Below are 72,089 nucleotides of genomic sequence, written 5' to 3'. Positions count from 1 at the left end.
AATAGATTTTTGTGACTTATCAATTGATTGCTAAGATAAAAAGAGTCATTATGCGGGTGTCGACGTTCTAATTACAATAAGACAATCAATTGGTGAAGCAGTCGATTGCTAGGTGAAAATTAGCCCGACTGCAACCTTAAAGGCAAATCGAAGGTGTCGATTCTTAGAGGTTTGAGTATAAAGTGTTGTTGCATTTTTGGGTTGATAAGAGGCAATTTCAAATAATAAGAAAGTGTTCAAAGCAAGTTTATGTAAAGTAGTTTACTTTCATTGTATATGCTTGTATTGTTTGTAACTACATATTTACAAGAGGCTTCTTCATCTCTAGAAGATGTTCGAGAAGGAGAAGGATTAATAGTGATAGTCGTTAGGACTAAACTTTAGATGTAGTAGCTTTGAAAGGATTTGAACCTAGTTAAAACCTACCTTGTTAGCATTGTGTTGTCAATTTGTTCAAGTTTTCGCTACGCAATCAACTCAATACAATCGAAGTTATTCAACCCCTCTAGCTTACACGAGTCCTAACAATTGTTAGGTCCATTTGCTAATGAATATGAATGAAATCCTTAAAGTGTTTAAATACTCACTGTTCCGGCCAAATGTCGTAGAAGGTCAAGCCACCAGTCAACGGACTATCTGGCAAGGGTGATCACCGATCAGAGTTTAGATTGGGGAACCTCTGGGAACTTCCAACGGGATCCTGAAATACACTAAGCAAGAGAGGTTAGACTGACTCTCCGGGGAACCCGGTGAGCCACTCCGACGCTCAAGTTAGGGTTTTTCCCCTGAGGGCCAAGAGAAAGGAAAAGAGATATATTGTTATTTTTCATACCCCCTTGCATGGTCCTGAGTTACTCCTTTTATAACCAACCTTTGAGGCTAGTCTGGGAGGGCGGCCACTCTATGCCTCGGATACGGATATTATCATCAGAAGAACCTTCTCTTTGTCCCTCCTATCCTAGGCCATGCTTATAGGAGGAGCTCGTAGGGAAGGTCAGACTGATCTTCCATGCCCGTTTCATGATAATGCGTGCAAACCATGAGGTTAGAAGAGCACGCCACGTATAGATACGAGGAGTGCCATTAATGCGCTGAGGGGTCACCATTAATGCGAGTGGGGGCGACTAAGACGGACGCCGAAAGTAATGGTGTACCTGCAGCACACCGGCCTTGAGCCTTCCCAGCGGTGGTGGCAGTGGTTGGTGTCAGAAGATCAGGGCTAGGGTTAAAGCCTACCATTGAGGTTAGGCCTGTGTCGAGACGCGAGGGCATATCAGGATGAGACTTGAGCGAGTATGTCGGGACGAGACTTGAGCGAGTATGCCGGGACGAGACTTGAGCGAGTATGCCGGGACGAGATCCCTTCTGATGGGGCGAAGGGGTTTGCCCCCGTGGCCTGATCTCTGACCATACACTTAGCCTTCCGTGACTTCCCGCATCACTCACTATAAGAATTAGGTTGAAAATCAACTTGGAAAAAAATAGCAAAATTATCGTCAATGATAAAGAAGTACAATATATGGATCCATTCAAGAATTTTTGCACTAAGTTGGCATTGTTTCTCAACCAACAACCCCTATAATAGTATTGTTGAATGCAAGAGTCGTACATCGAAAAAAATAATGAACATTATATCGATAAGCTTAGGGTTACCCTACGGTACTTTGTGAGGTGAAACTATTCTTTTAACTATCCACATTCTTAATAAGTTATTATATCAAAGTACCAATGAAACTCCTTATAAGTTATGAAAAAAAATAAAGTCTTCTTACAAATACTTATAAGTGTGAGAGTGTTTATCGAAGGCAGATGTGCCTAAGGACGAACAAGTAAAATTAGCGTCTAAAATAATTGATTGTATATTCATTAGATTGCAAGTAACTATGCCTCAAGAATGTCTCCCTTATCTCCTTTTCTCTATAAAAGTTTTAATGCAATATTAAAGGTTGAAAACTCATTTGAAGTGCTACTATTTCGAGATAATTACTAATAAATTTGAAGAGAGAAAACTATTCCAACCTCGATCATGACTAATTTGAAGGGATCATAGATCCACCAATGAATCTTATGGCGTACTCATCATCCTACTAATGCGAACAAGTCATTGGCGATAACGAATTTCACTAGCAATATGAAGGGCCAAAAATGATCTTTCAACAAACCACTACCTCCTTTCCTTTTCTTTAAAAGTTTTCTCGCTTTATTCTCGATCATCTTTCTCCCCAATTTTCTATCTTCTCTCGTAAACATGACTGTGACCTAAAAGGTTTGAAGAGAACCTTTTCGATTCGCATCTTCTCCGCCATAAACAACCTTTTGAGCAACTAGATTCACACTCATATATGTGTTCTTAGAACACAAAGCATCATCATCATGTACCTTTTTCTTTGTGTAATTAAGTTAATTATAAGGCTGTAATTTACTATATATAGAAACATGTTGAAAGATCTAGTTAATTAGTTACAAACAACTCAGGATTATCTCAAGATTATTAAATTAATTAACTCACTTAGAATAAACTCCATTAATTCATCTTATTCTCTTAAATTTACTTTCATATAAAAAATTAAAAAATAAGTAAAAATAAAAAAAAAAACACAGTAGGCTATATCGATCTACTTTAGAATACAATTCGAGTTCTTTAGATCTGCATAAAATTTACAAGCTCAGCTCAATATTCTTCTCTGCATGCAGAATCCCCAACGAAGCACCGCTGCCCCACCACCACCACCACCACCACCACCACCACCACCACCACCACCTCCTTATAATTAGGCAGCCATGGAGACGACGGCCAAGCCACAGAAGGCCACCGAGATCATCGCCATGGCTTCTGGCTCGTCGACGCGCCGCAGAGGGCCGCCGGCGGAGCCGTGGAGCAAGGAGGAGAACAAGCGGTTCGAGGTGGCGCTGGCGCGCTACGGGGAAGGCACCCCCGACCGCTGGGCCCGCGTCGCCAGGGCCGTCGGCGGCGGGAAGTCCGTCGAACAAGTGGCCCGCCACTACGAGCGCCTCCTCGATGACATCCAGCTCATCGAGTCGGCCGCCGAGCCGTTCTACCACTACCCCACCACCACCCACAATGCCCGCCGCCAAGGCACCGCCGCCGCCGACCAGGAGCAAAGGTGCCTTCGCATTCCTTTACTCCATAAATAAATTTTTTTGCCGGAGTATTTATCTCCAAACAAGCTATAATATCGATCGAGTTATCTAATAATCTCTGATAAGCAAGAAATTAAATAGCAGAAATTATTCATTTGAGAAGAAGAAGAAGAAGAAAAAAAAAAGATCTCAATCAACGTGCATTGTCTTGCATGCCACTCAACGCCTTGCATATATGGCACTGCCATCTGTCATGCATGTTCAATTCATTGGTCATTATATAGATTCTGCCTTTCTTGTTTGCTAAATTTGGAGCATGCATATCTCAGTGAGTGAGTTCTCATAGATTCAGTCTTTCCATTTCTGGCAGGCTCAGGTTCTTGAAGCTCTACTAGAAGTAAGCAGCTGTGTCTGTCGTAGTAAACAAGCTAAGACAGGTCTTTCAGTATGCATGTATATATATATGATGTGCTTAATTGCTATGATGAAGAATAAAATAATTAATAATTGTGTTAAGTTCATGTATAATAATTAATTAATGCTCTCTCTTTAGGGCTCATAATTTTCTGTGTCTGTTGAAGTAAACAAGAGTTTAGGGTCTTTTCTGTTTTTTTTTGTTTTTTTCAAACTTTCAAGTAAACATGAGGTAGGACAGCAAGGGGCCAAATTAGGAGACAAACTATCATCTAACTGAATTGAGTGAGTGATGAATATGATCAAATATTTGAGAATAAGAATCGTGTCAAGTCGGAGCTAGATAGCCTTGTTGCCGATATATATAGCTGATTCATCGAAACAACCAATCAATCCCGATTGAAAAGATATCTAATGTAGTCCTTCATATGATCACTATTCCGGTTCAAAAATCTCTCCATGACGTCAAAGCATTCTCCTCGCTTTCTTCTTATAATGTGGTAGATCTTGTGGAGAATAACACGTATCATAAGGCTCACGGGAGTTTCCCAATGAGGTCCCTTCGATGTCCAACTCGTTATGGATCCCCAAAAGAATATAATAGAATGACGAAATGAAATAAAGAATGGAATAAAAGTAGATAAAACTAAATGATATCCTCTCTTGAGTCCTCTTTCCCTTTATCTTATATAGGGAGAGAAGTCCAAAAGATACATCTCCTCCGTAGAGAAGGCCAAGGGACGCACCTCCACCAAATGAATATTGATATCTATGGTATCTTTTCGCATGCCAAGATGTCAGAAAGTCAGGAACTTGGAAGGTCGAGAACTCGGGAATAGCCCGAGAGGTCAAGAACTCGAGAGGTCAGGAAGTTGACAACTCGGGAGATCGGTTTGGCGATTAGATCAACTTAGCAAATCGGGAAGTCTCAGACGTGATTCAAGAGGTCGGCAAGTTGGACTCCGCAGTAGTGCTCGAGAAATCGACAACTCGAGAGGTTGGTAGGTCAAAATCGGCTCAGCTCGATCGATCAGAGACTATTAGCATGCTACATGTAATCTATGTTGATTAAGTCATGGATCATGCCACACGGCTCCTGCATAGATCAAGATCTCCTAACTTACCTCGTATCAATTACCGTAAAAAAAAAGAGTAAAAATTAAAAGAGCATCCTTTATTATATTTATCGTACTTTTATTTTCCTTGTTGGTCCAACTACAAGGAAGCCACACTATCAGCGTGATAAATAGACCGTTTACTTAATCGCTTGGTTTAGTTTAGGTCAATTCTATCGTGCTCTTTTAAAATCGTTCTAGTTTTCTCTTGTTAGTATAATTACTAATCCATTTTAGAGCTTTAAGTAGACCCGACCTCGGACCGGCCGATTAAAGGTTAGCCCCTGGTGAACCGGCACCGATTCATTATTTTATTTTTAAAATTTTAAATATATTTTTTAGATTTTTTAAGCATTATTTTTTATTTAATAATATTTATAATATTTTAGTTGATATTAATAGTGTGGTAAATAAATTCTCTAAGATGGAATTATTCTACCTATCTATTAAAATTAATTTTATAATTTATTTGTTTTAAATTGTTGATATGAGTTTATGCTATTTTTTTATTAAAGTTAATTTTACAATTTATTTGATTTGAATTTGGAACTATTATACTTTTAATTCATTAAATTTATTAATCTCATTTAACTCAATTAATTACTCATTGATTTTAATTTATCATTTTATTCATTCAATATTAAATTTATAAAACTATTTAACTAGTATGATAATAATAATTTTATTAAAGAATATAATTTATTTAATAATAAAATTATATATATATAAAAATTATCATCGAACATATAAAATTAATTAAAAAATATATTTTAAATGATACATATATCTTATTATACTAAAATATAATAATATTAATATTAGATAAAAAATTATTAAAATAAAAATAATTTAAAATTTAAAACAATAAAAGTTCTAATTGAGCAAAAGTTGTAAAAACAATAAAAGAAATGTAACTTTTAAAGGACAAGATTTTAATACCGAAATGATTGACTTCAATTTTCTTATATTAGGTAGACAATTTAAATCAATAGATTTTTTATATATGATATATTTTATATTTTTTAAATAAAATAATAATAATAATTTTGAATCATCTCAACTTGTGAATCGAATCGTAATTGATGATTCTAAATTATAAATTGTAATTACTTTGAAAGGTTAAAGTTAAGAGGCAATAGTAAAATGTTAAGTGGTTTACTCAAGTATTTACCGTTTAAATTTTAATTACGATATATTAAAATATATTTTTTAATAAAAATATTAGTTGTTGGATGACGAAGTCATATATACTTTTAAATTTATTCTAATAATCAATAAATTTTTTTGATAAGATTGTATCAATCACTTTCAAAATTAATTAGATATCTTAGAGTAATCTCATTCATCTAAACTCAAGCATTCGATCGTTGATCCAATCATAAAAATAAAATATATTTATCTTTAATAAATTTAGATACATTTTAAATATTTATTTTACTTATTTTCTATTGATTCGACCCAAATTCAAAAACACGGACCTCTGCCCTGCCAACTCAGGCGCAGGTCGCTGGGATCCTGTACACGTGCCGGAAGATGAATGGTCCCAAGAGACTCAGATTATCCAACGGCGAACATCGGATCCGGAGGCTCCCATGGTGGGGCCCGACACCGAAACGTGGAGCCGTCATAACTTCGGGTTGCTTTCCGACCGTCCACCGTCGTTCCTCAAAATAAAGTCTCCAGATGGAGCACATTTTGACCGACGACGCACCCGCCAATCATGAGGCTCTCTTCCGGTGGGCCCTCTCACTGCTTTAATTGCAGAGAGATATTTATGCGTCCGTTTAGCAACCGAGCACCAAATCCACCTTTCCGCTCCACTCTTCTTCGTCTCCCTTGCCGTCTGCTTCGATCGGCCACCGCCTTTGCGTCGCTCCTCAATGGAATCCCTCAAGCCCCAAGCGGAAGATCCGCCGCCGGCAGCGGAGCCGCCCGATCCTCCGCCTCTCGGTCGGCGCGCCCGCCGCGCGTCCGATCCCGTGGTTTCCCCCTTCTTCCCGGTCGAGCGGAACCAGAGCGGGGAGCGTTTCGGGTCGGCGACCTGGTCTGGGGCAAGCTCAAGGTCAGAACTTGGTGGCCGGGTGAGGTCCTTGATCCCTCCACGGAAATCGCTCCCGAGACCAAGATGCTTGTGGGTGAGAACTCCGTCCTCGTTTCCTTCTTTGGCGACGCGGAAATCGTTGCTCGGTTTGAGGTTTCGAATGTGATGCCTTTTGAGGAGGATTTGCCGCGGATGCTGAGGCAGAGTGCCTCCCCTCGCTTCGTGAGAGCTGTCAAGGACGCCTTGGCTGAGACGGAGAATCGATTGATGTCGGAGTTGCTTTGCGGTTCCTCGACGGATTCGAAGCTTGAAGGCGTCGGGAGATGTTCGATCTTCAATTATTCGCCTGAACAATTCTATGAGCGTTTACTTGACGCTGCTAAAGATGCTTCGGGAGTTGGTTTGCTTGAGGGGGTGTTGCTGCGTAGCTGGGCCTTGGCTCTTCGACGACAGATACAATCTCCGGCCGACCTACTGGAGAGTGAAAGCCCTCTGTTGGATGCTGCGGCCATCGATGAACTTGAAGTAGAAGGCAAGGTTGGTTATAGCAGGGTGGCGAAAGGGCCACAGATCGCCGAGGCCTCGAATCACAAGAATAAGGAAAGGAGCATTGCTGAACTTATTGCTGGAAACGATCTGGAAGTAGTACAGCCACCTGAGAACATGGTGAAAAATTCTACTCTTCACATGTCGAGTGCATCACAATCATCCGAATCGCCAATGCCAAAGAAGAAAGGTGAGAGAAGAACAACTTTTGGTGTTAAGAATGCTGTTGAGTTGGATAAACCAAATTCTCCATCATTGTCATCAGAGGAGCAAACGAAGACTGGTGGTACTGTGTTTGAGAGGGAAAGGAGGTCTAGTGGACGAGAGCACAAAAGAAGCAAGTACTTGTCACCTCCCTATGCTAACGAAATTGGTCATGTTAGACGCTCAGTTACTGAAGGTTCGGAGAGTCCAGAATCATCCTTTATTAAGTCCTTTTCTCAGGTATCAAAGAAGGAAGATGATGAGATTCATACTGTCTCTAATGGCAATCAGAATGCTACTGTTGCGATCTTGACAGTTCTACACTCAGTCGCCGCGAACCCTCTAAGTCCTAAATTAATTCGATCAACCATTGCGGTTGGTGACCTCTTTAAAAAGTTCAGAAGCTCATTTTGCTTGGGTGACGCGAATTTGTTCAATTACCAGAAGTTCATGAATGAATTAGGCAGGACGGATGAGCAATTCGCGGAGAACTCCTTGGATAGTAACACAACCAAAGATGTTTCTATGTTGAAGAGGAACAAGAAAGCCAATTTGGTTAGTAATGAAGCTCCTATCGGAAAAGGTGTTGAAGTAAGTGTTCCTATTGAACCAGGTAAAGTTCAAAAGAGAAGGAAGAGGAGGCATGGTGAAGCTGGTTCTGAAACCACATTTCTCCAAGAAAATAGTGATGCAAATGGAACAAAAAGAGTTGACTTTTCGCAGGAGAAGGAAATGATGAAGAGTAATGTGGATTCGCAGATCGACTTAAATAGCAATGCTAAAGATACAACTGATGTAAGAACTCCACCAACTACTGTTACTGGAATTGTTGAACATTCAGAGCATAATAAATTAGGAAGAAAAAGGAAGATGCAGGGAACAATGCTGGAAACAGAAAGCAAATGTGCATACCATCCAGGGACTATCAGTTCTCATATCAAAACATCATCTGCTCCCGACTCTCCACTTCCATATGTAAGAAAAAGCCTTGAGAGAATGATTTCCAAGCTCACTGGGTTCGTGAAAGCTGAGACTGAAGTAGGTTCTCCAAATGCATTGAAGCCAGAGATAGTAGATAATTTAGTTGGTGACATGGATGGCCTTCTGAAGAAAGTCAATAGGCTTCTTACAGGACCTCCTGGTAATAAATAACCTTGCTAAAGTTTCTTATATAATGTTATTTGAGATCTTGTCATCTGTCTATCTTAGATACTTTCACTTGGGAAAAATAAAATCAAGGTAATCAGAGGTTACACTTTTGTGATATATAAGGGCTTGCTTTGTTCTTGTAGGAGATTCCATAAATCTAGTTCAGTAGTTGTTCTAATGTTTTAGTTAGTACATTTTTCTGGAGGCTTTGTGAGTCTCAATGGTTTAACTCTATCTAGCATTTTAGTGAAATTTGTTGCAAGTACTTCAACAATCAATGCCAGTAGCACTTGCTGGTGAAAATTTGCACAACATGGTTTAAGGAAGGTTTCGGTTAACCTATCACAATTTGCTTGTTCATTTTTCAATCCGATCTTTATAAACAGTCCTAGGATTTTGTTTAAATTCTTTTTATATATATAGTTTGTAATTCAGAATATCATATTTTTAACAGTATTAGTCTAAATTTAGTTAGACTAATGGTAGTTATTAGAGATTTGTAGTTTTTGAAGGATATAGGGCAACACTTAAATCTGTAATGATATAATATGCAATCACAATGTTTTGAATGAACCATCTGTGATGGCAATCTTTGATACTACAACAACAACAATAACCACCACCAAGTTTTATCCCACTAGGTGGAGTCGGTTGTATGGATCCTATTACGACCATTGGACTATATCTCCTACTGTGTCATCATCTATACTTAAATCAATTTTATCTTGTTTTATTATTGCTAATAAATCTTTTTTGATCTTTCTTGTTTGATGTGCGTATTTGTCATAGTTTCACATTGTCTAAGTGAAGCATTTATTAGTCATCTAAATACATGCTTGTACTATCTTAAACGTATCTTTCGGAGTTTTTCCTCAATAGATGCAACTCCGATTTTCTTTTTAATATTTTCATTTCTTATTCTGTCCATCCTCGTATGTCATTCACACATTCACCTTAACATCCTCATCTCTGCCACTCTCATCTTCTGCTCATGTATTCGAGTCATAGTCTAATATTCAACGTCATATAATATAGCAAATCTAATCACTGTTTTATAGAACTTTCCTTTAAGTTTTAAAAATATTTTACGATCACATAAAACACCTCGATGCTCTCCTTTATTTCAACCATCTCTGCTTGTATTCTATGTAAGATATCTCTCTCAATCCCTTTATCGTTTTGTAAAAATGATCATAAATACTTAAAGCTCTCAGCTCCAGATAACTTGTTATCTCCTATCTTAACAATTGTTTCATTACGTCTAATATTGTTAAATTTAAATTGTATATATTTTGTCTTCACTCTACTAAGTCTAAAATCTTTCACTTTTAGTGTTTTCTGTCAAGATTCTAGTTTAGCATTTACTCTTTCACGTGTCTTATCTACCAAAATTATATCATCTGCAAACAATATATACCATGGTACTGTCTTGAATGTGTCCAGTGAATTCGTCCATGATTAGTATAAAAAGGTAGGGACTTAGAGCTGATATGTAACTCTATCTTTATTGGAAATGCTTTAGTTAATCCGTCTGAGACTCTATCATAAGCTTTTTCTAAGCCATGACAATCTTTGATGGTAGTAAAAAATCTTTGGTGGTAAATTTGTGAAGAGGATTGAAGTTATGGTAGAAAGCCTTATGATAGTGTATCTGTGATGGTTTAGTCATGGATCAGGGGTTATCGCAGAAGAGTCTTTGCAATGATGGTTTTCAGCAGTTTACTTGTCGTCACAAAGAAGTTTTTATCTGCAATTGTTCTTTACAATGGCTTATTCATCTATGTTGCCCTTGCAATGAAATAGTAATTGTTATGTCGGTAAAATAGAGGATAACCCTAACCCTAGGGTCATGTTTCTTTCGGAGAAACCTCTTACAATAACGATAAATTTTTACAAGATTAAGACAAGTGAATGCTTAGAGCATTGGACTATAAATACAAGAGAAAAGCTCAAGTGATTAGAGAATCAATACTTCACCAACCTTTGAATGGTCCTCTTGGTCCCTCTTTTATAGCCTTCAACATCTTCAGCTTTACTTTCTATTGTATTGTTCCGTCGCTAATTAGTTGACCGCTTTCTCAATTGCTACCTAAAGCTGTATAAACTTGCTCAGGTAGTCTACATGGGTCATCTTTTATAACATCTGCTTACCAAGAGCCACCTACCACCTAGGCAAAACGGCCCCTGACTAAAAGCACCGGTCGCCTAGACAGTTAGGCTTGTCGGTTATCTCACGAGGCCGATTGGTCCTCCAAACTCGGCAAATTAACAGAGGTGAAGATCTTTGCTGAGTTCGTCCTCCTACGTGATAAGGTCAACCCTAAGGAGAAAGATCAATCCTATTGTATAGATCCCCATTGTGTGATGAGCCCCGGGGAGTCCGTTACGTGGTGAAGTTTGGTTTTCGGTTGTTTGTTTTTCCGTTGTTCTACGACATGATTGGATCGGTCGGGCAATTTGTAAGGGTCTTTTATCTCCTTTGCACAAGCATAGCTGCACTGCTTATGGGTAACCCACACAGTCTTGTGTTTCACAAGAGCCATCTCACTAATCTTGCTTCTTTGTGTCATAGATCGAAGGGATACCAATCCTTTTCGACCGATCATTTTATCCCTCAACCGATTCAAGTTACCCTACATTTGTCCATGGCAGAAACTTTAGATTGCTGATGCCCTAGAACAAAACTGACCCACTTGTATTGGCATCAGTTGTACACTTTATTTTTCTAACTTTTGTACAAAGATTTGTTGTTGGATTGGCAATCTCACACACCAGACTCCATGCACTCTGACTTGTAATATGGCGACTTCCGAAGGCCTAAGAAACCTAATCCTGCGAGAGTAAATATGTATCGTATGTGCATCTCCTCCTGGAAGATAATAGTCTGGAAAGTTTCCTGTTGGAGAGCTCCAACCAAGTCAGGTGGTTGGCCTGTGCATCACTTGGAATTTTGTTTGGGAGACCAAGTTGCCGCTCTAATTCTGCGGCCTCTTCGCCCCTTCGGATGACACGATCATAGCATATGTATCGCCCGCACGCAGTGCTGCTCATCGCATCATACACTGATACATGAGCCTCTGCTACCTTCTCCACATTCACAGTAGCGAGCAATCCCTCTCTGAACAAGTCCAGAGCTCCTGTGTTTGCAAAAGAGAATGAGGTTGTCATTGTAGCCGAGTCAGTTAAGTAACATGTGATAGATCATATGGATGCTCAGACTAAAGTCAATTGGAGTTACTCTAACCTTTCAGGTACGCGATCGAACTAGTAGAGTTTCGTCGGCAAAAACCAGGTCCGATGACCAGGGCTGGACAAATAGTCACTAGCTTCACGTCCCTTCCTCGCGCCGCCCTCCATGCTGCTTTCTCCGCCATCATCTTGCCCAGTGCATACCATAGCTGTCATTATTTGGAGAAAGAAAGTTTTCAACATTTGTTTAGGAAACACTGCCAACCTACCAACAAGATTAGTTTTTCCTAGTTCATTGCAATTCTTTATATGAACTTTGAGTTCACATGTTGAAGTATCTCATATTGAAATTTATGTAGTCAGTGATCTGGTTGGTGATAAATTGCGGCTAATTCAGGTTTGCTTGAGATCCCTGAAAAGTAAGCAAGAAAATAACTTAACCTATACTTTTTTATCTTATGCATCCATAAGATCATGAGGACATAGGAGTGAAACTTCAAAGCTAAAACTTGAGCTGATGACAAAAGGAAATCTTAGTAAATTACTATAAGAAAGTAGCAGGAACAAAAGTTGGTTTGTTAATTACTCAAAGAAAGTGTTAAGCTGGCCTTATGTTGAAAGTTGAAACCAGCATCAGAGAGGTGTTTGACAATCCTTGGATGTGGCATTTCCAAGTAGGGAAGAGTAAATCCTTCTTTAAATGAAAGTTTAGTGTGTGTACCTTTTTATCGTAACAGACACTTTGATCGCTCCAGCAGTTCTCGTCGACAATGGTTGGGTGCCGGCTATTCTGCAGAGTGGTATTCACTTGCCAAACGCAAGCTAAAAGAGACGAAGTGAAAACACATCTTTTGACTGATTGGGTTCTCACACAGGCTTCAATCACAAGCTCTGCTGCTCTAACTTCCACGTCTGCCATGTGCTTCTGTAGAATTATACAAGAACAATGAAATATTAGCATCCGCTTGATAGAGTTCCATGGATATAGAGTTGAATGGAGGAATAAGATCCCCATAACAACCTCAAATAGTAGGAAACCAGGCATGTTTTGATGATGATGATGATTTAATCAATCAAAGTAAATTTTACAATTCAGTAGATCATTTACAAAACTTCAAAACTTTGACATAATCTCACACATGCTTGATAGAAGATAAACTAATAAGTGCTTCACCCTATCATATGTCTTCTCTAGATCAACAATACAAGATCAAGAAAATAAAATCTTTCTGGAAAACAATCAAGCCAATTGGATGTGATACTTCATATACTGTACTTTTTCAAAGAATGTTAAGATCAGTACTTCATTACTGCCTTTTTCGTTTTGGGGTTTTGTGATCAATCCCTTTGATGTACTGGATTCAGAGCTCAAAACTATGACCTATTCATCAAGTCCCACAAGGCAATTTTTATATTGTGCCAACTGCTGGATGAGAGAACCTCTCATCATGGCCTCTGGAGCTCATCACCAACAGTAAATAAAATAAGCACTAAAAAGTTTTAAAATGTCCTCTTGTTTCATCACCAAAGACATATTATTCACGACTGTTATTATTTTACTCCACACCTGCAAAATGATTGTAAAATTCACTATGAAAGTACCTTCACCTTGACAATTATTGTCCTATTCACAACATTTATGAAAACATAGAGGTGAACGATAATGGTGAAAGTAAAAGGGATAGTTTGAAAAAGTAATTGAAGTACAAGATGAAATGATTTTATTTTATTTTTGAATTAATTGCCAGGTAAGAATAAAAAAAAAAGTAGGAAGGAAACCAATTTTGCAAGTTAAAGGAATGGCTCACGGAGTAGCCAGAGAGGCCTCCCGGATCGACGACGCTGGAGGTGTGGAACACGCCAGTGCACCCGTCAAACGCATGGCACAAGCTCTCCAAGTCCCCCACGTTAGCTATTACAGCCCAAACGCCGTCCCTTCCCATCTCCCCAAACATCTCCGTCTCCCGCAACTTGTCCAGGTCCTCTGTAAACCCAAAGTCAACCGAAGCTATATCCTTTTTACAAAGTAAACAATAATGCGAACAGTAGATTCATTGAAGAAGGAATTCTATAACTGTACAGCCAGTGTGGTTTGATGTCAGTCTTTTTCAGAGAATATGAACTAGAGAATTTTTATGTTCCAAAAAAAAAGCAGGACCACAATTCAACCTGGAGCCAGAAGTAACTATCAAATTAGTGTTGAAGTTATAAACTGATTAGCTGGTAGGCACCTCTGTGACTTGTCCTGGAGTTAAAGGCATGTGTTTGGTAATTGGGATGCATATGCAGCGTGATACCTCTCAAAAAATTTCTTTTTCTTACGAGAAACGCGCGACAAACAATCTAAAACGATAAGACACAGCAATAAGGCCCCAAGAAATCATCATTGAAATGGTCACGAAGGCATGAAAAACAAGAGGAAAAAGAGAGGCCCCCATGTGGCATTCCATCGGCGCAATCCCCAAATCCAACAAAATTAATTTTCAAAAAGAAGAAGAAAAAGGTCGCAGCCTGGGGTCTCCCGACCTGGAAGCTATTGACAAGAATCCATTTACGAAATAAACCAATTTTGAAATTTCGAAAATCCAATTGATGGAGAGAGGAGATCGGGATGGCCAGGATTGGGGGTTTGGGGCCGGGAAGAGGAGCCGAACCTTGCGTTTCGAGGGCGAGGCGCACGGTGTAGCCGCGATCCAGGAGGCGGTTCACGATTGCGAATCCGACGAAGGATATCCCGCCGGTGACGCACACCATCCTCCCGTCGCCGCCGTCCTCGTCGCCATCCACCCTCAGCCGGAATCCCCCCGGCCCGGCCTTCCGCTCGGCGGCCCTGGTGCTCTCGCCGCTCCGCTGCAGCGCCGCCCGCATCTCCTCGATCTCCGCCTCCAAGCTCACCGTGCTCCGCAGAACCCCCATCTCGGCGGAGCCTCGATCTCCGCGATCGGCTCGCTTATATACTCCAAGATTCAGTGTGCTCCATCTCCGTGCGGAGGTTGTTGGTGAACGTAACCAGTTAGCAGCCGACACGTGTCCCACGAACCAGCTGATTAAAATGGGAGGTCGTTGGCTCCGAAGCCGGTACGATGCTGGGGATTTCAATTCAGGACGATGACTTTATTTTGCCACGTCGGACCGGCCATCCGACCGTCCATTTGCCACCAATAAATCAATCCATGGTCAAAAGTCAAAATAGCAGTCTATTAATTGTAATTTTAATAATAAAAGTTTGAGAATAATTTTAATTAATTTTAAATAGCCTGGATTAAATTTATTTAAAACTTTTTCGATTGCAAAATAGCATTCTACATTTTCCCTTTATTATTTCAAAGGCCAAAGTTTCTCGATTTAGTTAATATTATCATGGTTGCTCAAAATACGATGGTAAAAAATAGGATGAATTCTTTCAGTAAAAAGATAGAATTTGTCATCTCAACTGCTTTACACGGTCGGTTTTACAATCATCTGTAAAGAGATAAATCGACAGTTGGATAATGATCCAAATATTTGTAGAATTTAAAAAAATTATAATGCTGAATCCTCCGATAAACGTCTGTACTTTCTGATTTATCTTAATTGTTAGTGGAAACCTTATGTGAGCTAGATTGATCACCTCCTAAATTAATTAAATCTAAGAATTAAATACTTAGATTAAAAAAATGATCACTAAAATAAGTAAAGGAGAGACGATAAATTGAAGGGGGTGAGGGTGAACAATGACTCGACATCATGATCGATGAGAAAAGGAGGGTCGCGCTCCCCAAGTTATGGTGCACCGGTAAGATACCTTGGAGGAAACTTAGAGCACTACGATTTGATCCCTAGCTGGAGCATACTTGGAAGCTTAATTTGGAGGGATAAGTTAGGTTGATGGATCCACGATTGAAATACTAGATTCGGAATTTGGACAACCCTATAGTGGTAGAAAGAGCTATGAAGATCGATATGGTACTTTCGGATTTGTCATAGTGGTTAGTGGAAAACATCCGTAGAGTTGAATTGGTTGTCTTCACGATTATTTTAATTGTAATGGTAAAAAGTGAGACAGACTCCTTAAATAATGATAGTTAAAAAAAAAATTTAAATAGAGTTGAATTGGTTGTCTTCACGATTGCTTTAATTGCAATGGTAACGAGTGAAAAACTTTTGTGGCCAAGAATAAGAATTAGATACCTAAATTATCAAAAAAAAAAAAGGTCATTAAAATAAATACAAAGAGAGATGATAAATTGAAGGGGGTAAGGGTGAACGATGAATTGAAGTATCCAATTCAGGATCGAGATAACTGTACAGTGGTAGAAAGAACTGTGAAGGTCGATTTGTTAACGTAGTATTACGGTATTTGGTCGTATTCATCATTTATTGATAATTAATTGAAAAAATAGATACTGAATCAAGCGAGTCGAGAAAGATGACAAGGTGCCATCCCATAAAAAATAAATCATTAATTGATTGGTTGTATTCCTCATTAAAAAAATGATAATCCCAGTTAGTCGTATTGACTCAATTCCTAAGGTGATCGGTCCGATCCTACGGAAGTTTCCCATCAGTCACCAGAATAAATTGGAAAGCACACGCAGCGGCCAATCCAGATGCCCAGTATCCTTTGATTGCGATCCCTATTTAGAGAAAGATTCTTGTAAATATATCGTAACTGGGGATCGAATCGTGGATGTCTAGGTGACAACCTGGATGTCGCACCATGGCCCCGGGGACGGTCATATTCATGATTAAAGGAAGGGAAGAACGTGGAGAAGCATGCACCAAACGAATGGAAGTTGTTCATTAAAGACGCCGCATTAATGCAAAGGCTGTCTCTTTCTCAATGACTCAAAAATTAAATACCAATATGTATTTCTTTTATATTTTCATATTTATTTAGAGTTAATGAGGAATTAAATAATAATTTTATTTTATTTTGATTATAACACGGTTTGAAATGTACTTTGCCGAACTATTTTAAGCTAAAACACCTTAATTAAAGTTAAAACCATTTATTATTAGGTCACCACCGTATTCTCGATAATTAATTCATATTGTTAATTTTTTAAAGTAAAAAACCATCAAAAATATATTTAAAATTTTTAATTTATTTTTGAACAACTGCACAAATTGTTAGAGAGTAACTCACTCGATGTGAGGTACCATGAGAACTAATTAGTATGTTGCCTTCAGATACCTTGGCCCTCGGGGCACGGTTAGAACCGTAAATGAATCAAACATTCATGAATAAATTTGATAAGAATTTATTTATATTTATTCAATACATACAAGATCAATTAAATGAATAAGTTTGAACTACATGTTAAATTAAATAAACAAACTTGAACACATATGTGTTCAGCTTGTTAATGTACGTTCATAAAAAAGAAACTAAGCTAAGCTTGAAGAGTTATTTCAACGGCTTGGTTTATTTTAGTCTTGACTTGAATTTGCTCTGTTACCTTTTCAAACAAGTTTGAACACCACAAAGTTGGGCTTGACTTAACTTGTTTATAGCCCTAGGCACGGTGCAACAATAAGGTCATGGATTCTCCAGAGCGTCACGGTCTGATTCTCGATTGAAGCATACACATACTCTATTTGATAGAAAAAAAATTATAAAAAACAGCACGAAGTATGATTACTTAGGTAGCCTCAACGTGAGTACTTTTCGAATTTATCTTGATAATTAATGAAAAACTAAATTGAAAAGTTGGATTACTAAAATAATAACAATAATGATAATAATATGTATGTGAATCTCATGTAGCGACCTAGCGGGTGCAATTGGTCCTTAAACTTACGATTATTATCATCGTCTCATAAGATGACTAAAATCAACATAGAGTTGACAAAAGAAAGTCCAAGTAAATCACGGTTGACCGAACACTTATGATCGAAAGTGTAACAGAGAGTTGGCAAGAGAAAAGTTCAGATCAGTCACAGTTCTAACATAGAGTTAACATGAGACGTGAAGTTCCAATAGATCAAGGTTGATCAAATGTTAGGCAGCGATGAAATCTCGATAAATCAAAATTGACCGGATACTAGGCAATAACCCGATAGATCAAGCTAGGTTGATCAGATACAAAACAAAGAAAGCCCACAAGAAACCAACAAAACAAACTAAGTAATAATATTATTAAATACTTAATGATGAAATCATGCCCCTTGGGATTAAAACAACTACATTGATACAACAAGTTAACAACCCTACGGATGAAACTTGCCATCTTCATTCATCACTCATCATTAATCATTAGAAGTTCCTCGGTCTTCTCTTTGTTTTAATAGTTGTCAATGAGATTCTCATCCATCGATCGTAATTTATATTCGAAGACGACTAGTCAAGTGAATTTAAAAATTACTAGAATATTTATGTCAAGGTTGACATCCTCGTGAATGAAACAATGCTCACTTTCTCGTATCTCTCCGTTCAAACTAGACATATATACTTATGCGATATTCTCTAGTTCGTTTTGTATCTTACCTCAAAGTTAGTGTCTCTCAAGATGAACAATGTTTAGGGCCATAAACAAACTAATTAAGTCAAATCAAACTTTATGATATTCAAGTTTATTTTATAAGTTTAAAATGAACTAAATTATTGAAATGATGGTTCAAGTTTGGTTTGATTTTTTTTAGTTTGATTCAAGCTTGGTTTATATCGAGCTCTTAATTCAAATTTATTTGGTTGTTTGAAACTTTTATATTTTAAATTTATTCGAATGATTATTGAGTTTGATAATATAAACTTATTTATTTATTTTTAAAATTTTTTGTTTATTTAGCATGTTGATAAGAGTTTTATATTAATAAATATGATTCATGAATATTGTTCATGAATGCTGCTCATAAATATTAACAAATTGAATACATATGTGTTCAAGCTTATTTGTTTAGTTTAACGAGTTGTTCAAACTTATTCATTTAATTGATCTTGTGTGTATTGAACGAACATAAACAAACTCTTATCAAACCGAACACCAAGCTGTTAAGACCCGCACGAGCTAGAGGATGGTGAATAGCTTCGATCGGTTTGTCTCGATCTTGTGCTCGTCTACAAATCGTTAGTATACAACGGAAATAAAATGCAATAATCCTACAATATCCCAATGTAAATACATGCATAACAAATCGATTTTTACTTAGTGGGTCATGCCGCCTCCCATGCAAGGCGACTACTCCAAAGTCTAGTTCTAGTGATCTACTACCAATATTCTTCTCCTTCTCGACGGCCCATGATATCTTCCGGAGGCGGAGAAGCTTCTTACAACACCATTTGTTACAAAGCAACACAAAAATAAAATACAAAACAAATACACAAACACAAATGAAAGTTACAATTTTACAAGTGAACTTTAGATCGTTGTTTGTCATTTTGGATTGTCTTTTGATGGTAGAAAATACAGCAGCTATTCGCCTCTAACCTCTCAAGAATCGACTCCTTCAAAACACCTCAAAATGTTCTTTTATAAGGTTGTTGTTCAAGTTAATTTATGCCTAGTAGTCGACTAATCAGTCGATTGCCTCGTCAAATCTCTATTTGACCACCATCAGTCGACTAATCACGAACAACCAAATCCTGTAGTCGAATCAATCTACTTTTGTTCAACTCCTGATCAATATCAGTTGGCTGATATCAAATATAAATCGATTGATGTCATCAGTCGAGTCTAATAACTAAATCGATTAGCTTGTGTTTGATTTCCAAAGCCATCAGTCGACTGCCTTTGTAGCAAATTAATGTGCATGATTATTGTAGCAAAATATTATAGCAAATTACTGTAGTAATAATATTTTTGAGGATTACATCCATTAGTCGATCAATACATCATATCAATCGATTATTACTCTTGTTTCAGTTTTACAAAAGTTGAATTCTCATCTTGTCTGGTATTCAGTTGAACTCAACATGTTAGGACTTCTTTTGTCCGACATCCGATTAACCTTGACCTGAGATACTTCTCATTGTCTAGCTTTTGCTCGACATCAACCTTGACTTGCTGAACTTTCTCATTGTCTAGCATCCAATTAACTTTAACTTATTGGGACTTCACGCCTCATATCAACTTCCTCTTGGACCTCCAACCGTCAAGTACCGAATCAACCGTGACTCGGATTTTCTTCTTATGTCAACTCTATGTTAAACTTCTGATCATCAAGTATCCGGTGAGCCATCACCCACTTGGGCTTTCGATTTTGTATCAAGTTAACGTTGGACTTCTGACTGCCATGTATCGGATCAACTATGACTCACTTGAACTTTTCCATCATATATAAATATCTAATAAATCTTGACTTAATTAACTTTTCCTTAATCAACTAATATATTAATTGACTGTTAAGTATCTGGTCAACGATGTCTCATTAACATATTGATCAAACATCGAAATCTCAATTTAAGTCAACTCAAGTTTGGTCAATCTGATCAGACCTTGATCAAGGATCAATTGCACTAACACAAATTTATTCACGAACGTCCAATTCATTTACCGTCCTAATAATGTTTTAATTGATCATGTTGATAGTCTTATCACCCTAGCTGTAGGCCATCTAAATTATTTAAACAAAGAGTCTGCTAGAGGAGATGAATAAACAATAATCAATTAACAAAGAGTCTGCCTTAATCCAAAATCTATATATGACACGTTTAGAAGTAAAATTAAAATTATTTAGTATAATTCCAAACTTAATTAAGTGTTAAAATAGAGTTAGCGCGTCAAACTTTATATTAAATATAAATTTATTTTAATTATATATTGAGATGCCATAGGTATATATCTTTAATATTCTATTGAAATTAAATTAAAAGATGCACGCCATCTTTTATTTTTATTATTAAAGTGTCTAGATCACCAAAATATATTTTGTTAATAGTAATGTCTATTTTTAATCCCTCGAATTAAATGTCACATGGCAAAAAAAATATTTTTGGACTCAAATTAATCACTTCGATAAGATCATTAAATCAGGATTTTATTAAAAAAAATCACAATTCATGCCATTTTTTCACCCTAGTAATCTTGTCACGTGCACTCTCTAATTTTCACAATTTATAATTGTGAGAAGAGTCTGGACGCAATCTAGTATCGCTATCATGTGATCTGAAGATCATGAATTTAAATCATAAAAATAATCTCTTATAATTCAAAATAAAATTATATATAATAGATTTGAGATATGATCTATCCTTTCTCGGAATCAACATTGATGAAAACTTCGTACATCTAGCTATCTTTTTTTATTATAGATTATAATTATGGTCCATCACTCTTATTGATCGAACTAAACTTGTTGGATCCATGGAATATAAAGGCGCCAGATGTGAGATATTGGACGATTTTCAAAAATCGTCCAACATCCCTATAATAAAGCAATCGTGCGGACAAAGGCTTATTCAATAATAAAGCCTTTGTCCGCACGTATGGACAAAAAATAATAAATTAATCGTAAACTACACTCAACTATAAATCTATTGGTTGAGAATAAAATAAAATAAAATAAAAATATTCTTCTTATGCCACATTATTGATAATAGTTATTTTTTATATTCACAATGTAATAATTTTTTAAAAAACATCTCTATCATAATTAATCGGTCGTGGAAAAGTTATTTTTTAGGACTAAATTAATTATATATAATAAAGAGCAAAAAATTCAAGAGAATGATGCCCTGGAAAAAAAAAGGCATCCCATTCTATTTAAAGTTGACCAAAAATATTATAATAAAAATATTTTTAGATAAAAAATAAATTTGTTTTTTGTTTCTATTTTTATCCTATAATAAATCGTCTATAGCATTTATTGTTAACTCCCGTGATGCTAGGTAGCTTGCACGATTTTTTATTAATATTTTGATATTTAATATGTATATATAATGTAATTTGAAAATAAATCTTTGATTTAATTATTTATTTATAGTCATATGAAGTATTAATATATATTTTTTCTAATTATTTAATCTAATTGATGAAAGATTCTTTATAATCAGCTATTATGAACTTAATTTAAGAAGGGAAGTCTTGTTGCACGGATTCGAGTTTCATAACCAGTCTCTTGCAAAACTAACTCGGGGACTCCACATTGATGAGAATTTCATGCCACGATACTCATACCTTGCTTCTGGCAGTGAACAACTCCTCGATGGAGTAGAAGCGCTGATCCTCTTCGATCAAGTGCTTGTACATGCTCGTACCTATTATAGGGCCTTCGTCCCCAAAGCGAGGATAGAGGAGCAAGGACGTTGTCGTCTCTTAACCCTTCAGCAACTACTATCATGGTTGTTGCCAACAGGGATCCCCCAATTCTAAAAGGTCAAAGGGTCGGCCGTTAGGTCCAAAGGCCTCTTGTAAAACTAACTTCGAGACTTCATATGAACAAGAACTTCATGCATTGGATTATCTTTTTTTTATTGTAAACTTAATTTAAATTCTATTATCAAAGAAATCAAAACAATAGGATCAAACTCAATTGTTTTGTAATATTTATATTGGAGTTCTAGGGAATCTTTAGATTATTCCTCGATATAACTTGGATGAATACTTTGTCTCAAATAGCCATGCGCCTAAAAGAAAATATGCAACTCGTTTAGATGAACTCGATAATGTTAGCTAAGTGATAAAATCTAAGGCCTTATCGACGATTAGATGTTAAGAGCCTACTTCGATGTCCTATCGTAACCGATAAGAAGCTTGGGGGCAAGTTCATTCTCGACTAGGAAGCATCTTATGTCGTCGAAAAGGTCTTCAATGGAGAAGCATATCAACTCGTTGACACCCACTCCCTTCCTCCTCATCTTCCTCTTTCGTTACCTAAAGTTATTATTTTAAATCTTAAATTCTAAATCTTAAATCTTATTTGTACGTATATATACTCTTAGGATGCATTTGGTTGAGGATTATTATCGATAATTGTGATTATTCATCCACTTTCCAAGCTCTGGCGGCCATTGGAGTTGCACAATGTACAACAAGCATCGACAGACAGACAATTGTGGAGATCCGATAGAAGGATGTCGTTGGAGAGGTGGGTGACTAGGACCGGAAATGATAATTCTATAGACTATATTGATTACGTTGGTTCAACTACGAACGTCAAAATTAATCTTTTAAAATCTATTGTTTCAGAAAAATACCAAGAAATAAAAAAATAGACGACACTGTTAAAAATATTATTAAACTAAAAACTTTTCTTAAATATTAATTATATAGACTCAAAACCCTAAATTGTAAAAAAAAAAATATCAAAAAGAAAAAAATATTTTAAGATTTAAAATCTTAAAAATTCTAAACAGACTTAAGATCCTAAAATATAAAAACTAAAAATTATCAAAAATATTCTAAATATAAAAAATAAATAAAAAATTATCAAAAAATAAAAATAAAAATTTTCAAATCCTCTTGTCTCAATAGGGTTGAAAAGAATTCATCCTTGAATTTAGAGTAATGTCAGGTGATGATCCAGGAGAAAAATCCTCTAGAATTAACTTGACAAATGTGAGAGGACTATAATTTGATGCTATTGCAAGATAAAGCTGATCCAGTTTTGTTTTCATAGGTTTAAATTCACCATGTGAAGTCACGGCTTGATTTCTTCTTTGCAGCAAAGCATTTGCAACTTCGTAATCATATTAGATTATATGATTACATAACTTGAATGGATTATTCCATAGATCTGTTAATTACAATTCCTTGTTACGCTATTAGGGAAACCACATATAACTATCAATTGTCAATTTTAATATGCCACAAATCTATGAAAGTGAATCTAACAAAGTAGTTTCAAACATAAACAATAATATGAAAAGCAACAAGAATCCAAATAAGAGAATACCTTCTTCACTTGCAATCCGCAAACAGAACAAGAATGTTGCTGGAACAAAAGATATGTTGCTCTCATTTCAGTTATCTCATAGGAATCTCAACACAAAGAGCTCATTTGTCTCTGATTTCTGATAGCAAGTGCTTGATCATAGCATCTAAACGACCCAATTCAGTTGCATCCCACACTAGCGAGCTAACGATATCTTCAGAAGCTCTCAACTCAATGTGGAAATCAGAATTTAAAACCAAGTAGGAGAAATGCTCATCTAATGCCAAACTGAGTGCTTTCGCAATGGTTTCGAATGAAGGAACACTCTCACAAGTCCTCAAACCAAGCACTGCTCCTGCTGAAGAACAAGGGCTTGCCTCTGGGAATCTGTAGTACTTTCCAAGCCACTTTAACAAGTATCGGATAAGGCCGAGGACCTCCTGTCCGTCGAGCTTTGAAATCGCCGAAGATAGTATGATTCCCTCCCCATTTGATGATCCAAATACATAGTGCAAGCAGATTTCTGATGATGTGAAATCATCGTGAGCCATCATTAGCAAAATTGAAGCCTCTCTAGCTAGCTTTGTTACTTTCTTTCCATGACCAGCTTGAGTGGCCTTCTCGATGGCTAAAAGAGCTTCATTTTTCCATTGTTCTCTCACCAATCGCATGCCATCGTAAGACTCATCAGTTGGAGATAAGAAATATTTCAGAACAGAGAGAAGCTCCGATGAATGGAGGTCGGGGACATGCTTGACCAAGAGACAAAGCAACTTGGTTTGATTCTTCTCCAAAAGATTTTTTGTTAGATTCGCAGTGTAGGCGTGCCCGACGAGCCCTTGGAGGAGGAGAGACTCGAGCACCTTCCATACCTCAAGAACAGAACAGCACTCCGCAATCAAGCTCGCAAGCTCCCGGCCAATCAGAAACCCTAACTTCTCGATACCAGCACGAGCAAAGCGGGAGCTTGATGCGCCCGCGGCATCGGAACCGATAGAAAGGCCAATTTTTTCAGCGCACTGCGAGAAAAACGAGTTCAAGAGCCCCAAGAATTCACCTTTACGAAAGGACTTGGCACGCCCAAGCTTACTCCTGAGGTTCTCAGCGAGATGGGAGGACAACTCGGCGAGGGCCGCGTCAGTCTCTGAGATCTTCCAACCGGAGACGCGCCTAACGAGGGAGCCGCCGCTGGGAGTCTCAGCGTCGGGCTTCAACTTCGATAGTATGTCGTCTGAGCTGAGAACGATGGGGAACTTCGAAGGCGGAGGGAGGTTTCCGCCGCCGCCGGCCTCGGCCGCCGCCCGAGAGATGGCTTCGAGCAAGGTCATTGATTTAGGGTTTAGGGTTTCCGTGTGGTACGGGATCATTTTATAGTGGGAGAGAGAACTAACCAACGATCTGACCCGAATAAATATTAATAAAAATTTATGTTAATTTTTTAATATTTATTTAATAATAAAAAGTATATTAAATAAGTAAGATTAATAAATTTATTCATGAATAAATTTATTTATTAATTTGTATAAAATGTAATTGTAAATTTATTTTAAAATTTTTATTTGAATAAGATATAGTATTTTATGAATTTTTATAATATTAAATTATTTATAATACATTAAAAATAAAAAATAATATAAATTTCATATGTTAAATAAATGTTTAACCTAATTTATAAAGACAAGGTTGTTAGTTGAGATAGATAAAAAATATAATTTTTATAAAAAAAATAATAAATAAATTGAACAAGTTCAATAAATATATAAATAAATTTGGACACAGTTAAATCCAACTTGGCTCGTTACACCCCCTAATGGCATTGATCATATATGGATTAGGAGAAGATGCAACAAGGAAAGTCATATTGATGACAAAATAGGTTTGGAAGATTATACCATCAAAATGGATGTCCGTTATTGTGGCAAATGGTGATAACAATCACTTCAAACGTCCCTCAATGTCGGTCCCATATCGATTTGAAAGGAGATAAATCACAATGACTGAGCGATCTTCAAGTGGGAGGGATTTGATTTCCCAAGAGATGGGATTTGGTCTCTACTCTTTTGTGACAATCTATCATCTGAGTACCAACTCAATTATGCTCGCGAGAGCATAATGGATATCATCTGAGTACTGACTCATCATTTTGATGAGCACCCAACTAGCTTGACTATCATGACTAACCCATCCAACTTGATCGACTTAATTGGCCTAACCAATCCAACACTTGGTCCAATTTATTCATTCATATGGCTTGCTTAGCTAGCCCAATTGTCTTGCTATGTCTACTTAACTTATTTAATTGCCATTTTCAGAATCAGCCCACTTGGCTCGACTAGCTATCTCATTTTGCTTGACCAACCTACTCAGCTCCCTCGACTCCTTTGTCATCTTCGACCCAATTAGCTCGTCTGGCCTAGTTAGCATATTCAATGTACTCAGCTCGTCCAACCTAACTCATCTAATAGCCCGCTCAATCTAATCATCCCACTTGACACACTCAAATCAATTAATTTGATTGACTCACTTATTGAGTGACAATTCACATAAAAAAAAGAACAGTTTGGTGCATGAAATTCCCATATTGATCCTATTCTACGCAGTCTTATCTTGCATTGTAAGAAATTATTTTTGAAACTAAAATTCATGACTACAAAGTCACATGACAACGACTTTATCATTGCACCAAAACTCCCTTTCATTGCGTGAGAGTTCACATAGAAAAAAATAACTATTTTTACGAACCAAACAACTTTCAAGCCAAATAATTTACATCAAATGTTCCTGTTGTATCAGTATCCTTTTTATCAAGGTAAAGAGTACTTCAGCCAAGTTTCTCTGGCGACAAAATTCTTCAGGAAGGTTTCAGCAGATCCTTGAACCAGTTCACAGAGTTCTTTGGATATCTCTTGAGTTCATCTTTGTAGTCGACAAAGTACAAGCCGAATCTTGAAGTATATCCAGCAGCCCATTCCCAATTGTCGAGAAGAGACCAAGCAAAGTATCCCTGCACATTGCAGCCATCTGCCCTGCACAGCATAACAATACATCCAATCTTTTATCGAATTCAAACAATCACATCCCCATCGAAAGCCCAAGTATGTTTCATGTTATGTCTATTGAATTACTCTTGTTTCGATGCTCAAGGAATGGAGAATTATGTTAGACTTGAAGAAATCTAGAGCCCATTGTCAATCACATGAAGTCTACGAATCACCTTATCGCGGAAGACAAGTTCGAAAGGTAATCATTGTGGTATCTGATTCGTTTATCGTCTTTGAGAGCATCCTTCACTGATTTGAATGGGTTGTTAGAATCATCCATCCCTAACATATCGATCATAATAACATTGTAAGTTCCAGCAAATAGATGTACTTAGAAAGTAAACACTTGCCATTCTCAGTGATAATAACCGGGGGGTTTCGATACTTCTGCTTGATGTAATTCATCAGGCTCCTAAACCCTTCAGGTACAATATAAAGCCATACTGAAGAAGCCTGGGTAGTAAGAAACATACGATAAAGGACATATATCATACAACATCAGTGTTTACTCAAATCTTCATTGAAATGTACTCACCCTATCTCCAATTGGTTGTCCATTCTTGAAGGCTGCATAACGAGAACGAACTGATGTTAGACAGTAAACTGTAAACAACATAGCTCGAATGAAGAACACGATACTTACGAAGAGTGATGGCACCAGAATCTGCAATGGTATCGTTTAGCAAGATTCCAAGAATATTAGTTGGGTTATTTTGCGCATAATATGTGGTGTAATGATTCACTCCTACAAAATCTAAGGACCCCTTGACGAAAGCAGCTTCAGCTGTTGAAAACTTTGGCAACCTTGCTCCCACTCTCGTCCTCATTGAACTTGGATAATCTCCGAAGAACAGTGGGTCCATAAACCTGTTGATGGTTAAAGTCTTAGCAGGCATAAGTTGTTTAATGTGAAAGAAAGTTCAACGAATTTAGTAGCCTTACCATCCAAATTGAAAGTCTTGTGCTCTTTGTGTTGCATCAACATCAACTGCCGAATTCGATATAGGCTCAAACCACATAACATCAAATGCTATGCCAAGTGATCCTTGTTGAGCATCCTGCACAACCAAATCATAGGCATTCAAATTGTCGATTAATACTTGCTAACATATGAAGATCATTAGTTAATACCTTATACTTCTTCCTGTACATATCAGATACAGTAGCATGAGATAAAAGAGTATGGTGGGCGACAATATATGGCTCAATTGCTGAATTCCCTCCCCTACAAAATGGCTGAAGGGGTATCGAGCAACGACCAGGAGCTTGGAGTCCCACATCGTATCCTTGAATCGCGAATGTGTGTGGCTCATTAAAGGTAATCCAATGCTTCACTCGGTCCCCAAATGCCTTAAAGCATGTCTCCGCGTAGTTTGCAAAGTCCTGTCTGAGACTTACAAAAGGAATGTTATCTACTTGCGAATAATCCTTTATTCTTCATAATGAGACAAATGAAAGGATGAACTTCCACTTGATACTTCAAGATCTTTAGATCAATCTCATTTTAAGAAAAGGCATTCTAACTACTTGTCACAGATTGAAAGAAAATTCTATTAGTGAAGGAGCATTACATAATTTGATGATCAAGCCATCCGTTGTATCTATCTTCTAATGCTTGTGGAAGGTCCCAATGATACAGCGTCACATATGGCTCGATCCCTACACATTGAGAATCCTTAAAAGATTATATGTTGTTTAACATACACTACAAATGCATATAGAATCTTTCTCAAGTAATATACCATTGGTTAACAACGCGTTGATTAGCTTATTGTAGTGGTCGATCCCGGGTTGATTAACCTCACCAGTTCCATCTGCAAAATTGTGAAAGACGATTATTGAACTTGTGTATCTAATTACATGTTAGAATCTAAGCAAGCATAAAAAATGTGAAACTTAAAGTCATAATTAAATTTAGTAGTTTGTACTAGGTTTATATGTTTGTTCTTTACTTGAAACTTTAGATCAACAAACTTTACTTAAAACCTAAAGAGTTTAATCTAGTTTTTGTCCCTTTTATCTAATACATTTCGCTTAAAATGGTGCTTTAAATTTATACATTTTGCACTAACATTTTCGACGTCCAAGGAAGCTAAAAAGATGAAGAGAAAAAGGATAAAGTACAATTGGACTACATGGATGAAACCATGGAAAGAAGAGAACTAGTGGCATATAGCTTGGTCTCTTTTCGTCTAAAATCAGTTCACCTAATGAATAAAAGTTCAAAGGGCAGAAAGTGGGAAATTTATTGTGTTCAAAGAGTAAATCTATCCATGTTAAATCATTCACTTATTGTCGAGAGAAAGATCGATTACTTGGGAAAATGCGTGACCAAGCGATCGAAAACCGGTAAGCATCCAATCCCACCTCTTTCATTAGTTGTATATCTTCCTGTCATCATGATAAACAAACATCATTTTTTCTTTTCTAACATAACAAATTAGTAACTCTTAATGAAAATTAACATGAGAACTCAAGCATACATCAAATCGGTGATATTGATCGACTGCCACATCGGCATTGCTAAAATCGATCACCTTCCCTGCAAAATCCATGGCAATCCATCAGCTAGGCCCTAAACTTATTGTTTGTCTCTTGTGCAAAATGAACACTTAGATTTCTACTTGCAAAGGAAAACCAAAGAGAGTACCAAAGGAATGTGCAAAAGTGTCCCACACTGTCTTCCCTCTTCCTTCATCCTTCACTGCACCTTCATACTATGACAAGAAACAACAAATAAATCTTAAAATGTTAATCCAAATTTATTATTTTGTTAGCATAATGCTTATTCAAGTAGACCATGCTTTCATAAGTACATTGTCAGAGAAGAACCATGAACAGATTCAAGGTTTAACTTGAAAACCATGCTTTCACTGGCTTATGCAAGTTCTTGAATCAATCAGAATCATTTAAATGGAAATGTAGATAATAAAAATGGCCCTAAAATAAATACCACTGATCTATCACAAACTCCTTGAAGAACCCTAAAAACAAAGGGGCAATGCCCTTCTTCCTCAAAAGTCACGCACCAAATCATTTCCTTCCTATTTACATATCCAATCCAACTCTCTTCTCCCATTCTTGCATTAATTCCTCTTTGTCCTTGCATTTAAATCAGTATTATTGCGTGTGTGTGTGTGTGTATATATATATATATATATTCTCAATAATTAATTACTCTCATCAGAGGAGCGTTCAGTGAAAAGAAGAAAAAAAAATTAGAAAGCTGTAAATTGAAATGGGCATTGGTTAATCACCTGGTAAGCTGAGGAGGCAGTTCCGAAGACAAAGCCTTTGGGGAAACTCCCTCTGTTGAGTTCTCCTCCTCCATTAATGGTCTGTGCCAAGCAGCTCACGAGCAGCAGAAGAAGGGAAAGGCACCCCCTCCCACCCACCATTTGCTTACGAGTCTCAGGGACAAGACAAAGGTACGCAGAAAATAGGAGACTGTGAGAGGTCCACAAGAAATATATATATATAGAGAGAGAGAGAGAGAGCATGGAAGTGCAGAGGCAATGGCAGGGAAGGATTATTCAAGGGGGGCCATAAATGTGAGCAGGAAAGGTTGGAGCAATGAGAATTTGAAATTGTCAAGTTAGACCGAGTTCTTACGATGTATTTAAGTTAGATTTGTTATGCATTTTTAATATATTTTAAGTGTGGGGAGATTTGATATAGTGTGTATGGAAATCTTAGACGTTAGTTAATTTGACATAGTAGAGTCGAATTAATTTTTTGCTCCCGGAGCTATGATATGATGGTAAGAGGTGAGACGAACTTTCTAAGTAACAAGCATTCGAATTTCACCCAGGACACATTACACATGAAGAGTTTGAAAATTTTATGATGCTAGACCATCCATTATGATACATCTTAACAAGTCTGGGTGTCATTGTTAAGATCATACTTTTCAAATTTATTTTGTGATCGGTCTATAGGACCGGACCGTCCATCTCCAACATTAATCAGATCCCAAGAGTTAAATACCTAGATTAGTCAGATGTCAAATTAATTTGTGACTTGCATAGACTTATAAAGAGGTAAGTTGGGTGGAAAAGGGATCGATAATAACCAATAATACTCTATTTATGCTTCATTTGGTAAAAAATATAAATAAATAAATTTAAACACTATTGAAGATGTTGATATTCATGAATAAAAGCCTAGGACAATTCAATGGGATGATATAAAAATTAATTATGATTAAAAAATATAATTAATTAAATTAATTTTGATTTCAAAAGTAATTTAAAAATTAATAAATCCAAATTTAATATATCTAGAATCTTAGAAGACTTCGTATTCAAATTTATTTTGAAAATGTCAAATAATTGTGTATCAGTAGTCAAAGTTCAATTCCAACATATTATTTTTTTCTATTTATTGGAGAAGAATGTGAAATGAAGACTAGAAATGGACAAAGGCATGTGCCTAGGTAGGCCAAAGAATGTTCAAAGTCCAACTCAAGCAAGCTGTCACACACAAGTGGCTTTTGATTGCTTCCAAGATTTGATTCATACTGAAACTTAGGCTACACTATTCTTAAAAACTTAGACTAAGCTTTCATAATGACCTTTACAGATTGAGCATTAGACAGATTCAAGAGGCTAAACAAATAATACCCACTCATACTATTTCAGTTCTTTAATTTTGTTTTCTTCATCCATTTGGATAGCCATGCTTATTGACATTTTCACCAAGTTGTTTCTTCAGAGCTCGAACTGCCCCTCGAGCAATGATGCAGCGGCAAAATGCTCAGTGATTTATCCAAGCATCCATAATTTGAATCTCATCTATGAAGCACTTGCTAATGGCAGAGGCCATGGTACATAAGCCTTAAGGCAGTTGATGGTTTCAAATTACCTTATTCTGGAGAACCTTTCGGCTTGTGTCGAAGTACTGATTCAGGCGGTTGATGGCTATCTGAGATTGTCACAATGAAGTTTGGGATTGACAGAACTAAAGAAGTCAGAATCTTAACAGTTGGGGTTTGATTTTTTGATGCAAAAGCTCTGAGGTTAAAGAATTGGAGCGCCTGATAATGTCGATTCCTAACTTATCCAATGTGCCACCCCCATTTTAGTAAGAACAGCTCTCAAATTTTCCTCACTGTTAAAAGAAACAAATATTTGCAACATGTGCATGAACTTGTGAGAGGATTATTTAACCTCACTGTGCAAGATAGAAGTTTTAGAGATTGATGATAATTAATATGCAGTTAAGTGACTGACAGATTCATACATTACGTTACTAAAACTACAAGATAAACACCAAACAGATAGGGATTGTAATTGACCTGAAATGTCGATAAGGAAAGCCGTGGTGATCAACCAACTGCTAGGAGTTGAAGAAATAACTTTTTGGCAAGAGTAAGGAGTGTAATCCTGATTGAGAAATGTAAAATATAGAGTTAACCAATCATCCTAGTTATAGAGAAATTACACCATATTGTCATGATGAAAATTCACAAGAACATGAAGATTAAAAAAAATATCAACAAGGCACGTCAGTGATGCAACAGTCTAGCAGTTCAAATTTGTACATCTGGAACATATTGAGCAATCTGATTCAACAACAACAACAATCAAGCCTTTATCTCATTGGGGTTTGCATTGCCTATTGGAAACCAATACAAATTCATCACAAAATTTTTAAGATGACTTATTGAACTCCAAAATTGCTCATTGTAAGTTATTAGTAATGTCCCAAAGGTGAATCTGATGAGTAATAGCATACCATTTAAGGGTTGACCAATAGAACGTGCAACTTGGTTCAGCTTTTCCTTTACAGCCAGATAATTTAGGAATAAAAATGTTTTCAGATAAAACCATGGTAGCAGAACATGCATCACCATGCAAAAATAAATGTCCAAAATTTACATTGTTCTTGTAATATGAAACCAAAAACTATGGTGCATAAATTAGCACAATCGTACCTCAAATTCTGCACGACTAATAGCATTATAGGGAAGTTGAAACTCGGACATGAGTGACCTCTACAAAGCAACATAACAGTATTTTGGTACAATGAAATTAGATACGAGCTCCCAACATCATACAAGATATCCAGAGTATACCTGTGACTCAGGGCTTTCTAGTCGAACTGATACCGGAAAAGAGAAGTCTCCATGGAAAGAAACCATTTTCTTAATTCATCCCTAAAGGGTGAAATCAACATCACTCAGTAAAGAAACTGAAATATCAGAACAAAACAAAAAAAAAAAAAAAATAGAAATTGAACCTACGCACAGAGTGTGATATAATGTCTTTGTTCATTATCTCTGATGGATCTTGATGCCTCATGTGTGCCCTCCATAGTTCATTAACCAATTTCCCCCAAAAAAAACATATATTCAAAAGTAATTGATTGATCCAGAGAAAATCTCGGGACAAACCACAACAGAGGCCAGTATCGAAGGAACAAAGAAGAAAACAGCAGTCGAAGGAACAAAGAGGAACTCCAAACCTTAGAAATGGAAGGGAAAAAAAGAGCTTTAGAAAGGTACCTCGGAGGCGATCTATTGCGTAGAGCTCGAAATCTTCCAGGCGGACCTCGAGCGCCGGCGCGGAGCGGTAAAAGGAGAGGTTATCCGTCGTCGTCAAAGCTGCATAATGATTCGCTTCTTTCTGGATTCGAACAATCTCCATTTCCCTACGTCTCCGACCAGAATCCAGAGAACGGGACTTGTTTATCCACGCGAGATTTGGCCGGAAACTTTTAATACGACTCCGAGATCGCCTGAGTGGACTCAACCACGCAGCAAGTCTACGAGGAGAAGGACGGCAGAGGGACGGCGAGGAGGAGGGCGGGGCGGCGAGCGGGGTCTGGGTCTGCTTCTGGCTTCCCTTCTCCGTTGGGATGGAAAGGCGGGAAGAAAATGCCATCGTGTTCCAGTAAAAAGACGGGTATGCCCTTGTTAGTTCTAGTAAATTACGCAGGGTACTATTTTATTATGAACAATACACAAATTATACATCATATTTTTCAAAATAAATTTTTTTTTATATTCATTAGTCAATTTTATCGAATCATTTTAAATTAAAATTAATATGCGTCTGAAACTTTTTGAATATATTTATATATTCAGATCTAAATTTAATAGTGTAAATAATAATTTTTTAAAATTATAAAAGTTTGATATCTTTTATCATATTTATTATAAACTTTAGATGAATGATACTCACTTATCAATAATATTAATAGATTTTTAAGACTCGTTTCATTTAAAAAATATTAAATTTTTAAATAATGCGAATCTATCAATCAATTTTAAAATAAATAAATAAATTTTATCAAATTTAATAATCAATCAAATAAATTTAAAAGTATACAAAATTTTAACAAACAAATAAATTTAAATTAAAAAATTAATAATATTTAAATTAATGAAACTTAAATTAAATTTAAATCAAACTTAAATTGATAAAAAAATTAAATCAATCTTAAACAATCATTTTAACTATTTAATTCAATTTAACTTGACTCAATTACATTATCAAATAAATTTAAATATTATAAAATTTAACTCATTTACAATTCCTTATGAATAAAATTAAATTAAAATTTACTTAGGAGAAAAATATTAAGATATAAAATAAAATTTATTGATTTTACAAGATTTAAGGTGGGATCTAAAAGTTCACATACATATTTTTTTTATAAAAAAATGAATAAACTATAAATCAACCCATAACATATCATACTCTTAATTAGTTTAAAATTTGTATAAAAGAACATTGATAACCGAGAATTTGTCATTTTGCCAATTCAATCATTGGTTCAAAATGCAGCATTACTTTAATATCATCAAAATTTACCCTCCAAGCCTTGATTTTTAATTGCAATATCCATAAAAGAATAATCCAATATTTCACATTAAATCTATTATAGCACAAAGACTATTTTCTAGATTCAAATTCGATTATAAGATCACACGACAACAATTTTACCATTACAATATCCACAAACGAAAAAAAATGACCTTGATTGTAACTGCATCACCCTATTCAGATTTTGGTTTCGATTGTATCATAGTAACTTCTTCAGCTCTGGTTCCACCTTACAGATGAAACAAACTACTACAAAATGAGAAAAATTGTTCAATACAAGCTAATACAAAGAGTATCGAGATACATGTACTGAAGCTCAAAGCTTCTTATTCTAAGGCAAAACAATCCCCTTTTCATCAGTTGTCAACTCGATGAACAAACACCATTAGTTCAGATAGGGGACCTGGAGATACTGCTGAGCAGAGGCAACAAGTGATACAACCTGAAACAAAGAAAATGTGATTTTACCCAATTATATAGTTTACGATCGCATCTTGACAATGAATAGCCTAAATCTGACATGAACCTGAATCAAAGAATTCCCAGTTCTTCCAAAAGTAACAATATATAGATATACTCAGCATAGCTTGCATAGTTCAATTAGACAGACTAATATGCATCACTAAACAAAAACATTTGCCTGATATAAAAGAATGAAACGATTTCAATTTTGATATTTGTTTATTTCAAAAATAAGTAAATACAATTGAAAATTCATTTCATTAATATTTGATACCAATATATTACAAGTTATTATAAGAATATCGACCACCTTAATTATGGTTTTGTCACCATCAAATTATTACATTATACATCTCATAGCATCTGTTTCTAATTGTTTCCTTTGTAGCCTAATTGAAGTTACTCCAAGGAACTAATGGAATGCATTTACTATTTAAAGCCTAAACTCAAAGCACTCTCAGTAAGCTAACACTTGCATCTTCGATATGCTATATGATAATTTGAAAGGATTCACACTGCTGTTATCTTAAGTGAAATTACTCCAAAAAAACAAATTAACACTTTCATCTTCCAAAACCCTAAACCCTAAATCCTCAACGCTCAAATTAGACTTAAATTATCCAAAAGATGGTACATACTGCTTTGTTTTTACAGGTCCAAGCACTATTCTCCTCCTGCAAGTAAAATAAATGACAATTTGTAGATCATCAAAACTAGTTTATCCATCAGTCAAGATTGTGATCCAGACCTTTGCATCTTACAATTTCCCAATCCAATTGAACCAAACAATCCAGATCCAAGCAGGATCTAAATTGGGTTAGGATCTTATGAACTTGAGATCTTATTTTATGTTTGATTACTATCCTACAAATCATCGCTGCGTAAGATCTAGGTCCCAACAACTTTAAATAGATAGAATATAATATATATGTTTGCATTCAATTAAATATTTTAAGATTGATATTTAGCTTGCAGAAATATTGTATTGCTTTCATATGAGATATAGCTGTTACAAGATATATAAGAGTTGATAGGAATAATGAGTAATGGCACAATCCTAAACCTATATTATCAATGAAACTAAATTCACAACACCAATAACCCTATCAATATTATATTCTTAACAATATTAAAATTCTATTTTATATACAATGGATACGTGACAATAAATGAAGGAAATTGCTTAAATTAAGCATAACAATAACAAGATAAGGACTAATAATAAGCATGATCTCCTTAGTATCCTCTTAAATTGTGCATATTACCAACATTTGGATTTTGGGTTTTGTTAAGAAAATTAGGTGAATCCAATGGGTCTCAGGTTCCATATAAAAGAGAAGAGAGTGAAAAATATCATAAAACCATGCACACTAAAAGCATGTGCAAATCACAGAAGCATGTGCCAAGACTAAAGCATTTGAATCCAAATTATGCATACTAAAGCATGTACCAAGACAAATATAAAAGCGCAGGCATCTAAACTATGTAAGTGTTAAAGAATCTTTTTAAACAACATTAAGGAATGGCACAATAATCAGAACAAATTTGAATTGTCTAAAGCAATATATTGATTTTCTGCAATTGTAAGTAGATCTTTAACCCATATAATTTTATCCATATTTTTTAACAAGGATACTAAATTGTGTTCCTGTTCCTTCATAAAATAAAAGGGTTTACACAGCCTAAAAAAAAGTCAACGCAGGGCAAAAATAACATATGAATAGTATTCTAGTACGAGATTCCAATCATTCAATGTGGGGGCTCTTCTTGGAAAATTTGTCTGTTTCAGCAACTAACATTGTGGAAAGGCAACAGGCCACAAATGCAAGTTTATTCCACTTGACTGCAAATTACCATGAAACTCAGTGAGTTGATTTTTCTTATACGCTATGTACAGAGAGAGTGCATCTGTTCCCAGATAAATCATATATTTCAGTCCATAGAAAATGTCCAGAGTGTAGAAAAAAGAAAGCATGTATCTGCTATCAGATAAACCATAGATTTTCAGTCCATAGAAAATACTGAATGATTGATAATCTAAAGTAAGAGTAATCAAGAAACAATATACAAGGATGTAATTAGTTACTAAAGAACTTCTACAAGAAGATTTTTTTTTACCAAAGTCATCTTCCTAAGCAATAGTTGGGAGCAAACAGCGACTTCAGAAAATTGAGAAACAAATTTTATGCTGTAAATGTGGTTTTAAGGTCCAATGTGTGTTAACTAATAGTGAAGAAACGTCATAAAACATCATTAAATAGAGAAGTTATTTTATGGTTTTAGTGCGAGGAATCACACGTACTTTTGTCTATAGCAGAATCAACGTGATGCCACTCCTAACTCTTAAGTTTCAGTTTGTCAACCGCATCCAAAATCAGTTTGAACGCAAACTAGGAAGCAGCATGATGTGATAGGGTTCGAGAACGTACCAATCCATCAACTCAGGAACAAGGCGAAGAAGAATAAGACGCTTGACAAGGCAAACCAGGTGACAACGAGGGACAGCACGCTAGTACAAGACCATAGCATCCAGTATGGACCGAGGACCGGCGTGCTCTCTCTCGTTGTCAACCAACCACGCCATACCTTCTTCAAGCTCATATCATAAATACCTAAATCACAAGAATCAGCGAAATTTATGCTGTATGAAAAGTTACAGCTTTAGAAACGAAACAAAAAAGAAGGGAAAAAAAAAGGTTAGAAACTTCAACGTGATGATCAGGAATCACGATCCATCTGCTCCCAAATCCAACCAGAAAAAAATCATAAACATCACGCAATCAAACCAATATCCAAAAAACCAAAGGCAAAACAAGGGTTTGTGCGAGAGTACTCCAAGATCAAGTTAAAAAAAACACGGCGGCGTCGATCCACAAACCTCAATGTTCGATTATCATACAATACAATAAACAAAAAAACACCGACAAAAAAGGGATCATAACCAAAAGAAAAAAAAAAGAAAAACATTGGTCGATTACAGCATCAACAGGAGCTCGCATACATGCATCATCAGAAGGATGAAGAATCGAAAACCCCGAAAGATCTCTGCTTTCGGATAGTACCAGTAGTTTCACCAGATCGACGACGAGCCATCGACGATCGAGCGGCTAAATAGAGAGCGAGAGATGCTTCCGCTTTGTCGTCCACCCGCCCACTCCCTCTTTCAGACCTAAAAATCAAAATAATGGCTTCGTGTACTTTACGGCAAAAGACTCTACACCGTACTGGTTTGACCGAGTCGGTCCCCCTAGTTCCCCCAATCAGAAAGCGGGTAAAAAGGGACGACCTTAAAAAAATTTTTAATAATCGCAAAAAAGGACTAGAAAAAAAAATTGAAAGGCCAGCGGCCGGCACTTTGACGCGAAGGCTTCGTACCTCCTCTCACAGTGTCGCGGTGGGCCCGCCTCGGGATGCCACGGGGAATCCGGGGTCGGTGACTCGTACGTCGACATACTTCGGCCTGCGGGCGGCCAATCAAGGGCCGAAACGCGTGCAAGGGGCAGGGGGGCGAGAGTACGAGGGTGCCCCCGTCGATGCGTGGAAATCACGACAATGCCACTCGACAGAGACGCGACGTGAGGCGTCCTTTTTTGATCATATCCGAAATCATCGCAACGTGTACGGCTGTTGAACGCGTGGATGGGGACCGGGCCGGACCGTACAGGCCGGTCCGTCCTTTTCCGCTCGCCGCCGCGAACCGGGTGCATGCACCATGACGAACCGGACCGATGGCTAACCCTCATGATGGCGTGGGTGGGGACCGGACCGTACTGGCCGGTCCGTGTCCGTCCTTTCCCGCTCGACGTCGGGTAGGGGGTGCATGCACCCGGACGAACCGGACCGATGGCAACCCCTGAACCGGGTCCTTTTTCGCACATCTAATTTGTCTCTGTTTGTGCGTGCAGCGTCAGCGAGAGAAATTTTGGACATATTCAAAATAGAAACAGTACAGATTTATAAATATTTTTTATTTATAATTAAGTTATTTAAAATTTTATTTTTAGACTTAAGCATAAAAAAAAAATTAAATTAAAAAAATATAAGTGCATGTTGACTGGGTGTGGGATTGTTATCTCACACTTTTATTCCTTAAGCCTCATAAATTATTAAATTTTTTTACTTACAATTATAACTCAATCTTTAAATTTTAAAAATAAAATCTTAAATAATTTCATCATAAATAAAAAAAAATTATAAATGCCATTATTCCTATAATTTGGACATTTGAAACTAATCTGAACATCCAAAAGTAATTTGAATATTCGAAATCTTCTATCGTGCTTAATCGATCAGACGATCGATTAAGCCCCATATATTCTATCGGCCACTGTCAGCTATTTCGGCCGCAATTTCGGTTCGAATTGTGGGAAGGACCGCCGACGGTCGACGATCCTTCCTCGGGCCAAGATTTGGCGATCAGCCGAGACTGACCGAAATCGCGGCTGGCAATGACTTAATCGATCAGTTGATCGATTAAAGCCTCATCGGCGGTCCTTCCTCGGCCGGTCTCCGATCGTGATTTGATCAGAAACCGACCGCGATTCGGCCGGAATCGCGACTGACAGTGGCCGCACGCGATTCCGCCAAATTGCACCGGATTCCGGCCACAATCCGGTCGGAAACCGGCATTGGTCGACGCGCCGACGAGTGGCACGTCGATCGGGCTTGGTCCAGCGGCCGGCGGTGGCCGGATGGCGGTGCGATGGCAGCCGGAAGCGACGAAAGTTAGAGAAGAAATACTGTGTAGCGGACGGTCGGATTTCGAATAACTTATATAATTCAAATGTTGAGACACTATTCTTAAAGGTATGTATTATTTTTTGAATTAAAGCATAACTTATATACATTTAGAATATCAAAGATAAATAATTATAAACAATAATGAAAGATAAATGTTGAATTATGTATGGTCGATTAGAGGGAAGATTCAGAATCGATGATTTAATAGTTCTAAAAATATTAACCCTTAACTAAGAGGGTTACCAGATTCGAAATCGTCGATTACAATTTGATTTACAGTCCACGACACTTCAAAATTATTATTATTATTTTTTTTAAATATATTTTATAAAAAAATTATACTTATTTAAATTATTTACGTGTCTTGATAAAGTATAAAAGAATTAAAACTATTTAGTTTGTTAGTTATTTTAATATTATAATATTTTATTTCGTCCTTTAAATGTTATATTTTTTAATTCTTTTATAACTTTCGCTTAATCAATCAGTGAGATTTTCAAAAATCCAAAGTAAAGTAGATTAAAAAAATTGTTTGATACATTAATTATTTATTTAATATTAATATTATTATATTCTAGTATGAAAAAAATGTGCTGACCGGGTGTGGGATTGTTATCTCACACTCTTTATTCCTTCCACCTCATAAATAATTAAAATTTTTTTTACTTGATATTATAACTCAATCCTTAAATTTTAAAAATAAAATCCTAAATGATTCCATCCTAAATAAAAAAAAATTTATAAATGGCATTATTCGTATAGTTTGGACGTTTGAAGCTGATCTGAACATTATATATATATATATATATATATATATATATATATAGGAATTTTGTATGCTGCGCTTTTTATCCCATGCTCCTCGTCCGCAACAACCCGATCCCTTGCCACTGTCGCTTCACCGTTCGGCCACCGCGTCACACTCGATGAACGCGCAACTCGCCGACGCACATCTCCGCATCGGATTTCAGCCGGATAGTAGTCGGAATCCGACGAATTCGGTCGCGATTTGGCCGAAATCGACTGCCAGTGTCGAGCGACCGATTCCGGCCAAATCACGGTCGGAATCCGATCAAATTCCGGCCGGAGACCGGCCGAGGAAGGACCGCCGACGGCCACCGGTCCTTCCTCGGCCGGTCTTCGGCCGGAATTTGGTCGAAACCCAGCCGCAATTTGGCTGGAATCGGTTGCCAGTGCCGAGCGACCAATTCCGACCGAATTCGTCAGATTCCGGCCACTTTCCGATCGGAATCCGGAGTCGGGCTGTGCGCCAGCGAGCTGCGCATCCATCGGGCGTGATGCGGCGGGCGGAGGTGGTCGGATGGCGATGCGGCAGCGATTGGAGCAGGGTTGGGTCGAGTGGGAGCGCACAGGAGTGTACGAGAATGGACCGCAGATAGCAAAACATATATATATATATATATATATATATATATATATATATATATATATATATATATATATATATATATATATATATTCAAATGTTGAGACTTTATTCTTAAAGGTATGTATTATTTTTTTTTGGATTAAAGCACAACTAATATACATTTAGAGTATCAAAGAAAAGTCCCCGAGACAATGGTGCAACGATAGGACATCTAAGTTGTGATCCAGAACTCGCGGTTCGATCCTCAACTACGGCATATATGTAAGAATTTTCTTTCAAATGGGAAACGCAATCAAAGGATGCTGGCATATGGATTTATCATTTTTTTTAGAATATCAAAGATAAATGATTATAAAAAATAATGAAAGATAAATATTGAATTATTAATAGTCGATTAGAGGGGAGATTCAGAACCGATGATTTAATAGTTCTAAAAATATTAACTCTTAACTAAGATGGTTACAAGATTTGGAATCGTCAGATTACAATTTGATTTACAGTCCACGACACTTCAAAATTATTATTATTATTTTTAAAAAATATATTTTATAAAAAAATTATACTTATTTAAATTATTTACCTATCTTGATAAAGTATAAAAGAATTAAAACTATTTAGTTTGTTAGTTATTTTAATATTATAATATTTTATTTCGTCCTTTAAATGTTATATTTTTTTATTCTTTTATAACTTTCGCTTAATCAATCAGTGAGATTTTAAAAAATCAAGCAAAATAGATTAAAAAGATTGTTATATTAAATCCTGAAACATTTTTATTTGTTTGATACATTAATTATTTATTTAATATTAATATTATTATATTCTAGTATGATAAGATATATATATATCACATGCGTCTTCATATGACATATATAGTTTTATTAATAATTTTTTTTAATAAATTTTTTATTTTATATATATATATATATAGTTAAATAATTTTTTAATGATAAAATGATAAATTAGATAGTTAAATGAGATTAATAAATTTTAATAGTTAAAGTTAAAATAATTAAAAAATCAAGATAAATATATTATAAAATTAATTTTAATAAAAAATAAAATAATTCCACATTAAAAAATTTTGACAAATAAATTAATATTATTAAAATACTATATTAAAATATTATTAAATAAAAAATTATAATTAAAAATCTTTTAAAATCTTTAAAAATTTTAATGATATTAATAAAATATTTTTATTGAATGGGTCAACGATTGGCTAAAAAAAATGATTCCCATTAGTTTTATTGACTATCTCTGACCCAATCCTTAATCAGCCTGTCTCTAGACGAGCGGTGGCGGTGTGGAACGGGGTCAACAATGAGAAGGAAACTATCATAGGGCTACAATTGTCATTTCAACAAACTGGTTGATTGGGCTCGGTTCTGGCCCATTTGCCTCAGGCCCAGTAAGGACCATTTGAATCACAGACAGCTGGAGTAGCATCATGGGCCGCGTAAGCCTCGGCCCATTTGGCTCTTGCCATTCTCCCGTTCCTCTTCTCTTCCCATTTGACACTACGCTTTTCGCTGAGAAGTTCGATTGGATTCCATTTTGCAAACCATTCTTGCTCGATCGATCGCTGAATGCGCTGTTGTAGGGCGTTCGTGCGCGATTTCCTGTCCTCGATTTGGCTCTTTCTGTATTAATTCGGGCGAACTGAGCAGCACAAGATCATGCGAATCAGCGCCGCAAGCTTAGCCAAGGTAATCTCATTATTCCTTTATGATATCAATAAGCTCTGTTAGATTGTGTTTTCCTCCTACATTTAACCTTTGGAATCGATAATTTGGTTGATGATGATATTTTCTATCGGATTTTATTTGTTCCAACTTTCACGTCGGATCGGCGGACGAAGCTATTCAAATTGACGTCTTGGAGAGACGATTATTGTCAGATTCTGATGCAAATCGATGTAACGAAGCTGGAGAAGGCACGATCCTGTATACTTCATACGAAATGGAAGAAAACTATGTGAAATATCATACGGCGCCTCAATGGATTCTCTATTCCTTGCTTCTGATATCAGTATTGGGAATTGGGGCCTTGATGTTGCTATATCTGCCAGTTCGAAGATATGTCTTGCGAACTGACTTCCAATGTTATTGTCTTGGGATGCTTGAAGTTTTTCACCTTTTGTTCTGTCAAACAGTCGGCCATGATTTTCCTCAGTTGAATTCCTTTACATCTTAGTCACTGCACTTATTTGCTCTGCAATTCCATGCCACTGCAGGTAACAAAGCCAGTAGCTTTTCCTTGCTTTGGAGCTTTGAACAAAGAGAAGCATGTAGTGCTTGCCTCAGTTACAGATATTGCAGTTGAACAAGGTAAGATTGAACTGTGCAATTAGGATGATTTTATTGTAAATGAAAAAATGATCATGGGATGCTTGAAGTTTTTCACCTTTTGTTCTGTCAAACAATCGGCGATGATTTTCCTCAATTGAATTCCTTTATATCTTAGTCACTGCACTTATTTGCTCTGCAATTCCATCCTACTGCAGGTTACAAAACCGATAGCTTTTCCTTGTTTTGGAGCTTTGAACAAAGAGAAGCATGTAGTGCTTGCCTCAGTTGCAGATATTGCAGTTGAACAAGGTAAGATTGAACTGTGCAATTAGGATGATTTTATTATCATTTGAAATATAAAGATATCTCTATTGACAATATTTAAATATTCGGCAGTAATCCTACTGTTTTTATTTAAATATGTCTTTAAATAATGATCCAAGTGGTTGGTATTTCTCCTCATTCGGTTCCTCACATATGTGGTTCTGTAGGAATTTAGTTCTTTGGGGTTTCTAGCTCCTGTCTAGATGTAGATGAAATCGATCGAAAACCAAACTGAGTTTCTTCATACCAAGTTAATTGTAATTTAGGTCATGGCATCTAAACATGCATTCCATGTCAGGGTACCTAGATCATCAAAAATGTAACCATCAGCAATATCAGATTAGCATATATCAAGATAACATTATTAATAACACTAAATATTGAAAAATAGAATTAATTGATATCAGCAACATCATGTTGTTATTATTAGGTTAATAATATCTGATTATTATTGTTGTTATTTGATAAAATAATGTGGTATGATATGAAGTAATACTATATTATTAAACTGAATGAATATCTTTTTGATTGTTAGATAAAAAATCATGCTTTATTAATGAATTAATAAGTAAAAACATCTCTCCATCAACACTCAATGAGGAAGAGATAGGTCTTCTAAGTAATAGATCACATGCAACAACTAGATTGTTTTATTGATATCACAACAAATCACATAAGGAATTTAAGTAAGAATTCAGAAAAGCAACTAGGACTATCTCCCTATCCTGTATGCCTTCACTTTAGTTTGACATTTCAACATATTCTATCCTTGTGAGATGACCAATTTCTCGAGAGAGATTGGATCGACCTTTATCGATACTAATACATCCTAAGCGATTTGTATTGGTATCAACCTATTTTGATAACAATAACCACAGCAGGGGAATTTTTCGAATTTGTGTGGTCGCATTTCTCCTGCTAGAAAACTGAAAATAAAAAAGACTCAAAACATCAACAACTTATGTCTTTACTGAGTTTTAGTTTAGATTATGAAACCTTTTCTGCATTATTTATTAGGAGTGTTAATACTTCAAGAAAAATTGCTTTTTAAGGCAACAAGTTTGGAGTATCAATCTTTTAAATCTATTACTTAACTAGTTGCAGTCCACTTCAGACAATATCTTGAATTTAAATAATATTTAAAGGTTATAAAAGATCATATCTATCAGTGTCTATCTAGGGCAGGGTGTAAGGTCTTGCTCTGTATTTATACATAAATAAGGGTATTATGTGGCCCACAAAGCCATCAAGATTGGTATGGAGTCAGCAACCCATACCTGCCAGATATTAGGCTATAGAATCTTTACACTTTATGCAGAAAAAGACTGAACTTGAAAAAAAAAATTTGTTTTAAAATCACAAGGATATGCTCAAACATGTGCATGATTGAAGTTGAACAAAGAGAAAAAGCCTAAAAAGGTCCATAACTTTTAAGAAAATCAATTTAGGGCCTCTTTTTTACAACTTCTGGTTAAGTTCTCATGATACAAAATCAGAAGAGTATTTTCATAGGGCCCTTTTAAGGGCATTTGCCCTCAGTAAAATCAATCTGGAAAATCTTATTTACTGTTCCCAAAAAATGATTGTATATGCAACTCGTATGGTATTAAGCTAGAGAAACTATAATCTAGATCATGAAAATGGTCTTAAAGTACAAATTAGAACTGTTATAAACATTTTTCAAACTATGTTCATCTTCAAAGTTTCAAAGAGTTGGAACTCTTTAGAAAGGAGAGGAGGAGGAGGAAAAATCACAATTTGATTTTGAATGATTTTAAGATAGGGACCTTGGAGCCTTTGTATAGTGATGGAGAGGTAGTGTGAATGAATGTGAACATGCAGTGTGAATGGAATATTTTCATTAGTGGAAGAGAAAAGAGAATTTTTTTTTTTAATCTCTTCTCAACCAAGGGATGAACTATGTTGGATACTACTAGACTACCTTGTTCCGACAATGTCGTTCATACCATGTAAGCAAGTGTTGAATGGCATTGCTTTTAGTAGTCATGACCCGCACTAGATAATACGTATTAGAAATTTCTTGATTTTAGTCTCGCATAAACTAACATTCATACGTATTGGTGATGATTTAGAAATCTCCTGCGTAGGGCTAGTCAGACGTTGATCAAACGATGTGGGTCATGACTTATTGATTCTCACTGTTTTGGATTCGTTGGATGTACTTTTATTAGTACCACTGTTATCTACTAATATTATTGGTTGTTGCAGGGGCGGCTCAAGCCCACGGAGGGCCCTAGACAAATTTTTTTTTAAATTGACTGAGAACAAAAAACACACAAGGCGACTGGTTTGGCAACTGCGGTAGCGGCAGCTGCAGCAGCGACGCTATTATTTTCACGCTCACGCCCAGGGAGCGCACTTCGCGTGCTGCGCCAGTGACGCTAAGCGACCCTTCACCGTCTCTCGGATTCCTGTCCTCCGCCGCGTACCCAGGGGCGGCTCAAGCCCGCAGAGGGGCGAGGCCCTCTCGGTTTCACTCGACTAGAGGTTCAGAGGGCAGAGGGGCGAGGCGGTTTCGCCGGGAGGAAGACGGTCGAAGATTGAAGAAGAGGGCCAGAGGGCTGACCGGCTGAAGGGCGAGCGGCGAGCCTCGCGGTTTCGCCGGCGAGGAAGACGCCAAGACGGCAAGAGGGGCGAGCTTGAAGCCTCGCGGTTTCGCCGGCGAGGAACGGAGGAAGACGGTCAGTCCAGAGGGGCGAGGCGGCAGGAGATCGCTGTTTCGCCGGCGTCGGTGAGGAAAACCCTCAGGGGAGATCGCTGTTTCGCCGGCGTCGGTGAGGAAAACCCTCAGGGGAGATCGCTGTTTCGCCGGCGTCGGTGAGGAAAAGTGGAAAACCCTCAGGGGATCGCTGTTTCGCCGGCGTCGGCAGGAGATTGCTGTTTCGCCGGCGTCGGCAGGAGATGAAGAGTCGACAGTCGGCTGTCGCGAGATTGGCCGTTGGCGTTGAACGAGAACGAAAGAACGGGAGAAGGAGAACGCGGAGAACGAGGCGAGGAGAAAGAGAACGGGAGAAGGAGACGCGTCGAACGAGGCGAGGGAGATAAAGGGGATATCGGTATTGGGAAGCGGCGAGATTTCCTGGATCCGATTTTAACCATTTATTATTTATTATCTCTAAATAATTTAATAATTTAAATTTTTTTTTTGGGCCCCTTTTAAACCTGGGCCCTAGGCATAGGCCTTACCCGCCTATGCCCAGAGCCGGGCCTGGGTTGTTGAGTCACCTTTTTAGATGTCGAATCACCCTATTAGATACTTATCTCTGTGGATAAGATATTTTAGGTCAAGATAAGAATTAGATTTTTTTAATCGATATTATCTCGCTTAGATGCTTATGGTTTGTTGACAATTGTCTCTCGGGAACCATTCACCTTTGAGTCGAAATAGAAATACTTCAAATTTTTGCATTTTGGTGAACTTTTGAAACACTTTAGAGAGGAAAGGAGGAAGAGAAGAGCTTAAGAGAAGGGATAACAACTTGAGTTTGAGTTGGAGTGATTATGAGAGAGGACTTTAAGGTCTTCGTATGGTGATGGAGAAATAGTATGAACAAATAATGTGAATGGAAAATTTTCATTAATCAAAGAGAAGATAAATATTTTTTTCTTCTTTCTTCTCAACCAATGGATAGACTCGTCTAGATAGTGTCGGGCAACATTGTTCTCACGATGTTATTAGATATTGTACAAGCAAGAAATCTCTTAATTTTAATCCCACATGAACAAACATTATTGCATACTAGAGTTATCATCCACGTGTCTGCATTTATAGACCATGCTCGTGTACAAGCTCAAGTCCTCATCCAATTAAGTTGTACCAAATCGATGAACATTTTGGAGGTTGGCTTATGAGTGTGGTGTGGTGCAGTAGTAAAACACTCAAAGGAACAATAAGAAGACTAACGTTCAAATCTCAAATGAGACGAATATTTTAGAGGTTAGTTTCTGAGTATGTATAAGTTGTGCTCCGGATTTATCTAGTGAGCGAAACAAGGGAAAGGATGTCTATCTCTAGGATTAGTCACGCGAAGCCTCAACACCTAGATTACCAAAAAAAGAAATCTCTTAATTTTAATCCCACAAGAATGAACATTAGTGCATACTAGAGTTACCATCCATGCGTTTGCGTCCATTGTAACAAAATGTGAAATCTATCATCCAGCAGCCTCACACGATTGTTCCTACGACCATTTGTGAGGAGGTAAATCGAGAAGCTGTAGTTGGCCACTACGGGGGAGAGCTTTTTCTCGGCCATGCGTTTGCATCCATAAACCATACTCATGTAAGGGCTCATGTCCTCATTCGATTAAGTTAGACTAAATCGATGAACATCACAATTTCCTTTATCATTCAAATACTTTGAACATTAATTCTCATTTACCTCATAGTTAATTTATGACACTCTACTCATAAAATAGGTTGTCCAAATTCCTATTTGATCGATTAGTTACTAAAATAAATTTCCAATAAAAGAGAGCAAATTTGAGGGAAATTAATTTCATCTGCTAAATATATTGCTAACTCAGATTTGATGTGTTGTAATTTCATCTTCTTAGTTGTATTCGAATATTTTATATATAGAGATAAACAAATCATACCTATATTTCTTAATATTTAATTCTTTTTTGTTAGGTTAGGCCCATCCGCCCATGGTTTTATGAAGTAGATTCATAATTTTTAATTGATACTATTTTCTTAATTAGTTGCTAGTAAGAGTAGTTTAAAATTTTAATCACTATTTTAATCTATACCTAAAGATTTAAATTTATTTAATGATATTATTAATTTTACGATTGAATTTCTTTTTTTAACACACACACCAAGAAGTCAACGGGTAATATGTCTAATAAATAAAATGATTTTGATGGGCTTCAACGAATAATAAAATTTATTAAATGTATAATAAAAAATAATAACAAGCTTATTGGCCTGGCACGTCTAGAATAATGATCCGCATTCATTGTATCCGGATAATGATGTTTATTTGTGCAGTCATTTGCAAATATGCTTTTCTTGCATAGCCTTATTTTATAGTAAAAGAAAATAATATTTATTATTTTACATTAAAGTCTTAGACTTTTAAATAATTCCTTGATAATATTTCATCTCTAGAATGCTTCAAAAGAGCATCTTATATTATATTTTCGGTCAAATTTGCCCTTTACTCTCTTAACGGTCAGTCTAGTATATAAAGCTCTTGTGAGATCTCAAAAAAGAACCTATTGTATACCGTCTTATTTTATATTATAAAATGTTATTTTTGGTGACTCGAATTTGTGACCACCAGTTCGACACCGATACATCACCACCCTTCTTAATCTATGTCAATTTATAAGGCTTAGGATGATTTTCAATTTGAATATTTAATTTCTACGCAGCTTTAGTTGACATAATATTTTCACAACTTCCAACATCGATCACAAAATGACATTGATGCGAAATATTAGAACTTTGAGAGATCATAATTTTTGACTCAGGTGGAGTTATAAGATCTTTAATATATCAAATTAAAGCTCATTTAGATATTTACATTCGTCATAAGGTGTAACTCATAACGACTCAGTTTTAGATCCAAAAAATAATGTTTAAAGTCTTTTAAAGTTTGGAAGAAATTTAGTCATTTATTTATCTTTTGGAGGTTATTTTTGTCTTTCCCGAGTTAGAGTTTTGAGACTGTCTAAATCATTATTTAGTTGATTTTAAGGGCAGTTGTTTTTTATCAATAAATATTTTCTAGAGTTCCTTTTTCCAAGATGGTGAGTTTTGGATGTCTATTTTTCTTGTTTTATGTTGAATCAACCAATCTTTAGAAAATTATTTTTGACATTCGTGCACAAATCAAATTATTCAATAGTTTCCGCTACGTAAAAAAAATATAATAAAAGATAAATTATCTTTTTAGTTAATTTAAGAAGAAATAAGATATAAATGGTGGGCATAGGGTTTGGAGTGTGTTACTTTTAAGCTTTTCTTGCATAGCCTTTCTTTTATAGTAAAAAAATCAACATTTTATTATTTTACATTAAAGTCTTACACTTTTAAACAACTCCCCTCTAAAATGCTTCAATAGAGCATCCTATATGATATATTTTTTTGATTAAATTTGTCTTTTACTCTCTTAAAGTGCAATAGTACAAGAAACTCTCGTCAATATCAATGTGAGATTCTGAGGAAAAATTCATTGTCATATGATAACAATTTTACTATTGTCCTTTATTCTCTTGTTTGAAAAACTAGTCAACTCCTCTTGGATCTAATGTGCCACTCAAATATGTATGAATCGTGTCCAAATAACATTGTTATCTCTATTCTTTCTTCTAGGTTAATATGCAAATGCTTTTGTCTCCATATAAAATCGACAAACTTCTCCCCCTACCCTCCTTTTTTATCTACACTTCATTCTTTATATTTATTTTTATTTTTGTTTTCTTTTGTTTTCTTACCCTTGGGGCATAGTTGAATCGATTACTACGGGACAGACTTGTTGAAGTAGGAAAGGATCGAATTTCGATAAAATCAAAGTAATTCCTTTCCCGTAGTGGCTAGTTGTAACTTTCCAATTTACCTCTTCACAAATGGTTGTGGACCGATCGTGTGAGGCCGTTGGATGATAGATTTCATCTTTTTATCGAAGGGTTGTCTATCGTCTATTTGGAAGCATTTTAAAGCTCATTCTACATGAAGTCGGATCTATTGAGTCATTTTATGACTTTAATTTTCAATCTTTAAGTCTTTATAATATTTTTAGTTAAAACTATTACATGGATCTATGAATTGCCCAAAGTAATTTTGCTAATATTATCCTTTTCTTGTGTTACTTTGAACTCTATTCAATCATTTTATTATATCTTTATTACAATGAATATATTTAACTCCATATAGTGGCTTTGCAAAATTCAATATATCTCAAAATTTTCATATGAATGTTATTCAATCATTCTATGGATTTATTCTACAATTTTGGGTAACTTTAGATTGAGATGGTAATTTGGGCAAAAACACTACATGGACCTTAACTACCCAAATGTAACACTTATGCTATTTAAAATATATTCAAATGCCCCTTGGGGTACGATGCAACGGTAAGGTCATTAATGGATTCTCCATAGTGTTACGATTTGATTCTCGATTAGAGCATGCACATATTCTATCTTGTGGAATAAATTATGATACAAACTACTAGTATCTGTGGATCGGGCTACCATTTGGCTACCATTTGGATGGATCCGATCGTGTTTGGACAGAATGATCTAAATCAAACTATGTATTTGGACGAATAATATTCCCCGAGGCCATGGAGCATGACACTCTATTTGATCCTCAGCGATTTGCATTTACCCAAATGAGGATCGCAATTACTGGCCTTAAACACTAAACAGTTTGGACTGAGAGTTATCATTTTTTTTACGAATAAAGATACAATCCTCGTCGATTATTAATTCTCATGTAGATTTTTTTTAAATTATATGAAATCCTAATCCGTGTAATATTTTATAAAATAATATACTTTTCTAATAAAATCTTAATTTTGTTAAATAAAATATAAAAAATCGATGACTTAGATAATTTTAATAGATATACTTTTCTAATAAAATCTTAATTTTTTAAATAAAATATAAACATTAAATTACTTAGATAATTTTAATAGAATTAAATTCTTTAGTGAGGAAGTTCCCTGAATTGGAAAAGAACTCCCCGAGTAATAACCTGCAATATCATCAATTTTTTTTTCTGTTTTATCTGTGGGCGGGTGGGTCCAGCATTTTAATTAATTCCACTAATTACGTCATCAACCCAGTTAATGCGATTCCGTTCACACCAGAAGCCCATTAAATACGAGACCGCACCACAAATTTAGAGCCACATTTAGAACACATCATGGAGTTCATGATTCCCTTCGCCCACGCCGACATCGCCGACGCCGGCGACGTCAACTTCGCCGACGAGCGCGTCTCCGACGACCTCGACTACGGCCGCGACCTGGACGACTTCATGCCGCCGTTCGACTGCGGGCTGCAGCTCGCCGCCCTCGACGCCGACTCCAGCCTGTTCGGGGAAGGCCCTCTCGGCCGGCGCCGCCGGTAATGCCGCCGGCGGCGGCGGAGGGCAGCCTAACTTCGCCGCGAAGGCGAGGAGAGACCGGTCGAAGACGCTGGTGTCGGAGAGGAAGAGGAGGGTGAGGATGAAGGAGAAGCTCTACGAGCTACGCTCGATCGTCCCTACCATCAGCAAGGCAAGTCCTCTTTCTTCTTCTTCTTCTACTTCTTTAGTTAATTACTTTTTAGTTAATTACCGTGCTAATTAATTAATATATCATGTGGCTAAACATTAATTAGAGAGATCCAATTCATGAACTTGTTGATTTGATTTAATTAATTAAGAACAAAATTGTTTTTTTAATCTTTAGTTTAGAATAAATTAAGTTCTATCTACAGTATAGAAGATGCTTAATTAGGAACCTTTTTTTAAATGTTTGATTTAGTTTGTGTTTTTTCCACATAAATCAATCGAATTTCGACCGTCAAGATTTGGTTCGGTTAGAGGGATTGAATCTTAAGATTCGTATCGAAAACTTAGACTTTATCGGGTTAGATTTAGTGTTGATATATATTATGGTTTTGACTTGAATTGAAATTTGAAAGTTAGTCATCAACAACCCTGCCTAATGCCTACCTTCTTTGGTTGCTCTAGCAAACAAACTATAATCCAACTATATATAAACTTAATTATATCTCGGTTCTTAACCACCCCGCCTACTCGATACGGTAAGTACGGTGTGTTAATTATCTCGATTGTGCTTTTAAGAAACATCGATCGGTTTGTTATAGTAGCATGCATGTTCGTATACGCAGATGGACAAAGCTTCGATCATTAGTGATGCGGTTATGTACGTGAAAGATTTGCAATCTCAAGCGAAGAAACTAGAGGAAGAAATATCGATGCTCCAATCTTCTTTCTCCAAACTAGAAAACCCATCGCTTCAAACCGCCTCTAAAAGGAGTAACACGATCCCCAAATCGACCACCGTGAGCATCGTAGGGAACAAGATCATACAAGTGAAGGCGTGCGAGGTGGGAGAGGGGAGGTTCCATGTGAAGGTGAAGGGCAACATCAGCTCCGGCATTGAGCATTCATCGTCGTCTCTCCTACGCACCTCCTCTCTTTACTCCGCGCTCGAGTCCCTCTCCTGCTTCGACCTAGAGAGCTCCAACTTCTCGCTCGGGAACGAGGGCTTTCTCTTCACCATGACGATCAATGTGAGTTAAATTAATTAATTAACTAAGAAGAAGAGCTAATTAAGTAAGTTTTTTTTTTTGCATAATTAAGATTGTTTTTCAGGGTGGAGATTTCACTAAGGAGATAAGTGCAGCCTCCATGGAACTGTGGCTCATGGGGGCCCTTCTCAAGGAAGGGTTTCAACTCATGCAAACTACTACTTTGATTTAGGACTAGCTAATTACTGAATAATTAATTAATTAGTCACTGTTTATCTTTTATTTGAACAAATTATTTTTAATTTCTTTGGTATAATTTGTAATTGTTGAGCTATATATGCTAAGAACACTTTTCTATTGATCGATCACATTATCAATGTAATATATGCCTCTTAATGTGAGATGCATTGATCCAATAGATGAATCAGAGGAAAGATTGTTTATTTTCAGGATTAGTCAGGCGAAACCCGATTACGCAAATCAGCCTCCTTTGTATCCGTATTTTCTTATCGCGGCTTGGTTCACAATCGCTTCAATTGTATAGTCTACTCTATCCATTTAGTTGGCCCAACACACTTAAACAAACTGGTTAAAAAAATCAACAACTGTTTGATTCAACTAGAGAAGTGTTAGGGGTGTAAATAAGTTAAATTTAAGTCTAATTGTATTTAAATTTATTTATTAAAAATCTTAGCAAGCTCAACTGATAGTAATGTTATTATCCTGATAAATTAGATTAAATCTTTATTTATTTTAATATATTATAAATAATTTAAGATTATAAAAATTGATAAAGTATTATATTTTTTATGTACTTAAATAACAATTAAAAACTAAATTTACAATTAGAGTTTACATAAGTTAATGAATAAGTTTACTTATAAATTGTTCCGTTCATTAAAGTCAAAGAACTAAGTTTATTAGTGTTCAAGTTTACTTATTTTATAGGTTCTTTTACTAATCAATGAACACAATCAAAGTTTATCGAATCGAACATCAAATTTATTTTCATGAACATCCAATTCATGCCCCTGGAGCATAGTTAAGTTGGTTACTATGAGACAAACTTATTGAAGTGGACAAAGGTCGAATCTCGACGAAACCGAGACAATGCTCTTCCCGTAGCCAACTACAGCTTATCGATTACGTCCTCACAGATGATTGTGAGGCTGACCGTATGAGACTGCTGGGATGACAGATTCTATCTTTTAGTGAAATAAACATCCAATTATTCATATACAACCCTAAGAGGCACTACCACCTTGTACTAATATGTTGGGCCAACGAACTTGATTTGTCAATTCCACCTTCCTACTTGACGAAGTAAAAGTTTTTTGCAATTAGTGTAGTTAAAAATTTTAACTCTATATAAAATTATTTAAAATTGCTTTAGTAGTTAATTTTTATAATTAGTTAGATAGTGCAAAGAAGGAAACTAACACATTAACATCAAAAAGGACAATGATCGAAGAAATAAACCAATAATTGCATGTTTCAGCTAAAAAGATATCTCTATTATTCAACTATTTCACCTAAACCAAACTTGTGTGATTAATATCGAAAAAGGCTGATGAAATAATAAATCAACTTGTGTGATTCAACTAAAAAGGTGCCATTACTTCATAACTACTCCACCTTCCACTTCCACCTTCCCATATTTGATAGAGTTAAATTTGCTTTGATTGAAATTAGAATAATACAATCACTAATTTAATTAACTAAAAGTTATATAAGTCGTTAATTTTTTATAATTTCTTGAAATTTAAAAAAAATCATTTACGTTTTATTTGGGAGGAGATGAGAGAGAGGAAATAGTAAATAAGGAAAAAGAGAATTTTGACTCTTATTTGGGATGGAATGAGTTAAGAAGGGGAAGGAAAGAGAAGGGTATATATGCTTTACCCTTGCATGCTCATGAATCGTTAAAATTTCTTATATTTCAATTTGAGGTGTAAGGAAGGGGAACTAAAAAATATTTTATTTCAATTCTATCTTTATTTTAAAATGTTAATTCTCAAATTAATTCATCTATTTAGATATCTCGTCTTTGCGACGTCATTCCTGACACAATGCGCACCGTCACCATCTAGTGTCCAACAACTCGCACTGCATGACGTCGACACCAACCCTCATCGCAAATCTCTTCAAGGATAAGACTCAAGAGGATAGAGACAAATAATTCTAAATTTCTTCTTCTTCTCCTTTTCCAAGATAGGGACTTATCCAAACAGCATGTGTTGTCTATTTTAGTACCTTTCATATCCCAACTTCTATATGTAATATTGATAAAATTTTATAATTTTTCATCCGTCCTCTACATGCGTTGTCTTTTTTAAGAAGTGTGGGTATTTATATATTTAATCTTTATTCTCTTTTTTCCCTCCTAAATAAGGTAATACATGTTACATTAATGAACCTTCCATCCATTCCAAATAAGAAAAACATAAATACTTTACTTCCCCTCATTTTTCCTTCCTTCCCCTTCCTTCCCCTTCCGTTAATAAACATTCTCTCACTCCATCTAAATAGAACGCTAATTTTTTTTTAAAAAAAAAATCTGTCATATTTTATTAGCAAAATTAAGATTTTATTAGAAAATCTATTATTTGATAAAGAATTAATTATGTTATCAAATTTGACGAAAAGGGGTTAGATCTCATGTGTTAGATAAACTTTTGAGTTTTGTGCGTTGGGATCGATGATGATGTCGCTAAAGGAGATGAATAATGATTCGCTTCGATTGTGTACATCGTTCGTTGTGCTCATCTACAAAGAGGTTAACACCTAGTGGACAAATAACAAACACAAAATAGAACAAGCACTACATCTCGATTTTTACATGGTTCAAAATTCTTGATTCCTACTCCATGGCCTAGTGTTTTAATGGTATTAGCACTATGTTTTTTCCTTCTCAGATACCTTTTGGAGGTGAACAGGAAACCACTTATAATTCATGTTTTTTATAAACAACACGAACAAGAAAATAACAGAAACAAATGCAAAGAAATACAATGCAAATAAAATAATTTTATAAATGAATCTCATTTTGTAGTTATTTTGGATTGTTTCTTGAAGGTCTTAAAATGTAGCAATACTTTCCTTTAAAACCTTAAGAATTTGCATCCTAAATTCTTTACAAAATCCTCTTTTATAGACTTCAAATCATAATTGAAAACTGAGTTGGCTACTTGTCGCCATCAGTGGATTGTCTTTCAGAATTTGAACGTTGCACTTGTAGAACGACTCTTCCAACTCAACATTGACCACAACAGTTGACTATTATACCATATCAACTGAATGTTGGATTAGCAATTGAGTTTTCAAATCAATTCAGAAACTCTTTGTTTGCTCCAAATAGTATCTTCAATCGATTGATATTCAATAAACTCCCTTAAACCCTCTCAAATCCTAAACTTGAGATTTAGGGATTCATTAATCAATTGCTGGTACATAGTAGTCAATTAATACCTCCGTTTCAACCTTGCAAGGCTAAATTCTCGTTTTGCCCATTATTCGATTGACCTATCATGATTTTTTTTTACTTAGCATCTAATCAATTTTGACATATTGAGACTTCTTTCAAATAATATCTGGTCAATCTTAATCTATCGAGCTTTTATCAATGCTTAGCATCTGATTAACCTTAATTTGTCGGGATTTTTACCATTGCCTAGAATCTGATTAATCTTGACATATTAAGACTTCACCATTTTTTAGCATCTAATCAACTTTGATCTTCCAGAACTTCCTATCTCATTTCTAATATTCGGTCAACCTTGATTTGTCAAGACTTCACACTATCAAGTGTTGGGTCAACCTTGACTAATATAAACTTTGCGTCTGTCAAATATCTAGTCCTCCATGACCTACTTGGATTTCACCTCTCATATCAGCTCCCTATTCGACTTTCAACCACTAAATGTCTGATCAATCATGACTCACTTAGACTTCGTCCTTGCTAATTCTCTGTTATACTCTCAACTGTCAAGTTCTGATTAATCGTGATTCACTTGGACTTTTCTACTGTCAAGTATTAGGTCAACTTTGACCTACTTAACTTTTTGCTTAAACATCAACCATCGAGCACCCATCTTGGTCAACCTTGACCCGAGGTTGATTATACTTACAATCTCCTCCTCTATTAATCTCTTTTTTTTTCTTTGGCATCTTGCTCTACCATTAGACATATTGGTCAAATATTAAAATTCAATTCAAGCTTGGTCAACCTTAACCAAATTAATGTCGATGATACAGAGGTAAATAAGGGCTCCACGAGATATAACCTTGACTCGATCAACATAAAATCTACATGCATGGCATGTCCTTGACTGGGTCAACATAGACCCGAGTCACTTGGAGTTTCGACTACACTCAGGTTGAGTCGAATTGGGTCAAGATGGCTTTGGATTAGGTCGAATGTAGTTGGGGGAACTCGGGATTAATTAGAGTAACTTTGCCAAATTTAGCAAAGTGTAGGTTGAGTCAACGGAAGGCTTTGTCTGGTGAATTAGCAAGGCTAGATTTAAGTACGACAGAGTAAGGGACGTGTCAATTGCTAAACATCATATCAAAAGGCTCATCGGTATCTTATCAGTAGTAATGAGCACTAGTGGAAAAGGTGCATTGTCTACTTTAGCCCTAAGGCCTCTTGATTTTATTTTTGAACTTTTCCTAAAAGGTCTCATACAAATAGAGATATCTTCCCTATTATAAACTCATAATCTTTTTCATATATTTCTAATGTGGGGCTTGATTGAAATTTCAACAATCCTCCCTTCAACAAAGGATCACCCTACTCCCATTGAGGCCACTCATTTTCACTGTGTCACACACCTTACATGTACCATCTGGAGCACCACCCACTCCTTTCTATTGCGTCGCACACCTTACATGTACTACCTGAAGCATTACATGCCTCGAGAGCTTATCATGGATTTTATCGGAAACCTCATTTCATTGTCCCCATGGTTCGGGCATCCCTTACCTCTATTATTTTTTTTATGAGATCATGACTCTTATACCAATTGTTAGAACCGAAGGAATTAACATATCTCCACAATATTATGATATCGTCCACTTTAGGTGTAAGTTCTTATGGTTTTATTTTTGAGTTTTCTCTAAAAGTTTTCATTCCAATGAAGATATCTTTCATTTTATAAACACATGATCTTCTCCATGTATATTCAATGTGAGACTTTGATTGTAATCCCAACAAGATAAGCACACTACATTCGACACTACAATTATCCTACTTTTCTCCATTTTTTTCCTTTCTTCTCTCTGGATTTGACTTAGCATCAGAGGGTCATGCGAAGGTGCCTCTTGACTCCCTTTTAACCTTTGATTGATATCTTAGGCGCCAGTTGTTGGTGGAATTTTGCCATTACGATGCGTGCCCAATTAAGTCGATTTGTACTCACTAGGAGCAGACCCATTAATTGTCATTTTAGAGACTAATCTGGCAATGGTTAACTCAGTAAAAGTCAACAAAGGATGATTCGATAGAAGTTGATCCATTCCTCAATCTCAGACCGAAATAGTCTATCACACTAACAATATGCTACATCATTAGAACTTTTTAAAAATATATATGGTTTTTTAGAAATATCTTTTAAATTTGTATTAAAATAATTAAAATTTTATTATAAAAATCTATTATTTTATTTAAAAAATAAATATTGTTATCAAACTATAAAAAAAGGATTTAGCAATCCCATGAAATAAATATGTTTTTGAATTAATACAATTTTCTTGTGTGATAATACCTCATTTCTTGATCTTTGACCTCAATTACTATGAGTGCCACGCCTGATTAGTGCAATGGGATGTATCTATTTATCTATTTCGACTTGAATGTGACTAAGTTTGAAAAGACATCTTAGAGTGTTTAGGGTTGAGCTAAGAGGGTCTCTTAACACTATTTTTTCCTTTTTCAATTCGAGTTATTTCACAAAGACTTGTCATCCGAGGGAGGAGGAATAAGCACACATATATATACTTGAAGTGGACAGTACTAGTGCCATGCATATTATGTTATATTCGAGAAAGAATGAATCACTCTTGAAAAAGAATAATTCTCTCTTAATTGGTTGGATCTTATAGGTGTGATAGATTTAGTTTTCTCGGCGAGGTCTCTTGTTAAGTTAGGATGGCCAAATGTATTGGGGAAAAGAATAAGTAAAATTTTTATGTATATTAGGATGATATTTTTATTTTATTTGTCCTTTATTATATATATATAGGAATTTGATATCTTGCGCGTCTTATAATGCGCAACTCATATGTCACAAAAGATTCAGGGTGCCCAAAATAGTAACAGGTGCCCAGAACAGTAACTGTGTATTATTTATTTTTTTAGTTTACGGTTAAACCATTTAAGATTTTTTCTTTAGGGTTTAGGAGTTGAGTTATATTATTAAGTATAAAAAAATTTTTAAAATAAAAAAATTTAGTTGCTCACGGGGTGTGTCAGATAAGGAGTGCAGGATAACAATTTAACACACCCCATGAACAATTAATTTTTTTTTTTTGTTTTAAAAATTTTTATGTGCTTAATACTATAACTCAACTCTTAAACCCAAAAGAAAAAATCTTAATAATTTAATTGTAAGTCAAAAAAAATAAAAAATAAAAAATATCATTATTCATGTTCCGAGCATCCGAAATCCTATATATATAGGCCTTATCTGAAGTCTACTCAAGAGCATCATTTTTTGTGTCTTAGGCAACCGTTTACCTGCTTCGCGGGACCTCGGTCCACTCATGTAAGCTTCTGTGGGCGGCACTTTTTGTCGGTTAAACAGAAGGGCACGAGTGCGGTCCGCTTCTGAGTAGGCACCTGCGGCTTACGCTTCAACACCTTCGGCTTTTGAAGTTGTTAGAGGCTTTTTAGTCTAGTGTTGCTGCTGCAAAAGTAGTGACTAAATATTTATTGTTGAAGAACCTGAATCACCACCAAAGGGAGCTAGGAACCAATAGCACAAGAGCCTTAGCACGGCATCCTGTGCGCTCTCATTTCCTTTTTAAGGAGGGATTTGACATCCAACATGTCTTATAATGCGAGCTTCATATGCGATTATTTGAGGAGCCCAAAAGGATTTTGGGCGCTCGAAACATAAACAGTAATTTTTTATTTTTTATTATTTTTATTTACCATTAAGTCATTTAAAATTTAATTTCCTTTTAAGGTTTAGAGGTTGTGTTATAGTATTAAACATATAAAAAATTTTAAAATGAAAAAAATTTAATTGCTCTGTGTTAGATTGTTATCCCGCACTTTTTATCCTGCACATTCTATTCTATGAGCAATTATTTTTTTTATTTTAACATTTTTTTATATTTAATATTATAATTTAATTCTCTAAATTCTAAAAAAAATTAATGGCTTAATTATAATGGCTTAAAAATAATAAATAAAATATACTGCTCGGAACCTTTTTCAAATATCCCAAATCTTCTATGGACGAATCACATGCGCGCTATATATCAAATCCGTATATATATATTCCCAATTCCCGCGCTACTTTCACATGGTCCATGAGGCGCGCTAGCGAGTCTTTTCTCAGTATTGCAGCAGCACTCCTCGTGCTTCCTCCTGCCTCAGATACAGCCCATCCATTAATGGACGGCGCGCGGCACCGACGACGTGGAGCTAGCTCCTCCTCTCCACTACTGCCGATCGATTAAACCCAACAAACATTTAAAGAATAAGAAAAAACAAAAGAACCACTCTCGTGAGATCGACAAATCCTGCTCGATGCATGTCGTCGTCACACAAGTTGTCGCTCTCAATCATAGAGATGATGATGATGATGGATGCATTACAGCTAGCTAGCATCGATCATGTCGCATGCAGCTAGCTAGCAACGTTTCCCACGTGCACCGGCACACCAGTCGCATTGCGATGTGAGTTAGAAGAAGCCGGGCGAGCTAGGGCACTTTCGTCGGTGACGGTGAAGTCGACGCAGCTAGCGCGACGATCGAGTTTGGTTGCATTTCCACATCGATCTAACGGTGTGATATGCATCCACACCAGCTGAAGAAGATGAGAAAGATCAATGTGTTCCCGATCCTGGCGGGCAGGCCGACCGGGGACGATGGCGACTGGGCAGGACAGAGCAGGGCAGCGCAGCTTTGGGGTTTTGAGGGAGATGGACGCTGCACTGCAGTATTAGGGTTAGGGTTCCATCGCCTTTCGAGGGAATCTGCTGCGCCGCCTTTTCAAGTTCGGGCTAGGGCTAAAGAAGAGCACAGGACTTTTTTGTAATAGGGCCAAATTAAAAACGAGTGCTTTCATTTTATTATTATTATTTTTTAAATTATTTTTTTTAATTTTATACGATCTTATATTAATGAAATGTTGAAGAAATTAGATTAATTCGCCATTAGCGACCCATACGAGATTTCATATAGCTGAGTTGGTTATAACGCAGTAAACTTTCACGATCATCTGTGAAGAGGTAAATCGAAAAACTGTAGTTCACGACATAGGAGGGTATTGTCTGTCTTCGCCAGGATTCGAACCCTTGTCCTCTTCTACAATTCTGCTGCGTTATGCATCGGGGGCAATTACAGACAATATTCTTTTACGTTGTGATTAATACCTCCTCACAAATGGTAGTGGAGTTGCTAGACCGCCAAGACGGATTCCATTTTTTTTAAAAAAAAAATTAGATTAATGAAATATCTACCATTCGAATACAGATTATAATATTTTTTTAGTGGAATGAAAATTTTAAAGCTGTTAAATAAGAATTTATTTGTACTTTTAAATTTACTCTGAACGAATTAACATGAAAGACCACCCATCTACCGAATTAGATGAGCTTGAGGCTCAAATATTGGATTATAAAATATTATATAAAAAAAATAGATTCGCTATCATCAATGTTGAAATAATATCGATGATAGATTAATTTTAATCAATATTAAAATAATTTTAATCAACATATATACATTAATAAAAAGAAATATTTTTAAGGATGAAAAAATAGAATGGAGTATTCTTTAGCCTTTTTAATTTTTTTGACACGTGTAATCTGTTCATTATTCACGTGCTTGCTATTAGCTAGAGAGCATCCATTTGATGATATTAATATGGATGTTCTAATACTCAAATTAAATTAATTAATACGGGACAGATTTATTAAAGTGAATAAGAGTTAAATATTGATGAAGCACATAGTGGCTAGTTATTTTCAACTAATTTATCTTTTCACAGTAATTATTTTAAAAAATCACATTATGCTCAAAAATGATGTTATAATACTCAAATGCAAATATTCTTTATAATTAATAAATAAGTAATTTTTTTTAAAAATCATTCAATTGAAAATATATTTATTTATTTAATATAAAATGAAAATATCTTGTGTGTTAATATTAAAATGAATGTGAGTGTGTTAATAAAAGAAATATATTAATATAATTGATCCTATGTTTTTTTAAAGAGATGATATATATTAATTTTTAAATTAAGGGTATCAATTCGAATATCTCAATTTTGTAAATTAAAAATATTATAAAAAAAAATTAGAATATGATTTGAATTCAACTTGAAAATCATAAATTTAAATTTAGATAACCCAACCAACCTAAATAACTCGACAGACCTAATTAAAATTTCTTTTACTATTTCATCTAATAATTCTTTACTTCTATCTAATATTTTATATATTATTGTCAAACTAATTTTCTATGATCGATATATAAAACATCTTAATTTTAAAAATAAATTTTAATTTAACTAAAATAATTTTTTATCTTAAACTCAAACCAAATCGAGATAATCCGAATCTAATTTTAAAAAAAATTTTCAAATTAGATTTTGATCTGATCTGAATCCTAAAGCTCCTAATCATAATTCGATATTTTTCAAATTAATTTAAATTAAATTGACGAGGGGATGCTTTTACAAAATCTCTATCTATCCTTATCGTATTAATTTTCCATATTATATATTTTATTATAAATGTTGCAATTAATTAGCTTTAAGTGTGAATCGCCAACTGTAATTAGGAGGAGATTAGGAGACTGACGGCTCTATTTTCCCACGTGTTTTAATCGCAATTAATGTCGGGCACACGTGCGAAACGTGCCCCGAAGAAGACGATAAGAGTAGCGGCTTCACTTCACACGGCTAGCTGTCCAGTCGACAACGAGCCGCAGTCATGGAACAACGCCAACTATTTTAACTTTTTAAATCAACATTTTCTAAAATGTGAAGAAATCGATATCGTCCACTCATAAACAATTCAAATCGATCACAAAAGATATTAATTATTTTTGTTTTTTTCTATCATATTAGTCGTGATCGCGATGACTTTCACAAAGGGACAGTCGACTGTTGCTCGCTGACCTAATTACAAAGTGAGAGAACTTTTAGAGGTTTGCCAAAGGTCACAAGGCAAAATCAATAGTTAACCATTGAATTATTTTTTTAGTTAATCAGTGATGTGGGTGTTATAAATGACGTGGCTTCCTCTAGGGTAAAAGTCAAAAGTCAAGTGAAGAGTTAATGTTTGTATTGATCTGGTAAGATAAGTCAACATGAACCCAAGAGAAGCGATCCCACTAGGGAGAAATAGTCCGACACCTCCAGCTCGGTGATACTTCAGGATCATTTTGGGCTGTCCTAGACCTTACTTGGGCATCCAAGACCCTCGATCTCAAATCTTGCCTCGCTATCTCGATCGTCTCATCTCGACCATCTCGATCGTCTCGTCTCGGTCATCTCGGTTGTCTCGACTTGTCTCGTCTCGCCATCTCGGTTGTCTCGTCTTGGCCTCGAGCCCGTCTTAGTCTCATCTCGGCCCTCTCGGTCATCTTGATCTCAAGTCTCATCTCGACCACTCCGTCTCGACTGACTCCATCCTGGGCTCCACGTTTATTTCTTCTGCCAACCACCATCTTACATGGCCTACTAAAGGAGAACGTGAATATTTTGGCAGGCACTCGAGACCAAGAATGAACAGATAATTACGAGGTTGTCAGACTTAGTCCCCTTAGATACCCTTTTTCTGTATATAAAGCCAAAAGAAAATAGCTGTCGGATCTGGCCTCCTCACAGGTTTCTATAAGGGTGTTATCTCCATTTTACATGGAGATGTCTTGAGTGGGCTATAAAAAGCCTAACACACCGTCTTATTCCAAGTTCAACTCTGAAAATTCTACTGGTATTATCTTCTTTCCTATCCAATTTCATCATCTTTCACATAACCCTAACTTGAGCGTCGGAGTGGCCTACTGGGACTCCCAGACACCAGTCTAACCTCTCCTTGAAGTGTGTTTCAGGTCCTCATCGTCTTCCGCGTCTAGCTCATCTAGGAGGCCGCGCATGTCGAACTGTTCGTTGACTGATAACTTAACCATCCGCGGCAGGAAGGAGGTTGCTCAACTACCGGTGGGAACGTGAGGCCTTCCATAGGAGCAGTCACCTGAGGCTCTCTATCCTTCAGGGTCCGTCCGCTCCTAAGCTCTATTGCCTTGCAGTGCTCCATGGGGTTAAAATCTGGTTTTCCCGGGAGTGCACCCGATGGTCTGGAGGAGAGGGATGAGCTAATCTGTGCAATCTGAGTCTCTTGCATCTTCATCCTCTTATCATGGTCATCAAGTTTATCATTAATCTGGACCATGTCGTTTTGTATCTTCTCCAGCATTTGCAAAATTTTCTGGGTGTCTGATGGCTCCTCACTCTTCTTTATGGCATTGGGGTAAGAGGGTCCTTGGTTGTTGCGGTATGAAAAGTTTGGGTGATTCCTCCAACCCGGATTATAAGTGTTTGAGTACGGGTTGTTTCTTGGATTGTTGAAGGTACCAACTGCATCACATTGTTCATATTGATCAATCTGAGCTTGAAGTGTTGCAAACTGGCACGCTTCACGTGTGTGACTGGAATCTCCACAAATTTCGCAAGGTGAAACCACCGCATTTACCTTGCCAATTCCCATGCCATCTACCCTTTTGCTAAGGGCGTCCATCTGTGCATTAAGCTTGGTGAGGGTATCAACTTCATATTTCCCGGGTGCTCTGGCTCGGTTACTCCTTTCATTGGCCCATTGATGATGATTCATGGCCACACTTTCAATAAGTTCCTCGGCTTCTTCCAAACTCTTGTTCATTAATGCTCCTCCTGCAGCGGAATCCAAATATACCTTAGTCTGATAATTGATTCCATTGTAGAAGGTGTGGATGATAAGCCATCTTTCTAAACCATGGTGTGGACACTTCCTCAACATCCCTTTAAACCTATCCCAAGCTTCAAATAATGATTCTGAATCCAATTGTTGGAAGCTTGCAATCATATTCCTCATATAGGCCGTCTTACTTGGGGGATAAAATTTATTCAGAAAACACTGTTCAAATTGCTCCCAAGAAGAAATCCCACTGGGGGGTAAAGAGTAATACCAAGCTTTAGCTGTATCCCTTAAAGAAAATTTGAAAAGTTTGCATCTTACAACGTCGAATCCAGCCCCTTGTATTCCCATTGTACTGCAATGATCTGAAAATATTTCCAAGTGCAGGTTGGGGTCTTCGTGGGGTCCGCCGCCAAACTGAGCTTGCTGAACCATTTGTATGTAGCCTGGTTTGATTTCAAAGTTTGCGGCTTCATTGTTTGGAAATGCGATGCAAGACGTTGTGCCTCTCGAATGTGGTGCTGCGTAGTCTTTGAGTGACTTTTGGGCCATTGTGACTGAAGATTCTTCTTGAATAGTTTGTCTTTGGGTGTGAAGTCTCCTTCGGTAGGTTCTTTCTATCTCAGGGTCTAGGGGAAACTCCACTTGGTTGGCCCTGCGCATGCACAAAATAAAAATGAATTAAATCCTGGAACCAAAGAATAGTATATGCAAAAAGAATAGTGTACCAATCAACAAATCAAAAGAATATAAATGAATGGAAGCTGTGTATAAAAGAAAAGAAAAGAAATAGCGGAACTCTAACTGTATATGTTTAGAGAAAAATTGCGCACAGTCCCCGGCAACGGCGCCAAAAACTTGACCACGCCCGCAAGTATACGGGTGTCGTCGAAGTAATAAAATATCGATCCACTGGGACTGTGGAATAATTCGCTAAACCGATACAAGAAGAGTTGGAGAGATCCGGTTTGTTGTAGGGTTGAATTGTGGAAAGTGGGGGTGAAAGTGAACTCCTAAACCTCCAACAAGGACAAGATCGACTAAGTGAAGTGTGTGTGAAACGATCCTAGGACTTCGGTATCCTCGAGGTATTGAATGATCGCCTGTGGACTCCTTACCATTCCTCCATATCCATACAATTGCAGAGATTCTAACCAAAATATCCAATTAGACCTCGTCAGGTTTCCTCGGAATAATCAATAAACCCCTAATGCTACGATCCCTAGGTTGGAACGACACCAGATAGCCCGGTTAATAGCTCTCCCGTCTGTCACACGGGCACTCCGGAGTTACTACTAGTGTACTACTCACTGTCACCGAATACCCAATTAAGGGATCCCTTCCTAGTTCACTATAGCCATTAGCTATCTCTCATAAAGACTCACTCTAATCTAATGGTGTCTTCGGACTCGCCCGGTTGGTAGCTCTCCTGTCTGTCACACAGGCACTCCGGCAGTTACGGCCTAATACACCATCAAACCATAATAAATCCCTATCCTTATGAATCGAATCCATTACAATCACATCATCCATATAAGCACAATAGACAAACAATCCATAAAGCAAATGCAGGAATATATCATAGACATGGTAAATACAAATCCACAAGAAGAATCATCCAATACACTCGAATCTCCTACATCCTAGAATCTAAGGAACTACTCCATGACGGAGAGAATACAAATCGGAGAAGAAATACAAGAAAACATCCTAATCCCTAAACTAGAAGAAGAAAAGGGAAAATAGGACTTATCGATGAAGTTCTTCTTCTCCGGCTTGCAATCTTCTCGTCGGCGGAACGGAGGCGGAGGAATAGCTCCAATCGGATGATTGGATCGTCGATTTCGGCTCCGGATGGTGGTACGGCGGCTCAAGAACACTCCCCAAGGTCTCTCCCTTTGTTTAGGGCTGATAGGAGGCTATTTATATGCCCTCTCGTTCGCTGCACACGGCCCCGTCACACGGCCGTGTCTGGTAGACACGGCCAGGGCAAAACGTGCTTCTGGAGGCGGCCTGCTGGAGACACACGGCCGTGTCTGATAGACACGACCATGTGTGGTCTTCGTTCTGGAATAAGGCACGGCCGTGCCTGTGAGGCACGGCCGCGAAACGCTATCACCGGTCCAGAAGGGCCAAATAGCTCTGTAAGTATAAAGAAATTGTATGCAATTATTTACTGCTTAACTAAAAAAACTAGCTAAGTCCAGTGCCCAAGTTGATTCTCTTCAAAAGGAGATAACACTCCTTAAGGAGAAAGTCAACATCAGTTCGCTAACTAAAAATGTTCAAATTAGAATTTCAACTTAAGTCAAACTTGAAAAGGAAAATTCTAAGTTGAAACTTTAGATTTATGACCTGAAAAAATCGTTGGAAAAGTTCATGTCAAGCTCCAAGTATCTTAATATGATACTTGGAATTCAAAAGGCTGTGTACAACAGATCTAGTTTTAGACACAAAGCCAAACATAGGTCTTACATGTTTTTGCTTAATCGACCTAGTAAATCTTGAGTCCAAGCATGAGTTCCAAAGTCCAACCTGACCAATCTAGTCAGACTAAACCGCTACTAGGTCCCCAAAGATCAAATACACTATTTGATCAGACCCAATAGGATCCAAAACTATTTGTGTTAAATAGAATTATTTTATTTTATTTTATTTTTGTTATTTGTATACTTAGATTGAACCTAAGCTAGGTAAGCATACAAATTTGGTTAATTCTTGCTCAACCTAGTACCAATGTAGAGCGAGATAATAGTACGTTAGAAAAACTCAGTTAAATGATCAAGTAGGGTAAGGAGTACCATATTTGATTTACTTAATTGAGTGGAACTGATCGAAATTACCTCGTCAAACACTACACTAGTTAGACAAGAGTTTTTTCCAAGATTAGCTAAGTGTATAATTTCTCAAACCAGCTTTGTCTTAGAAGGTAGTAGTTGCTCCGATACCCAAGAAGGCTCCTATGCCTCGCCACTGCTTGGAAGCTGATTCTTAAAATATACACTTAATTAATAAAAATATTAAACTTAAATTTAACTCAAGGTTAATCAAATTTTAGAAGATCACAATTCAATTAATCATGATAAAAATTAAAAATAGTCTCACATAACCCATAGGATTAACTGTTTGATAATCTAAAAATGGTGAAGATAGAATTAAAAAATTAATTAAAACTAAAACTAGTAAATTAAACGTAAACTAATTAAAACTTTAAACTTAAACTAATTAATTAAACTTAACCAACTAAGCTTAATCAATTCATTAACCTAAACTTAATTAAAACTTTAAATTAACAAGTTAACTTAATTAAGACTTTAACTTAACAAATTAAACTTAATTAAAACTTTAACTTAATAAATTAAACTTAATTAAAACTTTAAACTTAAAAAATTAAACTTCATTAAAACTTTAATTTAACAAATTAAACTTAATTAATTAACTTAACTTATTAAAACCTTAATTAATTGATTTATAGATTATTTAAACCTTACTTAATTAACTTAACTTATTAACTTAAACATTAATTAAACCTTAAATTAAACTTAATGCAATTAAACCTAAAGGCCCGACACAACTTAATTCGGGTGCCCGGATACAAATCCAGGCACCCTGAACCTCTTCCCGAACACCACTCACAGTTTCGCGCAGGCACCCCTAGTTTTTGAATCCAAGTGCTTGGAATTTTTTTCAGGCGCCTCGCGACGCACGAAATTCAGGTGCCCCGATTCGAATCCAGGCACTCAGATCATGTTTATAAAAGTGACTCGAACTCTAAGTTGTCAAACCAGCCAAATGTAGGGTCTAAAAGGATGTCCACATCTCCACAATGGCATGATATTGTCCACTTTGGGCCTAAGCCCTCATGGTTTTGTTCTTGGGCTCTCCCCAAAAGGCCTCATGCCAATGGAGATATCTTCCATCCTTTTAAACCCTACAATTGGTATCAGAGCGAGGTCGCTCTTCACCGGACTAACCGCCGGATGAGCCATGATCCAGATCTAACCATGTGGGGACCTTCGAGAAAAAATAAAGGAAGTAGGGGAGACTCGGATCATGAGGGACATGGCAGCCGGACCATGAGGACATGGCAGCCGGACCATGAGAAATGGCAGCCGAACCATGAGAAATGGTAGCGGAGCTTCCAGTGGTCCTTTGTTTGAGGGGGGATTGTTGGGTTGCAAGGGTACAAACATAGTCCCACATCTAAAATACATGGGAAAGATCATGGGTTTAAAAGGATGGAAAATATCTCCATTGGCATGAGGCCTTTTGGGGAGAGCCCAAGAACAAAACCATGAGGGCTTAGGCCCAAAGTGGACAATATCATGCCATTGTGGAGATGTGGACATTCTTTAGACCCTACACCAAAAACTTCTTCCAACCTCAAAAACCTCCTTCCCGCACCGTCGCCAAGGATCTTAGGTCATGAATTTCTTTTTTTTCTTTCGAATATGCCTAGGTAAGTCCCCAAACAATCCTAAAAGTTACTTAAATTATTTTTCCTTAGTTAAGTCTTAATTTATGCATTAGAATTAAGAGGGAGACCACTGAGGCTGGTACTTCTAGTACTTCTAGTACATATCCTAAATTTCCCACTGAGGAGCTTACAATTAGATTTGCATCATTGACTTTTATACCCTTGCATTCTAGATATTTATGTAGGTCATTTTTCGCATGTTCATGCATACCTTCCATGGAGATCATAGAGCATTACGACCTTCAGAGACTAGTGTATTGTACTAGCCCAGTTAACACAAGTTTGTATGTTGAGCTGTACAAGAACCTAGTTCAGATCGATGATCTGACCCACTCCACCAGAGTAGCTAGGAGAGATTTCATTTTATCTCCCACCATTGTTAGAGAACACTTAGGACTTAGACATTCATCATGTCCATTTACTTGCTACCCCCCTAGGGATGTACCTTTTGGGGATTCCTACTCAGATATCACATTAGACCTTATGCATTTATACATTTTTAGAGAGGAGAGGGTCCCTATAGTGACCCAAACTCGGAGTATAGAACTATATTCTGTACAGAGTCTTAGTGACTTGCATTCTACTCCTGACTACTAGAGATGTCGCGATGCTATAACCATTTTATACATTTCTTCTATATGTACTACATCATAGGTTAGATATAAATATTAGTTTACATATATTTTAGGTCATTATTTTTTCGTCCAGTGTTACCACTAGTAGGAGGGTGCATATGTCATACTGCCACATTTTAACATCGCTCCTAGCATCACTTGGATTTGACACCACCTCAGTTGATGTTAGACCAGCTAGTGAGTTTGATATGTTAGGCATTAGGAGTTTGTCCTTAGCTTGGGTCCATATAAATGAGAATGAGATTTTTTTTCCTGAAGACGGGGAGCCAACCTCAACCACAGCCAGCAGTCGAGGATGAGGAGGATGATATTGACCTAGCTGACCTCCTCCAGATCCCTCCACCTCCACCTCCTATCACTCTGAAGCAGAGAGTGATCAGACTCGAAGAGTCAGTCAACAGTCTACACAAGTCAGTTGCCTCCTACTAGCAGACTGTGGCTAGCCAGCTTGAGAGTCAGGAGGAGCAAAGTAGCTATTGCATTTTGTTATTTCTTATTGCATTTCCTTACTGTAATTTCTTATTGCATGTTATGATTATACTTGTCTGCAATTAGGAATGTGTTTAGTAGATTAAGTACAAATATTTTTTTATATTTCAAAATTCATGTTTTCAAATCTACTACTTAGTTTTCAAAATATTTTTAAAATTTTATCTTTGAAAAACTTAGTCTAAAATTTTATATTTTCAAAAGTAAAAGGAATTTTTAGGCCTAGTGTAGATACTCCAATAAAGATCATGCACTTATAGACTTAGGTTATTGCATCTCACAATGCACACTAGATAACTTGATTGTGTATTATGAAACCTAGAACGGTGTGAGATGCATAAGGTCAATGCCTAAGTTTCAGATGCTTATGTCTAAGCATCAAATCAAAACTTGCTCTAAAAATAAAAATTATGGATCAAGTTAAGTATTCTTGCTTAGTATAAGCTAACTGGATGATATACTTAAATTTGACTAACTTGGTTAAGTTGCTATCTTTTGATAGTTAGCCAAAACTAATAAGTTAGACATGTGCCTAAGAGATAAATTTATTTTATCTAAGTATTTTTATATATTATATAACATGCTTGAACTCAAATCCATTTTTTTACATGATTGAGTGATTTCAAAATTTTATGATTTTTATAAAAAGAACAAAACTTATAACAAGTATTGTTTTATTATGTTAAAGGGGGAGAGAGATCAAGTTGTTAAATTCAAAATATTTTTTAAAATATTGTCTTGAATATTTTTTTAAAGTGTTTTTAAAGCTAAATATTTTTTAAATAACTGAAAAGGTTTAAAATTAATTTTTACAAAATTGATTTAATTACTGTAAAATATTTTTCAAAAGTATAAGTATGACTTGAGTGGTTTAATCAAGTTAACAAATAAAAACCATGTTAAGTTTAGGGGGAGAAAAGAAAAAGATTTTTTTTCTAAGTAAAACTTAACTTCAGGGAGAGTCCTGAATTAAGGAGAGTCAAATGCTTTAAGTTTTTATATGCTTGTTATAACTTGCCTTGATTATTTCTATTACTTTCAATAAAGCAAATATTTTACTTAACTTTGAACCTATGTTGTCATAATAAAAAGGAGGAGATTATTGATGCATAGAGCACCAGATGATCGAACCTGAATTTTGATAATGACAAAGAGTTTAAGTTAAATGTGTGAAATGATTTGATGAGATTAATTGAGTGTGCAGGTAGCACAGAAAAGCCCTAATTGTGGCTAGGCATAGGGAAGTCCTAGCTAGAGGCTAAGCAAAGGAAGTCCTGATCTGGAGGATTATGCGGAAGACATGATTTGGAGGACTGGACAAGGAAGTCCTGGTCAGGAGGACTAGTCAGGAAGTTTTGGTGGATCAAGAGCACCAGATGAAAGTCTAGGTGGGTTTGGAGAATCGGATGTCTAGTAGTGGAAGACTTGGAGGCAGAGGATCAAGGTTTGGAGAACCTGGCTGGCACAAAATAAATTCTCTCGAGTGTG

At 36.3% G+C, this 72,089-nt stretch overlaps 5 protein-coding genes, 2 long non-coding RNA genes, 1 other non-coding gene and 1 pseudogene across 8 annotated transcripts; 5 read left to right on the top strand and 4 right to left on the bottom strand.

Annotated features, from left to right (window-relative positions):
- The first annotated feature begins 2,826 nt into the window (after window positions 1-2,826).
- LOC141829720 (protein RADIALIS-like 4) lies at window positions 2,827-3,497 on the top strand. The gene is made up of 2 exons (XM_074717246.1): window positions 2,827-3,125; window positions 3,473-3,497. The coding sequence occupies exons 1-2, from the start codon at window positions 2,827-2,829 to the stop codon at window positions 3,495-3,497; spliced, it is 324 nt and encodes a 107-aa protein (XP_074573347.1).
- A 2,954-nt stretch (window positions 3,498-6,451) lies between these two features.
- LOC141829719 (uncharacterized) lies at window positions 6,452-8,749 on the top strand (annotated as a pseudogene).
- A 2,468-nt stretch (window positions 8,750-11,217) lies between these two features.
- On the bottom strand, window positions 11,218-14,676 carry LOC141829699 (cinnamoyl-CoA reductase-like SNL6). The gene is made up of 5 exons (XM_074717224.1): window positions 14,415-14,676; window positions 13,569-13,744; window positions 12,482-12,685; window positions 11,816-11,969; window positions 11,218-11,708 (listed from the first exon to the last, which is right to left on the bottom strand). The coding sequence occupies exons 1-5, from the start codon at window positions 14,674-14,676 to the stop codon at window positions 11,398-11,400; spliced, it is 1,107 nt and encodes a 368-aa protein (XP_074573325.1). The 3' UTR covers window positions 11,218-11,397.
- An 8,748-nt stretch (window positions 14,677-23,424) lies between these two features.
- LOC141829012 (uncharacterized) lies at window positions 23,425-24,914 on the bottom strand. Its single transcript, XM_074716420.1, has one exon. The coding sequence runs from the start codon at window positions 24,879-24,881 to the stop codon at window positions 23,676-23,678; it is 1,206 nt and encodes a 401-aa protein (XP_074572521.1). The 5' UTR covers window positions 24,882-24,914; the 3' UTR covers window positions 23,425-23,675.
- Window positions 24,915-26,403: 1,489 nt separating this feature from the next.
- Window positions 26,404-29,992, bottom strand: LOC141829011 (beta-glucosidase 6-like). The gene is made up of 13 exons (XM_074716419.1): window positions 29,852-29,992; window positions 29,245-29,311; window positions 29,078-29,136; window positions 28,910-28,985; window positions 28,337-28,408; window positions 28,166-28,253; window positions 27,726-27,981; window positions 27,537-27,652; window positions 27,238-27,461; window positions 27,130-27,161; window positions 26,945-27,047; window positions 26,768-26,876; window positions 26,404-26,579 (listed from the first exon to the last, which is right to left on the bottom strand). Exons 1-13 carry the CDS (start codon window positions 29,990-29,992, stop codon window positions 26,405-26,407), a joined length of 1,518 nt encoding a protein of 505 aa, XP_074572520.1. The 3' UTR covers window position 26,404.
- A 4,506-nt stretch (window positions 29,993-34,498) lies between these two features.
- On the bottom strand, window positions 34,499-38,032 carry LOC141829574 (uncharacterized). Its single transcript, XR_012601898.1, has 3 exons — window positions 37,887-38,032; window positions 37,315-37,497; window positions 34,499-34,865 (listed from the first exon to the last, which is right to left on the bottom strand). It is a non-coding gene; the product is annotated as an uncharacterized LOC141829574 (long non-coding RNA).
- A 4,534-nt stretch (window positions 38,033-42,566) lies between these two features.
- Window positions 42,567-43,693, top strand: LOC141828854 (uncharacterized). Its single transcript, XR_012601844.1, has 3 exons — window positions 42,567-42,724; window positions 43,252-43,345; window positions 43,522-43,693. It is a non-coding gene; the product is annotated as an uncharacterized LOC141828854 (long non-coding RNA).
- A 7,825-nt stretch (window positions 43,694-51,518) lies between these two features.
- LOC141830161 (transcription factor FER-LIKE IRON DEFICIENCY-INDUCED TRANSCRIPTION FACTOR) lies at window positions 51,519-53,220 on the top strand. The gene is given in 4 exon segments (XM_074717645.1): window positions 51,519-51,721; window positions 51,723-51,884; window positions 52,504-52,908; window positions 52,991-53,220. Coding segments are annotated over 4 exon segments (867 nt in total). The 5' UTR covers window positions 51,519-51,529; the 3' UTR covers window positions 53,099-53,220.
- An 11,853-nt stretch (window positions 53,221-65,073) lies between these two features.
- Window positions 65,074-65,179, top strand: LOC141830253 (small nucleolar RNA R71). The gene has a single exon (XR_012601944.1). It is a non-coding gene; the product is annotated as a small nucleolar RNA R71 (small nucleolar RNA).
- Window positions 65,180-72,089: the final 6,910 nt, after the last annotated feature.

The sequence above is a fragment of the Curcuma longa genome, chromosome 5 (genome assembly GCF_044706935.1).
Source record: "Curcuma longa cultivar G26 ecotype Majalengka, Jawa Barat chromosome 5, ITB_CL_G26_1.1, whole genome shotgun sequence".
Taxonomy (NCBI): domain Eukaryota; kingdom Viridiplantae; phylum Streptophyta; class Magnoliopsida; order Zingiberales; family Zingiberaceae; genus Curcuma; species Curcuma longa.
This window is presented reverse-complemented; position numbering and strand designations above follow the sequence as displayed.

Excerpts from the sequence above, each read along its gene's own strand:
- LOC141829720 (XM_074717246.1), top strand. The coding sequence starts at position 2,827 with ATGGCTTCTGGCTCGTCGACGCGCCGCAGAGGGCCGCCGGCGGAGCCG. Across the intron at positions 3,126-3,472 it reads GCCGCCGACCAGGAGCAAAG|GCTCAGGTTCTTGAAGCTCT; the intron begins GTGCCTTCGCAT and ends CATTTCTGGCAG.
- LOC141829699 (XM_074717224.1), bottom strand. The coding sequence starts at position 14,676 with ATGGGGGTTCTGCGGAGCACGGTGAGCTTGGAGGCGGAGATCGAGGAG. Across the intron at positions 13,745-14,414 it reads CCTCGCCCTCGAAACGCAAG|AGGACCTGGACAAGTTGCGG; the intron begins GTTCGGCTCCTC and ends TTGGGTTTACAG. Across the intron at positions 12,686-13,568 it reads GAGGCCTCTCTGGCTACTCC|AAGCACATGGCAGACGTGGA; the intron begins GTGAGCCATTCC and ends ATAATTCTACAG.
- LOC141829012 (XM_074716420.1), bottom strand. The coding sequence starts at position 24,881 with ATGACCTTGCTCGAAGCCATCTCTCGGGCGGCGGCCGAGGCCGGCGGC.
- LOC141829011 (XM_074716419.1), bottom strand. The coding sequence starts at position 29,992 with ATGGTGGGTGGGAGGGGGTGCCTTTCCCTTCTTCTGCTGCTCGTGAGC. Across the intron at positions 27,162-27,237 it reads TTCTGGTGCCATCACTCTTC|CCTTCAAGAATGGACAACCA; the intron begins GTAAGTATCGTG and ends CTCGTTATGCAG. Across the intron at positions 26,877-26,944 it reads GGTTATTATCACTGAGAATG|GGATGGATGATTCTAACAAC; the intron begins GCAAGTGTTTAC and ends TCGATATGTTAG.